Source organism: Salmo salar, chromosome 12 (genome assembly GCF_965601325.2).
Source record: "Salmo salar chromosome 12, fSalSal1, whole genome shotgun sequence".
NCBI classification, from domain to species: Eukaryota; Metazoa; Chordata; class Actinopteri; order Salmoniformes; family Salmonidae; genus Salmo; species Salmo salar.
Genome location: NC_138302.1, coordinates 48,541,618 through 48,613,706, shown reverse-complemented (window position 1 = coordinate 48,613,706; position 72,089 = coordinate 48,541,618). Strand labels below are relative to the sequence as shown.

Below are 72,089 nucleotides of genomic sequence, written 5' to 3'. Positions count from 1 at the left end.
GTGTGCGCGTGCTTGCATGTGTGTGTGTGTATGTGTGTGCGCGCTCTTGCGTGGGTGTGCGCCTGTGTGGGTGTGTGTGTACTGTAGGAGCGATACTGTTGACACACTCTCCACCCGGTGGACACACTGGGGGCTATTGTTTCCCTACAGTACGCAAAGGGAGGAAGTGAAGGAATGCCCTGAGACATTAGCCTAGAGACAATGTCAGTCTGCTGGGGCCAGGGCCAGGCCTTGATTGCTGTGTTTCCCTGGCTCCCGCTCCTGCCGCTGGGCGGGGTCCTTAATGCTGAGGTGAAAAGGCGGCTAATTTCGAGCCCGATTTCTCCCATCAAAATAATTAAACAATATGAGTGCGCAAGCAGCCCTTCAAGAGGAAAGAGGCTTCCATCCTTAGTAACCATCCATCAGGGCGTAATAGTTCATTATTGTTTTGAGCAGGAGCATGGGGTCACTGGGGGTCAAGTGCTTGTATAATATCAGAAACTGTATGCACAAAACACTCTCAGAGTAGCACTGCAGATCTAGGATCAGGTCCTCTCTGTCCGTGTCATCTTATTCATTATGATCTATAATATATATATATATATATATATATATATATATATATATATATATATATCCTAGATCAGCACTCTTAGGAGCTTTATGGATACGGCCTTGACGTCCATCTACCATAAACACAATCCTATGAGTCCTCTGTAAGTTAAATGAATAACTCAGGGCATAGAATCCTTGTCTTGTTTAGCATTCTCTCTCTCTCTCTCTCTCTCTCTCTCTCTCTCTCTCTCTCTCTCTCTCTCTCTCTCTCTCGTAAACATTACTTGTATCTATCTAATGGTTTCATCACCACAAATGTGTAACTCTGTGCTTGTTGAGGCAAAAGCTTACAGTATGTAAATCACCCACTCTAGAAATGTATTAAACTACTTGCCATACCCTCAATGACCAACTATTTTCTGTATATCTTAACCTCGACATGAGATGATCTAAATGACTTAAAGGAATGAGTTCTCAATATGTAAATTGCGGTCTAAGTCTATTTTGTTTTCACTCAAGACGGCTGACACTTTCACACCTTTTCCAATGTTTGTGAGTGTGTGCGTTTTATTTTTGTTTTTACAGTAGATTGGAAACTCTTCTGGCTAACTGAGTGTAGACGACTAGATGTCTGAAACTTAAAATGTGGCCCATATTTCATTTCGAAACCAGGAGCAATTGTTAGGAGGATATCCTCAATCAAGGACCCACAGAGCGCAATGAATAGCCTCACTAACAGAAGCACACTGACCCATAACCTCTGGGACCTACATGTAAACGTTAGGCTACCTACATTGGAAAGAGAGGAGCTCCTCCCTAAAATAAAAAAAACACATAATGTGGGATACTTTCTGTTTGTTGTTTGTAAAAAAAAATGTCATTTTACCATGTCCAGTCAAATGCCTAGATGCATATCTGAAACATCTGCAAGGCCTGGGTGACATTTTATATGGATCCAGTCTAGCCTAACCATTTTGAAGTGGGAAGTGGCAAGCAAGACCGAAAGTAGACAGCAACACAACCCGCATTTACAACTGTGTGTGCGAACACAGGTTCAGTAGGCGTACTATAGCCTTTCTGTAACTCACAGTGAGAACTTTCACAGATGAAAGTTACATATCGCCCCCTTGGGTTGAAAAATATATATGGAGTGGGGTGTATTTGTTTTATGCTTTTATTCATTTCTCTTTAAATTAATTAACATTTGACTGTTGTCTGTTAGATGTCTTAAAATACAGTTGAAGTCAGAAGTTTACATACACCTTAGCCAAATACATTTAAACTCAGTTTTTCACAAATCCTGACATTTAATCCTAGTAAAAATTGCCTGTTTTAGGTCAGTTAGGATCACCACTTTATTTTAAGAATGTGAAATGTCAGAATAATAGTAGAGAGAATAATTTATTTCAGCTTTTATTTCTTTCATCACATTCCCAGTGGGTCAGAAGTTTACATACACTCAATTAGTATTTGGTAGCATTGCCTTTAAATTGTTTAACCTGGGTCAAACGTTTCGGGTAGCCTTCCACAAGCTTCCCACAATAAGTTGGGTGAATTTTGTCCCATTCCTCCTGACAGAGCTGGTGTAACTGAGTCAGGTTTGTAGGCCTCCTTGCTCGCACATGCCTTTTCAGTTCTGCATACAAATGTTCTATAGGATTGAGGTCAGGGCTTTGTGATGGCCACTCCAATACCTTGACGTTGTTGTCCTTAAGCCATTTTGCCACAACTTTTGAAGTATGCTTGGGGTCATTGGAAGGCCCATTTGCGAGACTTGTGGAGGTCTTAAAGTTTTTTTCTGATGTCTTGGCTGATTTCTTTTGATTTTCCCATGATGTCAAGCAAAGAGGCACTGAGTATGAAGGTAGGCCTTGAAATACATCCACAGGTACACCTCCAATTGACTCAAATGATGTCAGTTAGCCTATCAGAAGCTTCTAAAGCCATGACATCATTTTCTGGAATTTTCCAAGCTGTTTAAAGCCACAGTCAACTTAGTGTATGTAAACTTCTGACCCACTGGAATTGTGATACAGTGAATTATAAGTGGAATAATCTGTCTGTAAACAGTTGTTGGAAAAATGACTTGTGTCATGCACAACGTAGATGTCCTAACCGACTTCCCAAAACTATAGTTTGTTAACAAGAAATTTGTGGAGTGGTTGAAAACCGAGTTTTAATGACTCCAACCTAAGTGTATGTAAACATCCGACTTCAACTGTATCTGGGTAGTTGCCATGTGGCCAAAACAAAAGTGAAAAAATAATTTCCTTCAAAATGATAGTATATTGTAACTATGTTTTTGACTATGTCTAAAAAACTCAAAATGTTATGTGGCCACCTTACATTTTCTGTTCATATCCTATTTAAATGAACCATTTAATGCATCAGTACCTTGCATTTGGCCTCTGGTATTACAATTAATGTTAATATATATATATATATATAAAAAGGTTTAATGATTCCAAAATAGACAAGAACATTTGTCTTTAAATCAATAATCATATTCTGGCATTTCAAATGAAAAACACAATTTCCTTGTTTAATGACGATAACCAAGTGTCTCGCTATTACATTTTGGGTAAGATTCACAGTATTTTTACTAAACCTAGACCAAAAGCAATTATCTTACTTGTGTATTATTATAATGTTACCTGTCTCATTCTTAACAATTATTTTTACATTTTGTCCAAGACAACACCTTTTTTCCTTTAATTTATTGGCATTACCCCATAGCACTTTGTGAATAAAGTAACTCTCCCTATAATTTCAATGCATTTTTTAAACAAAATTGCTAAATAAAAAAGGTGCGTAAACTACTTTTACCCTCCACTGCACCACAAATCTCTACTGTATATAAAACACTAGTTATAAGCACTAGTTATGGGTAGTTAGTACTGAGATTCGTGGGGACACAGGTAGCAGGAAAATTCACCTACCTACCTGGCACGATACATTATTAGCACTCATGCACACAGACCTCTCCAGTGTCATCAGAAACAAACAGCAAACACATTAATAATAATAATAATAATAAATAATACATTTTATGCGCTTTTCAGGACACCCACAGTCTCAGCCAACTTTATTGCTTCAGTCAAACTGTATTACAATATTTCAGTCTTTCAGTTCACACAGAGAAAAAGAAGTAGGGGAAGAGAGCATGAGAGACAAATAGACTATCAATGTCGTTCCTTTTTCCTATGATGACGTTATTACCTGCAGTATGGTCTCTTAAGTTAATCAAAGTGCAACAATATAATCTGGGTCAGAGGAATGTAATACATACAAACAGTTATAAACCTTAAAAACAGAGAGACGTACTTGGTTTAACCCAGACCCCCCCACACACTCCCCAAGCCAGGAGTGGCCAACCCTGGTCCTGGAGAGCTATAGGGTGTTACATACCAGCATTAACACACCTGATGCAGCTTATCAAGTCTCAATGAGAGGTTGCTATGTTGAATCCGGTGTGTTAGTACTGGGCTGGAACAAAAGCCTGCCCAATACAATTCACCTCTAATTCACAGACAGATCCCTCAGTATCAGGAGAATACATACCAGATGACATAAAATTACATATTATATGCTATACAGTACATATTGTGAATAAATACCAGTAACATCACAGGGTCAGAGGTGATGAACTGGTTTGGAATGCTGCTAAAGACTGAATTCTGACCTACAGGGTCACGATCTCATATCATGTTGTGGGTTTAGAGAACTAAGGAAGGAAGTGATTGAGAGTAGGAGGAGGAGTTAACTTTCACCCAGGGGTTGGTGTCTCAGGGAGTCAGAGGGGATGTGAAGCAGACCGACTCTTTTCTGGGCTCTAGTTTGGGTGAATGGAATGTCTTTGTGTTACAGAAGAGTGGTCAACCAAAACTTCAACATCAAACAATGAACACTGGGGCAATATATTTCAATATCTGAATGTTAGGAATGATGAGAGATGGAATATGGAAAATGAATGTCTATTTTGTGATGTCATTAAAATTGGTAGAAAGACGTTATAACGGAAAAACTAACTTGAAAAGCTTTTACACTGTGTATATCAGGTTTACACCCTTTATGTTGTGTAGAAAATATCAAGGATAAAGAGAATGTTTTTGTGACGTTAAGATTGTGATTTTAGTTCTCTAACGAGATCATGATACCTTGCCGCGCCCCATGATACCTTGCCGCGCCCCAGGGAGCTCAGAGAGCGGATCAGCATGACATAAATGCCCCTTTTTATCCAAGGGTATAAAAGTTTGAATTAACCTGTTAGGGACAGATGTTCCGCTAGCGGAACGCCTCACCAATATCCAATGGTATAGAGTGGCGCGAATTACAAATACCTCAAAAATGCAAAGACTTCAATTTTTCAAACATATTACTATTTTACACCATTTTAAAGACAAGACTCTCCTTTATCTAACCACATTGTCCGATTTCAAAAAGGCTTTACAACGAAAGCAAAACATTAGATTATGTCAGGAGAGTACCCAGCCAGGAATAATCACACACCCATTGTTCAAGCTAGCATATATGTCACAAAAACCAAAACCACAGCTAAATGCAGCACTAACCTTTGATGATCTTCATCAGATGACTCTCCTAGGACATTATGTTATACAATACATTAATGTTTTGTTCAATCAAGTTCATATTTATATCAAAAACCAGCTTTTTACATTAGCATGTGATGTTCAGAACTAGCATACCCCCCGCAAACTTCCGGTAAATTTACTAAATTACTCACGATAAATGTTCACAAAAAACATAACAATTATTTTAAGAATTATAGATACAGAACTCCTTTATGCAATCGCGGTGTCCGATTTTAAAATAGCTTTTCGGTGAAAGCACATTTTGCAATATTCTGAGTAGATAGCCCGGCCATCATGGCTAGCTATTTTGACACCCACCAAGTTTGGCACTCACCAAACTCAGATTTACTATAAGAAAAATTGGATTACCTTTGCTGTTCTTCGTCAGAATGCACTCCCAGGACTTCTACTTCAACACCCAATGTTGTTTTGGTTCCAAATAATCCATAGTTATATCCAAATAGCTCCGTTTTGTTCGTGCGTTCAAATCACTATCCGAAGGGTGACGCGCCGGCGCGTTTCGTAACAAAACATTTCAAAATATTCCATTACCGTACTTCGAAGCATGTCAAACGCTGTTTAAATCAATTTTTATGCAATTTTTCTCGTAAAATAGCGATAATATTCCAACCGGGAGACGTTGTATCCGTTCAAACACTGAAAGAAGAAAATGGAGTTGTCACATGCACGCGCGCGCCAGTGCCATTGTTCTCAGAAGTACCACTCTCCAAAACCCCTACTGTTTTTCGCCCAGAGACTGCAGTTATCATTCAACGTTCTGCCGCCTTCTGAGAGCCAATGAAAGCCTTAGAAAATGTCACGTTACAGCAGAGATCCTGTATTTTTGATAAAGAGGCTACAGAAGGCCAAGAAATGGTCAGACAGGGCACTTCCCATATAGAATCTTCTCAGGTTTTGGCCTGCCATATGAGTTATGTTATACTCACAGACACCATTCAAACAGTTTTAGAAACTTTAGGGTGTATCCTAATTATATGCATATTCTAGTTTCTGGGCAGGAGTAATAACCAAATTAAATCGGGTACGTTTTTTATCCGGCCGTGAAAATACTGCCCCCTATCCCAAACAGGTTAAGAATTAACATATGAGACTAAAACGGACCACAGCTGCAGCGAGGTCTACGAGAGTCACGACCCCGGAACGCAAGACGAGGTTGAAGAAAAAAGAACCTCTAACAATCCAACACTACGGTTGAGTAGCTGTACTGTATCTAAGAAGGTGAATTTAAGTAGGACCCTCTGGTTATTCTCTTCAAATCATCGTTGCCTACACTGCTTTCATCACCACTCTGGTATCATCGACACGGCTGATTAGTCGTCCTCAGGAGACCACTCTTCCAGATCGAGTGCAAGTAAACAGACAACTAAGAAGAAGGACATTGTGAACTTGTGGACAATCAGAGACTTACAGCTGAGAACGAAGGAGAAGGCCATCCGAAATAAGAAGGCCCAATCGAACCCTTCTCACCAAGCGGAACCCTGCCCACAAAGGCCTGGGCCCATCAGAGATACCCAACAAAGAACTTCAACACGTAAATAAATGCATTACTTCCTACCCAAAAGAGTGGCAGTTCGGGGCAAGGTATTAGGGCTACTGTAAGCGTAGTTTACAAATGTATCCAAGTGTTGCTTCTCTTTCTCTCTCCCTCTTTAACTCTCCATCTTGTGTAAGTGTCAAAGTGTGTTGTCCACTAAGGACCTGTTGTTATCGTATTAAGTTTCTAATCAATAACCTATACCGAGTGTGTGTGTCTGTATCCTATGTTGTCATGTAGTTTGTTAGTAAATAAATAATCAAATACATTTGTGTGGTACGGAATGATCAGTGAGACTCGGGTTTGTGCAGATTCACGAAGTCTGCGATGTTCAGAATGAGACTGATATGAGGAAATGATTAATTAGTTACTCTTATGATATCTATATATTCTTGAGTTAATTCGGGAGATTGTAACTTGTTAAACAACAACCAAATTCCTAATGAGTTGATTGTTACATGATTAATTTAATCTAATAACAATTAAAAATAGTAGGTAATTATTCTATGAATAACAGTCATCACATTAACGATAGTCACATCACGACATATTGGAGCCCTGTGTGAGGAATCTAAGAAAAAACTAGGCCTTACTGTTGAATTCACTCCATATGAATTGTGTAGCAAAATACGTTATACACCAATAGCGCTGTAGGCAGGACAAAGTGGAATGGTGTGTGTGTGGTTCATTTTCATCCAGATACTAGTAGGGAGAGATTGACTCTTGTGTTGTATATCAGATGAAAAGGCAGTGTGTAGGGAGGTCAGAAACCTGACCGTGTGGTGCAAGGACATCAACCTCTCCCTCAACGTGATCAAGACAAAGGAGATGATTGTGGACAACAGGAAAAAGAGGACCAAGCACGCCCCCATTCTCATCGATGGGGCTGCAGTGGAGCAGGTTGAGAGCTTCAAGTTCCTTGGTGTCCACATCACCAACAAACTAACATTGTCCAAGCACACCAAGACAGTCATGAAGAGGGCACGACAAAACCTATTCCCCCTCAAGAGACGGAAAAGATTTGGCATAGGTCCTCAGATCCTCAAAAGGTTCTACAGCTGCACCATCGAGAGCATCCTGACTGGTTGCATCACTGCCTGGTATGGCAACTGCTCGGCCTCCGACCGCAAGGCACTACAGAGGGTAGTGCGAACGGCCCAGTACATCACTGGGGCCAAGCTGCCTGCCATCCAGGACCTCTATACCAGGCGGTGTCAGAGGAAGGCCCTAAAAATGGTCAAAGACTCCAGCCACCCTAGTCATAGACTGTTCTCTCTACTACCGCACAGCAAGCGGTACCGGAGCACCAAGTCTAGGTCCAAGAGGCTTCTAAACAGCTTTTACCCCCAAGCCATAAGACTCCTGAACATCTAATCAAATGGCTACCCAGACTATTTGCATTGCCCCCCCCTTTTACACCGCTGCTACTCTCTGTTGTTATCATCTAGCGCATAATCACTTTAATAACTCTACCTATGTACATATTACCTCAACTAACCGGTGCCCCCGCACATTGACTCTGTACCGGTACCCCCTGTATATAGTCTCAATATTATTTTACTGCTGCTCTTTAATTACTTGTTACTTTTATTTCTTATTGTTATACACATGTTTTTAAGTAAGCATGTGCTGGAGTGTGAGATCAATGTCTGCGTAATTCTGTAGTACTAAGAAAAAAAGAAATCCCTACGAACTTCTACCCCCCCTCCAAAAAAAACTCCCAAGCCCCCCAATCCATTAAACTAACTGTTTTGCCATATCCACTATCACCTTCAACCTGGCATTTCTGCCTACCACAACCCGAGTCGTGTTGATAACCTTACCTACCAATGAAAGCTATGAAGTTAACTTTATTAACTATCAGCGTCCTTTGACACAGCACATTCATGATCGCAAGATTCCTGAACAAGTCTTCAAAACCATGCCAGACTCAGCAGAAGCACCAGGTCCACTTAGTACAGGAACAGCCATGGAAGCTACATCAGTCCGCACTGTAGTTCCACCAATCTATCTTACAACCTCTGCATATGATACATCATGACTGATTCTATACTGAACAAAATTAAATGCAACATGCAACAATTTCAAAGATTTTATCGACTTACAGTTCATAGAAGGAAATCAGTCAATTGAAATAAATTCATTAGGCCCTAATCTATGAATTTCACATGACTGGGCAGGGGTGCAACCATGGGTGGGCCTTGGAGGGCATAGGCCCACCCACTTGGCAGCCAGGCCCAGCCAATCAGAATGAGTTTTGCCCCACAAAAATGCTTTATTACAGACAGAAATTACTCCTCACGTGGGCTGTGGGGTGTTCTGCAGTTGTGAGACCGGTTGGACATACTGCAAACTTCTCTAAAATGACGTTGGAGGCAGTTTATGGTAGAAAACAACATTGAATTCTCTGTCAACAGCTCTGGTGGACAAGCAATTGCACGCTCCCTCAAAACTTGAGACATCTGTGGCAATGTATTATGACAAAACTGCACATTTTAAAGTGGCCTTCTATTGTCCCCAGCACAAGGTGCACCTGTGTAATGATTATGCTGTTTAATCATCTTCTTGATATGCCACACCTGTCAGGAGGATGGATTATCTAGGCAAAGGTGAAATGGTCACTAACAGGGATGTAAACAAATTTGTGCACAACATTTGAGAGAAATAAGCTTTTTGTGTGTATGGAAGAGTGACGATTTCAGCATGTAAATCTTGGTGGGGCAAACCCCAAACATTTTTGAGGATGCATGCCAGCAAAGCCACTACATAACACAACGCTAAACAATACATCAATTGCACTATAACAGTGACAAATGGTGCCTACAATCTGCCTACATAAAGCTGTCCCAACACCTTACCACTGCTACACTTGGCTATCAGCGGAGCCTTGTCTGGCAGTGAAACAGTTCATTCAGCCTCATTTACCGCCTTAAAAAAAAACAGCTGATATGGCTGCCTTGCTTAAACAAATGTGGTTTCTACTGACAATTGAGATGTACAAACTATGGCTAAAGAGAGGCTGTCACGCCCTGATCTGTTTCACCTGTCCTTGTGATTGTCTCCACCCCCTCCAGGTGTCGCTGATTTTCCCCAGTGTATTTATCCCTGTGTTTCCTGTCTCTCTGTGCCAGTTCGTCTTGTATGTTTTTCCAAGTCAACCAGCGGTTTTCCCGTTCTCTTGCTTTTTGCGATTCTCTTTTTTTCTAGTCCTCCCGGTTATGACCCTTGCCTATTTCTGGACTCTGTACTTGCTTGCCTGACCATTCTGCCTGCCTTTACCACGAGCCTGTCTGCCACTCTGTACCTCCTGGACTCTGATCTGGTTTTGACCTTTTGCCTGTCCACGACCACTCTTGCCTACTCCTTTTGGATTAATAAACATTGTAAGACAACAACCATCTGCCTCCTGTGTCTGCATCTGGGTCTCGCCTTGTGTCATGATAGAGGCAATTTTTAATTTAGATGAAGACATTAATGAGCAAGCTAGGACGGGTGTAGTCAATATAATTATTTGCAGTGGTGGAAAAAGTACCCAATTGTCATACTTGAGTAAAAGTATACATACCTTAATAGAAAGTTAGTCAAGTAAAAGTCAGTCAGTAAAATACTATTTCAGTAAAAGTCTAAAAGTATTTGGTTTTAAATATACTTAAGTATCAAAAGTAAATGTAGTTGCTAAAATATACTTAAGTATCAAAAGTAAAAGTATAAATCCCTTAATTCCTTATCTTAAGCAAAGCAGATGGCACCATTTTTTTGTTTTTTAAATTTACGGATAGCCAAGGGGACACTCCAACACTCAGAGATTATTTACAAAAGATGCATTTGTGCTTAGTGAGTCCACCAAGCCAGAGGCAGTAGGGATGACCACACATTATCTTGTTAAGTGTGTGAATTTGACTATTTTCCTGTCCTGCTAAGCATTCAAAATATAACAAGGACTTTTGGTTGTCAGGGAAAATGTATGGAGTAAAAGTACAATATTTTCTTTAGGAATGTAGTGAAGTAAAAGTAAAAGTTGTCAAAAATATAAATAGAACCGTAGGATAAATAAAAGGGGCATATAAGCAGACACTGAAAGCTCTTAAAATATTCAATGAGGATATTTCTCTAAAACAGGCTACAGGCTACATGTGCACCACCAAGTCAGAACAGTAGGCTAAGTTATGAGAGGAAAATGGACCAAATTATTAGGGTCATGCACATGGGCTACTAACAGCTTACTATACAACATACACTTACTATTACTTTCTTAGCTACAGTATACATATCTCCCTGGCATATTACATCATTTATTCATCAGCATACAATACATTTTTGGACTCACTTGAACAGGAAGGTGGTGCAGCAGTCCTTCGTGGGCAAATTTTGTCAAAGTCTGGCATTCTCTGGATTTATGGTGCTTTCAAGACAAATGGGAACTCAGAAAAAAACAAGGTTGAATCATGATGCCAGTGATCTACAGGTCAGAGCTCTAGAAAGATGCCCGAACGTATTTTCCCAGTCGGAGCTTGTTTTTTTTCTTCTCCAGATTTTCCAGTTGTCTTGAACTCACTGAAGTCTGAGATTTCCCAGTTCCAAGTTTCCAGTTGTTTTGAATGCGGCAGAAATCATGCTGAACTGACAGCATGGCCAAGCTTGGAAAAGAGACCTGTCAACCTAGACTTGGACCACACACACTCCACCGAATAGCAGGCTAGTGATTGCTTTGCAATGCTTGCAGTTAGCCACTAATTCCTTCCAAACCACGCATTGTTGAATTCGCGATTTCCAACTTGTTGTGTAACGTTTATGTCCGATGAGCACCGATACATTTTATCTATAATTTCTCTTCATATGACAAGGATTTAAATGGATTTGCCAGTAGATAGTCAAGTTGATTCATGATGATGACTGCTAGCTTGCTAGCTAAGATTTTGAAAGTATGATGTTGACATGATCAGTCCAATCAAAGCTACCGTAGATATAACATGATTTGACGTCATTTAATCAGTGGCCAATGACCTTGAGCATTATTGGATGGACACTTCTAATGTAACTCTAGAGGCTTGAATTTTCAAGCTTTCCCCGTAGATTTTGCGGTGACGTAGTGTCCCCATGAGTGACAGAACACTGAGCCAATCACGGCGCAACTAGAGAACATTACCAACCCCTTTATAAAAAAATGTTTAAGCTTAACGGGTGGGGCTCAAAACAGGTGGGGTTCTGCCCCACCTGCCCTGAATGACAGATCGCCACTGGTTCCAGGAATTTCCAGGAAATGTTATTTCAGCTCATGAAACCAACACTTCACATGTTGCATTTATTGTTTTGTTCAGTATATATCGCTGAGCCTCTCTTTGCACCTGGCATCCACCAAATGTTGCACTATGTTCCCCCCCACACTTACAACACTTAACCTTCCCATTTCTCCCACATTCACCATAGTCATGTTCCCCCCCACACTTGGCACATTTTTTTCTTTCCTTTACACTGAACAACTACATATTCCATTATTTGGCATTTAAAACACCGCAGTGGGAATGGGACAAATTCTCTGACATTGAAACTAAGGAATCCTATCTGTACTTTTCCAGACAAAACCTTCTCAAACCTCAGCAGCACCAACACGCTTTCACTTCTTTGACCCTCTTTCCTACTGATCGAACTTTTGGCTTTAATCACTCTGCCTCCTTTCACATTTTCTTTAATATCATCTATGGACATAGATATTTGGGCCCCAGTGATGACTCCCCTAAACCTAGTACCAGAGACATGCTTTTAATCTTCTTCCCATTAAGCTCTTCAATTTACATAGTCTTCCCTTGCTGAGTCTGACTACCATAACATATGAGCAATCTACATTTTCCAATCAACCGGGCAAGTTTGTATTTACCTATCTTTCTCTAAGCCATTGGTTAGTCAGATAGGGCCTCATTTACACCCTGTGGTCTCATCAAACACCACCACCACTTTCCACTACTCATCAAACACCATCACCACTTTCCACTCCAACACATTATTACTCTTGCTTCATACCTTGGCCCTCTTTATGCTTTCTTTACTAGACGTGCCACTGCTTTCAGTATCATGAGCTCTCTTCCCCCTATGTACAATAGTTCCACTGCAGACCATTCAGGTCCTCTACACTTATCCTCCCGCTCCGTGGCTTTAGAACTGACGGCCATATATAGTTTGCATTCAAGCACAGCTGTTGCTTCTCCAACGTTTTCTCTATTTCCATCCCGAGCGCATTGTCAAGCCCTCTATCACACTCAAAACACTGGCCAGCCTTGTCCCGATTTATTCGTAGAGAAAAAATATGCACTTAAAAGAAAAGGCGTTATACCCATGAATGGGTATAACTTCATATCAAGAAACGCCCCTATCAGAAAACGCCCTAAATTGCTGTCTGCAATTACACCCTTCGCGGTAGTCCGCCATATTGTCTCTGAGACAGCAGAAATCATACAGAAGTACACCGGCGAGAGGAAAGAAAGGGAACCTGCCTTCACTTGAATCCCATATTTGATCAAAGAGGTAGCTATATACAATGGAAGTTTGTCCTCTGGTTTAAATAATTGTATGAAATAAGTAGTCAGTTAGACATACTAACCGATTTAGCTAGCCAAACCAGCAGTGGGACCCGGTGACTAGTTAGCTACCTACTAACGTTATGCATGTCAGTTGGGGCGAGAGGGTGATGGTGGGGTAGGGAGACTACCGGTATCTATCCAATTGGATGACAATTTACAGCTGACACGTTGATTTCGCAAACTTTTGCCAATTAACGTTAGCGAACTCTCGTAACTCTACTTGAAATCTGGGGCACTGGGCTAACACACTTGTTATTCCTCAATACAACGAGACACGTTTCTTATCAAACATGGCATTAGTTAACTATTTTAGCCAGAGGGCAGCAACACCACTTTTCCCCCAAGAGATTGCATCCATTACAGAAGGAGACTATTAATAGCCACATTGTTCAATTAAAACTAGTTAGTGTAACTTCATAATATTATGATATGTAGTGGATGTGAAACTCGCCTGTGGCATGTTGCAACGGAAACCGTTTACTCTATGAATCAAAAAGAATTTGTCCAATAGAAACTCACGTTTTCGTTTAACGTTTTGCAACGTAATCCGCGAAATGAACACACTCCATTAATATCACACCGTCCCTGAATTCTAAAGGCAACTGTTGCTCACATAGTGGTAGCTGGTTCTCTCCCCATCACTTATTGAGCAACAGTTGATTTTAGACCTCAGGGAAGGTGTGATGTACTCCAGGCGATTTTTCACATTCGCACCCCAATGGTGCAGTGACCCGGATCGACAGTTGGGCTCTGTCCGGCTGCTGGTGTTGGAAGGGGTCAAATGGGGTGGATGTGAAACTCGCCTGGTTGCTGGAGTACATTGGTGATATCACACCTTCCCTGAGCTCCAAAGCCAACTGTCGCTCATGGGGCGATGAAACAACGGAAGCCATTCAGTTTAAATGGAATGTGAAGCGAAGATGGAGCGTGAACTGGGCGGGACTAAAGTTGGAAAATTGAACGTTGTGCAAATACTCTGCCATATCAGGGCGCGATTGACCAATCGAAGCTCATTTATGGCTTCCAGACCCTACTGGATTGACGTTTGATCCCTAGCACTACCTAGCATGCTGTTGGCTTGCTAGCACCCACATAAGGAGACACTCTGGGCGAAGCTAGCAGGGCTAGGTGAAGTACTATGTCAAGTGCTTTCTAGTGGACACCCGCGTCACTCTGTTGGCTATGACGGTTGCCTTTAAGATCCATGTGTTGATGGTGCAGAAGTTTGCTGGTTCACATCCAGCTCGGGGCAGAACAAAATGCACTCTGTTGTCATGACTTGTGGACAAATTGAAGTTACTGCAGCTAGCTGAGATCCTTGTCCTACTTAGCTGACACGTTGTAACATTATGAACGTTAGTCAGTGAGAGTATTGTGCAATCAATGTTGCAGATCTTATATTCTTACCTATCCCAGATGGTACTTCAGTTCTTCAAGCCTAGTCCAATCTGAGGTGTAAGAGCTAGGTGTAGGCCTATGTATCAGGCACATATCTCAAATCTAGGTAAAAGGAGCCTCTGGGTAAAACCGTTGAACCAGAAATGCATTGACTGCTTTAAGTTGGCTCCATTGAGGATATCTATGACAGGCACCACAGTTATGACCGTTTGTCCATTGCTGGCAAAGATAAGCAAAGGCTTGACTGTCTATATTGCAGATGGAATTGGTCTATTGGCAAGAAATATGGATGGATATCTTAATTTAGCAATACAAGCCTACACATTTTGCTATGACTTATGCAATCTGAATGGCTCAAACATTATAACAAAATCATGCCATGACAAAAATACTCCTGAATGCATCATTCTTTGGAATTTTAAATTCTTCCTGTGCAGCTATTATTGTGTTGATTGTTTGTTCTCAAAGATGCTCTTATTGAAAAATATATAGGTCCATTATGCTGCAGGGTGGCAGGTAGCCTAGTGGTTAGAGCGTTGGACTAGTAACCGAAAGGTTACAAGATTGAATCCCTGAGCTGACGATAAAAAGCGGTCGTTCTGCCCCTGAACAAGGCAGTTAACCCACTGTTCCTAGGCCGTCATTGCAAATAAGAATTTGTTCTTAACTGACTTGCCTAGTTAAATAAAGGTTAAATAAGTAATCTTTTAACATATTTTTTAAATCAACTGTTTGGACATAGGCGTCCAAGACTTTACTATGCAGATAAAACCCTGTAATGGATTTAGCATTAATTAATTTAACTAGGCAAGTCAGTTAAGAACAAATTCTTATTTACAATGCGCCGCCCTATGGGACTTCCATTCACGGCCAGTTGTGATACAGCCTGGAATCTAATAAGGGTCTGTAGTGATGCCTCTAGCACTGAGATGCAGTGCCTTAGACCATTGCGCCACTAAGTCAGTGGCCAGCCTTAGTAATTTAACATTGTGTCAATACTTTGGCGGTGGTGCAGTGACCCATTTTAAAAACAACCTACTGGTAGTCAGGCCTGGAATTTTGTATGCAACAATCCATAGCCTTCTAGCTTCTTCACTTTTTTTTTTAGACTTATGGTCAAGAAATGTAGTGTTGTATCTGTGCATCAAATAGATTTTACACACACCTGTCAAAACTTTGTGATTGTCTGCACTGGCCATCAGTTCTTCGGGAAGTTTGTTTTTCCCCCCACATGTCAATGATGCTTATTTGATCTGGCCTTGGTGATGGTCTCAAATAATAAAAATAATAATAATATATGCCATTTAGCAGATGCTTCTATCCAAAGCGACTTGCATTCATGCTTGCATACATTTTACGCATGGGTGGTCCCGGGAATCAAACCCACTATCCTGGCATTGCAAGAGCCATGCGCTACCAACTGAGCTATAGAGGTCCATGAATATAACTGACATTGTATATTTTGTCCCCCTTCTCCCCCCTGTTGTCTCAGCTGTCCAGAGGTTCCCCTGGTGGCTTCCCTTGCTTGAAGCCAAAGCCCCCCCCCCCCTTACCCCCTGCCCTGTCACGAAGAGGTCCCACCGCCCCTCCTCTCCCTCTTCCCTCCTCGTCCTTCTCTGCAGTAAGTGGGCCCTCCCCCTCCTCTGCCAAGCTGTTGGACATGCCAGGACCCGTGCAGAGTCGGGCCCGTGTGTACACAGATGTCAACACACACCGGCCCAGGGAGTACTGGGACTACGAGTCCCATGTTGTGGAATGGGGGTACATACCAGTCTCTCAAGTCAAAGCGACATTGGTGCTTGCTAAACTATTATGAGGAGTCTGAAATTACTATTTCTCTTCATTCCATGTTAAATCTCAAGGCTAGATCAAGGTCTGCTCCCTTTGTGTCATTTGCAGTTTATTTTCAATTACCTTGAATGGTGTAATTGACCAAAAAATTCTTCCCGCAGAAATCAAGATGACTTCCAGTTGGTGCGGAAGCTTGGGCGCGGGAAGTACAGTGAAGTGTTTGAAGCAATCAACATCACCAACAACGAGAAGGTTGTGGTGAAAATACTTAAGGTAAGGCCACGATGAGAAATCAATATCATTCAGAGCATAGATTCATAGATTGCCATTCGATACAGACTCGCATTGGATTCATATTGAATTAAAATCGCCCAGATAATCAATACAATTGGTCTTTATTTGTGTTCATAGCCCGTCAAGAAGAAGAAAATCAAGCGTGAAATTAAGATCCTGGAGAACCTCCGTGGAGGCCCTAACATCATCTCCCTCAAAGACATCGTCAAAGACCCAGTGGTGAGTAGGAATGGCGGGAAAGATGTGAAAACACTATTGTTCTTTTAGGATATGCCATGACTTTGATGCAACAACCATTTCTCTTCTTTCAGTCTCGGACACCCGCCTTGGTCTTTGAACATGTCAACAACACTGACTTCAAGGTAAGCCAGATCATCTGTTTTTTTACACCTGAGTCTTATGCACATCGCAGCAAAATGTTTTGCAACGGAAAATTTAAAGTTTCTTATTGGACAAGTTCTGGGGTGTATTCACTAGGATCCAAATGGAAGCAAACTAAACGGGGAGGGACCTACCTGAATTTATCCAGTAAACTAATATTCAACTGTTTGGACTAATGATTACACCCCAGGTAGTCCCTCTCCGTTTTAGTCTGTTTTCTTCCGTTTGGTGCCTAATGAATACGACCCTGATTCTTGACCGTGTACAACATCTCTATTCTGAAGCAAAGCCCTGTGAAACCTTTGTTCTTGGCATGCATGCTGTTTCCCTAGTCTCGTGTGTGTGTGTGTGTGTGTGTGTGTGTGTGTGTGTGTGTGTGTGTGTGTGTGTGTGTGTGTGTGTGTGTGTGTGTGTGTGTGTGTGTGTGTGTGTGTGTGTGTGTGTGTGTGTGTGTGTGTGTGTGTGTGTGTGTGTTGAGGGACAAAAAGGTGCAGCGCTATGTCTTCGGTGCCAGGATATTTCTTGTCTTCTGGTTCTATCCTCAATCGCTGGTACACTATGATCAAGTTTGGTGTTGAATTACTTAATAATAGACCTAAATGTTACCAGTCAGATGCCCGAGTTGATAGCTTGTGATTTGAATAATATGTGAATTCTTTGTATTGGATAATGTGTTCAGGTTGCAAAGACCTATACGCGTGTTATTTAAATGTTTTATTTCACTAGGCAAGCCAGTTAAGAACAAATTCTTATTTACAATGACAACCCACCGTTCCTAGGCCAACTGCCTTGTTCAGGGGCAAAATGACAGATTTTTACCTTGTCAGCTCGGGGATTCGATCTAGCAACCTTTCGGTTACTTGCCCTCTAGGTCCATTATCTACCTGCATGTAATGTTCAGGTTGTAGTTAAATCTCACTGTATTGCTTCACTGCATCTGTTTTTACTTGCAGCAATTGTACCAGACCCTAACAGACTATGACATCCGGTTTTACATGTTCGAGATCCTCAAGGTTAGTCTCGTAATGTTCTAATTTGGGTGAACTATCCCATTAATTTGTGTTAGAAGCCCCAGAGGCTTTGCCAGACATAAGTCAGCATTTCCCCCTCTCAAAACAAGAACATTCAGGTGCTTAAGAGGATAGACCCCTAGTTTGTCTTTGTCCAATGGTTACATACCAGCTCTCTATTTTCCCATCAACATGTTTGTGTGCACCAAGACGGGTAGACAACATCTGTTTTGTAATTTCTGCCTTTATTGCATTACTGTGTTGAGTAAATCCCCAGCCTCATCGTTGCTAACCAGCGGCCATTTTGGCTCTTGGCTCTGTGCGCAGGCCCTGGACTACTGCCACAGCATGGGAATCATGCACAGGGATGTGAAACCCCACAACGTGATGATTGATCACGAACACCGAAAGGTGAGTGTTAACGACCAATGCGGCGGAGACACAATAACTATCTGATTCACCCTAGTCAAGACCTTTGTCATCCATTGAATGTGACTACAATATGTAGGTTAGTTTAAATAGAAATTGGATATTGTACCACGACAATCCTCAATACAATACCCCAAAGTCCAAGTAGTCTCTCCCAGTTTCACTCTGTTTGGTGCCCTAATGAGCACAACCCTGTTGTATTTCTCTCAGTATTGACTTGCCTCTGTTTTGTGTATTCTTCCAGCTGCGCCTTATTGACTGGGGTCTGGCTGAGTTCTACCACCCGGGACAGGAGTACAACGTCCGAGTGGCTTCTCGCTACTTCAAAGGACCTGAGCTTCTGGTCGACTATCAGGTATGTTGTCCTGCTACTGTTATGAATTGTGTGACCAGCTCAGTCTATATTATTTGCTGTTGTGTACATCCCATATATATGCATACAGATACCCTTTTCACAATATTGAGCTGTGCTGGTTACACATCCACCATAGTTACTGGAACTGTGCTGGACAGGGCAAAATATCTTCACTTTTTTTTTTTTTCTCACCGTCTTCGTCCAGATGTATGACTACAGTCTGGACATGTGGAGCTTGGGCTGCATGTTGGCCAGCATGATCTTCAGGAAGGAGCCTTTCTTCCACGGTCACGACAACTACGACCAGGTAAACACACACTCTCCGATACTTTGTCCACCATGTCTCAAAGGTCACACTCATTACCAGTGAAGAAAATAACCTTGGGCCTGTTCAGGAGGGTGTAAGGTTACAGAACAAACAGATAGACATAGACTGTGTAGAACAGATATGATTCTGTTGGGGACAATAGGGAATCCTGTCAGCTCCATTCATTCCATTTCTATCTGCAACGTTCAGAGCGTTTCACGTCACTGAAAACGCCCCAGGTGAGATGAATTACCTGATTTTTGTTTCTCACTTTGTAGTTGGTAAGAATAGCCAAGGTGTTGGGAACGGAAGACCTGTATGACTACATCGACAAGTACAACATTGAGCTGGAGCCTCGGTTCAATGACATTCTGGGAAGGTACGTTGTCTGTCTTCACTAGTGTGCACTTTTTACACTGGATTTGTAAACTTATACTCCTTTCTCATAGGGTTTACGGTATGTTGCCTGTAAAAAATAAATGCAAGCAGGCCCATTTTTTCTTTTTCATATTCTCGCCTGAATACACCTTTTTATACCTGTTGTGCGCATGCCGGTGACGAGTGTGCAGATGTGGGTGGGGCGTCTATTTATAGAATAGTATATTTGGAGTTTAATTGTTACTGGTCTGTGCAGTTTATAGGCTACATGGCAGCACCATGCAAATGAAATCACTAGTTTATTTTGTTGATTAAAGCAGACAATACACACTCACATTCCCCTGCCCTGATCAGTCTATATATATATATATATATATATATATATATATATATATATATATATATATATATTATAGTAAGAATAGAATAGAATATAACAATAAAATACGGGATCGTGTTGAACCGCGGTCATATAAAAAAAGAGAGCCCAAACCAACACCTTTTTGAGAATTTGTATGTGCTTGAGAAACCTTAATCTGCTCTTTCCGATCATGTAACTAAAATCAAAATCGGACCTGAATGAACCTCTGTGTAATTTGAAAAAGTCACTTTTGATCCAGGTTGAATTTTTCCCTCTCCTCACTCCGCGTTGTTAGGGAGTGATAAAAAAAAAAACTAAATAAATAGCAATCTATATTTTGAAAAGCATGTGAGTCTCGTGTTCATATTTCACAACCTCTGCAGGCTTTTGGAGTTGCCTATACCCTATCGAGCGAAACAATTGGCCTACACTTGATTTTAGGCTTCATTGTTGCATGCTAAATATTTCTGATCAGTGATGGATGACTAGATGAGCTACCACCTCCACGTATTTATTTGCCCAGCCAGGGACCAATTAACCAAATTTACAAGAAGATTATGTGAAGCAAAATCACATTGCTTGATTATCATGCAAGTCACAAGCTTTTGGTTGGGAGTAGGCTACTATGTGAGTGAAGAGCAAAATAATAAACTTGTTAAGCTACATAACTTGCTAGCAATATGTTCTGATTAGTGCTAATACAGCCAACTAGACTAAAGATGATTATGAGCAGCACTCACCTCAAACTAGCTAACATTTCCCCAGCCTAATTGTAACCAAATATCCAAACAGATTCAGTGAAAACAAAAACCTGACATTGATTGATTTATCCAGAGTCCCCACGCTGTCCCAGTCAAAACAGTGCTGAAATGATCATATAGTTGACCACACGCAGGTATTGCTTCAAATGTATTATGACGATTGGATAACTTGAGGAGTTTCAGTGCGCAACAATGTGATGCATGCCTGTCAGTGTAGTGTGCGCCAATGCCGCTTCAGCATTACTGCCATTATTGTGTTTTAAAATTTTTCATAATGGCAAGAACAAGTTTGATGTCGGACAACAACATTAGAATGTTCATGATTTTATGCATGCCAAAGACGGTAAGATGAAAGGGGACTTTTATACTGAGGGGTTGGTGGGACTTTTAAACACATTGCCGCAATCATGACTAGGTCGGTTGGCGGGAAAAATAAAAGTACAGGCTTTGTTGCTGGAAATCCTCCCCCCCCCCCCTCCGCTAAAGGGTTTCGTCTTAGTTTGAAAGGGATATTAGTTGTTCTTGCCATAAACACCTGAATCTAGACACTGCTGTGCATAAGGGTTTTTCTTTACACTGCTGCAAACATGCTCTCCCCTTCCAGACACTCTCGGAAGCGGTGGGAGCGCTTCGTCCACAGTGAGAACCAGCACCTGGTCAGCCCCGAGGCCCTGGACTTCCTGGACAAGCTGCTGCGCTATGACCATCAGGCCCGGCTGACCGCCCACGAGGCCATGGATCACCCTTACTACTGTAAGTGCGAGGAGGGATCCAGTTGCCAGTACATTTAGCCGAACTGCAAAGTCAAAATTGGCTATATTGAGAAAACAAAATGTAAGGTTAGGGGTATGATTAATCAGACCATGGACCCATATTGATGAGATTGGAAGGGGCCTGTGGTTTATTGCAGGGGTGGGCAAAATACTGCAGATGTTTTTTTTCAGACCTCAGTGGATTTAGTTTTCTGGGTAGGGTGGAAATGATTATTTTGGTATAGAAAACTCCGGGGCACTATTGAATGCCTAGAACTAAATTGACCTACAGGTAACTGACAAAATAAAGGAAACACTTAAGTAAATGAGGGTTACAAAGTATATTGAAAGCGGGTGTGGTTCCTGAGTTAATTAAGCAATTAACATCCTATCATGCTTTGGGTCATGTGTAAAAATGCTGAACAGGCCATTATTTTGGCTACCATGGCAATGCCCCCATAGGATGACCATGCCCCCATCCACAGGGCACGAGTGGTCACTGAATGGTTTGATGAGCATGAAAACGATGTAAACCAAATGCTGTCTCAATCACCAGATCGCAACCCAATTGAACACTTATGGGAGATTCTGGAGCGGTGCCTGAGGCAGCTTTTTCCATCAACAAAACACCAAATGATGGAATTTCTCGTGGATGAGTGGTGTCACATCCAACCAATAAAGTTCTAGACACTTGTAGAATCTACGCCAAGGAGCATTGAAGCTGTTCTGGCTCGTGGTGGCCCCACACTCTAAGACACTTTGTTGGTGTTTCCTTGATTTAGTCAGTTACCTGAATATTAACTGCTGTTTTTCTGCCCCGCAAATGTATTTTGACACAAATCAAAGGCTTGTTATGACTGGGGTTATTTGGCATCTCAACCAAATTTCTCTATTGAATGCAACTCGCAGCTAAAAGGTATAAGTTATTTTCATGTAATGAAGGAGCAGGAAGTTTTAGTCATTCGTAGGCTGTATGTCATGCTATAAGAAGATTATTTTGCTTGTTCTAATCGGGGTCTTGTTCATTAGGGCACACTAGCAAAACGTTTTACAACGGCAAACAAAAACAAGCGTGTCTTGTTGGAATCGTTCAGGTAGCGCCGCCTCGGTTTACTCTGCTTTCCTTCATTTTTGGTGTAATGAACACGACCCAGTTCACTGGTTATCTGCAGTTCCTTATGACCATCTACTTGCAGTGACTAGGGACTCGAGACTAGAGGTTGTTCACTGTTTTTAATGAGTTCTTTTGTCCACAAAGATACTATTGTGAAAGACCAGGGTCGCATGCCAGGGTCGGCTAACCCGCCCGGCGGAAATACAGCTGTAAGCACAGCCAACATGGTCCCTGGTGAGTGCATACACACACACCCTAATCATCCTAACCCTCCCACCCATGAATCCTCATCTGATTTCCCAGAGACTCCCATCACTCAGTGTTAAGGAGGATGTTTTGTCTGCAGGAGGCCAAGTTTGGAAATTAAATCGAATCAAGCAGCCGATTTGGTCTGTGTTAAGATTGAATTAAGCGGCTATATTTGTCCACGCAAATAGGACAATATTCTATCAAGGGTTACCACATTGTCATACTTGACATACTGTAATTCAATCCAATACATTTCATAAGAGCTAAACTCACCATATGCCAGTGCATCTCTTGTCATCTTTCTTATGTAACTCATTGGTTATACAGACCTGCCAACATGCACGCATTTTGCGTACCAACTACGCAATTCTCTGTCCATGTACGCAGGTACGAGATCCGAGTTAAAAGTACACAGATTTTAAATTTTTCATTAAAAAATTTAAAAAAAAAATGTTCCCCTTTTTTTTTTTTTTACATTTCAATAATAACAAAAATAAATCCACTGACTGAATATAACATCCCGATTCTTGAGCTGCAACACACGGGCATGTACGAAGTTTGTGTCAACGGACATGGAGATGAATACATCATTATTGGATGTAGCTACCCGGTGTCTGCCCCTCCTCCTGTTTGTTGTGATGCTGAGTTCGCCGACTGTCAGCTGTACGTAAACACATGGACAAATCCCTAATTGTTTCAAGCTAACGTTAGCGAACACAAGATGGACATTCAGTGGGCTCCAAAGTGCCAGCAGTTCACTCGCATTTGCTAGTGAAAGAAATGAAATGCATATGCGAAAAATAACTGGTCGCATTTGTTCGAGTGCGATATACATTTTAATTCTGCGTCCCATTAGTTGTATTTTCCACGTAACATTACGAGGATCACGCAACCTGATAGACAGTAACTGTAATTATTAGCCACATCACAAAAAGCATTACAAAAGTATAATAAAATAATATCGCTAACATCTTGGCATTAAATGGAGTCGGGCGTTTAGAAGACCGCTCGATGAACGAATGAGCGTCCGGCATTAGCTATAGAGGCAATGCTTCTAAAATGCCTTTGCACTAGATTTGAGATTTGATACATTTTTTAAAATCTGAAATCATGTATGCATTGCAAAGAAACACAATAGAGACCTTCACATAGGCTGAAACACCGGGCTTTCAAGCGAACAGCGTTCAGATTCCCTTTGCGGTAGCCTACTTAAGTTTTGTGTAGCCAGTTTGCGGTCTGTGTCGATGCGATGATTTGTTTTTATCTTTTCAAAATGATTTTGCTTTTAGTGTTGATTAGGAACCGTGTCTAAAAAGCCAATACTTGTGAGCTGGCCCTAGTGATTGGCCCTGTTTGAGAGGTGACAAGCGTTCCTCTAATATAGAGACTAAACTTGGGGGCATGTGCTAAGAAAAACGTTATAGATAACTATCGCCATTCTACACTTGTACATGTAATGGAATAAACATACAATCTGTGCTAATTACACAAAACATATATTTATTTGATATGTTCTGTACTTATCAGTATGAATCTTTTATTTATGTTTTGTACATACCTTTTCAGAGGACTGAACTGAACCAGTGTGTGATCCATAATGTTTGTCTAAGCACACGAATCTCCAATTTGCTGCACACGTCTGGTAGTCTAAAAAGTTGGACAGGGTTGGCAGGTCTAGTTATACTGTAGCTCACTGCATCATCACAACTCCCTTGGAAGAGTGTTTTCTAAGTAACCCCCGTGGTTATCTCTGAGGTGTATGGTGGTTAAGCTAAATCCCCCCCCCTTTTTCCTCTCAAGGTATATCTGCCTTGCCAGCTGCTACTGCCCTGGGCACCCTCACCGGCTCGCCCGTCCTCTCTGCTGCCACCAACGCCCTGAGCACCCCTGTGCCCGCCGCCGTTAGTGCCCCCCAGTGATGGCACCTCCAGGGGAGCAAACCTATGGGTGCCACTCATGCAGGCACGCACCAACATCTCTACTTACTCAGTCAGTCCGACTGCCCTGAGATCCAGGAATGCCAACCTCTGAAGGCTATCTCACCTGAACGATATTTATTTGTTTCTCCTTGAATGAACTTGAGTTAACCAGACATTAAATGAATGTTCTGTGTAATCGACACCTGCAGGTATTTATTTTATCTTGATGGCTGTGTGTGTGGCTTTGTCCACAATCTGAGAATGAGTCATGAATCCAAGGGTGATGGGGGGGTTTCTCCCCTGAACACATAATTTTTTTTGTACATTACTGACAAGGAAGGTAACAGGAAAGGGACATTAGCATTTAGACCAAAAGGTGCAGTCTGCAGTTTACTAATGCAACCTTGTCAAACGAGCGCTGGCGAGCACACCTTAAGCAATTCCCATATTTAGTCCAGTCTATACCACCATTATGAAAGACTTCCCCGCGGTATTTGGAAGTGTTTGGTGCTGTTCTGTGCTCCAGTGGTGTGTTGAAACACTGAAGCTGCCTCACTCAACGTATCCTAATGACACTTCAGCCTGAATAGTATGTCTTGCCTTTCTACTGTACTGGATACCTAGTTTTTGATGTAAGGGTTCCCTGACAGTTATCCTTTTTTTTTACTGAAATGCTGTGGTATGCTGGATGGGTTTAATTTACTGTGGCAATGGTTTGATGGCAGTATTGTCATTCGATCCCTTCGAAAGCCAGGCAAAGCTATCCGTTCTGTTATTTTGAAAAGTTTCTCTCAAACTTGCTGCTTTCCAGTTCCTTGATTTAATTGAAGTCTTGAAAAACTATGTTCACTCAATCGCTTGAGAAAGAGGAGACTGACCAAACCTATTTGTTTTCTCGGGGAGAGTTAGTTATATGTGGAGAAAATATGGATGGTGTTAGATATAAGATCACAACTGAATATGAAGGTACCAGAGTTCTGGTTAAGTTAGATATAAACACATTTCAAGCCATCTGCTGTTAGTACCCGAGGAAAGGGGTTTTCGTTTTGTATTTAGTTTGTTTCGGGGATAAGTTTCTTGGATCGATCACCGGTTTGGCTCACACTTACGGTGGCAAGAAAAAGTATGTGAACCCTTTGGAAATACCTGGATTTCTGCATAAATTGGTGATAAAATCTGATCTTCATCTAGGTCACAACAATACACAAACACAGTCTGCTTAAACTAATAACACACAAACATTTATACGTTTTCATGTCTTTATTGAACACACCGTGTGAACATTCACAGTGCAGGGTGGAAAAAGTATGTTAACCCTTGGATTTAATAACTGGTTGACCCTCCTTTGGCAGCAATAACCTTAACCAAATGCTTTCTGTAGTTGCGCATCAGACCTGCACAACGGACAGGAGGAATTTTGGACCATTCCTCTTTACAAAACTGTTTCAGTTCAGCAATATTCTTGGGATGTCTGGTGTGAATTGCTTTCTTGAGGTCATGCCACAGCATCTCAATCGGGTTGAGGTCAGGACTCTGTCTGGGCCACTCCAGAAGACGTATTTTCTTCTGTTGAAGCCATTCTGTTGTTGATTTACTTCTGTGTTTTGGGTCGTTGTCCTGTTGCATCACCCAACTTCTGTTCAACTTCAATTGGCAGACAGCCTAACATTCTCCTGCAAAATGTCTTGTCAAACTTGGGAATTCATTTTTCTGTCAATGATAGCAGGCTGTCCAGGCCCTGAGGCAGCAAAGCAGCCCCAAACCATGATGCTCCCTCCACCATACTTTACAGTTGGGATGAGGTTTTGATGTTGGTGTGCTGTGCCTTTTTTCTTCACACAGTGTTGTGTGCCTTTCAAATAACTCAACTGTCCACAGAATAACTGTCTTCTGTCCACAGAATATTTTGCCAGTAGCGCTGTGGAAAATCCAGGTGCACTTTTGCAAACTTCAGACGTGCAGCAATGTTTTTTTTGGACAGCAGTGGCTTCTTCCGTGGTGTCCTCCCATGAACACCATTCTTGTTTAGTGTTTTACATATTGTAGTCTCGTCAACAGAGATGTTACCATGTTCCAGAGATTTCTGTAGGTCTTCAGCTGACACTCTAGGATTCTTCTTAACCTCATTGAGCATTCTGCGCTGTGCTCTTGCAGTCATCTTTGCAGGACGGCCACTCCTAGGGAGAGTAGCAACAGTGCTGAACTTTATCCATTTTATAGACAATTTATCTTACCGTGGACTGATGAACATCAAAGCTTTTAGAGATACTTTTGTAACCCTTTCCAGCTTTGTGCAAGTCAACAATTCTTAATCTGAGGTCTTCTGAGATCTCTCTTGTTCGGGGCATGGTTCACATCAGGCAATGCTTCTTGTGAATAGCAAACTCACATTTTGTGAGGGTTTTTTATAGGGCAAGGCAGCTCTAACCAACATCTCCAATCTCGTCTCATTGATTTGACTCCAGATTTAGCTGACTCCTGACTTCATTTAGTTTTTGGAGGAGTCATTAGCCTAGTGGTTCACATTCCAACCTACACTGTGAATGTTTAAATTATGTATTCAATATAGTCAAGAAAAATACAATAATTTCTGTTATTAGTTTAAGCACAATGTTTGTCTATTGCTGTGACTTAGATGAAGATCAGATCAAATTTGATGACCAAAGGGTTCAAATACTTTCTTGCCACTGTAGATACTGGAAGATGTATTGAACTTGAAGGGGTCACATTTTCCCTGCGTTTTAGTGCCATAAATGGGAATCTTGTGTAAGGATAGACCCTGCTGTACATATGCATCCTTTTTTTTCATTTGAAATCTCAATATATATGAAAAATACATGCATACATCGACAAAGTTGAGTCCTTACATCACTGTATATATTTTTATGTCCTTTGAAAATATTTGTGTAAATAAACACGTGTTTTATTTATCAAGTAAATCTGATTGTATTGATTTTTTTTCAGTGTCTCCTGATTGTAAGGTTTTACAAACATTACTTTCCTTATAGTATTCTTTTGAGGTCACTTATAGTGCATTTGGAAAGTATTCAGACCCCTTTTCTTTTTCCACATTTTGTTACATTACAGCTTTATTCTAAAATGGATAAATAAATAAAAATCTCAGCAATCTACACACAATACCCCATAATGACAAAGCATAAACAGGTTTTTAGAAACAGTTGCACATTTATGATAATATACTTTTAAAATATCACATTTACATAAGTAATCAGTCCTTTTACTCTTTGTTGAAGCACCTATGGCAGCGATTACTGCCTCGGTTCTTCTTGGGTATGACACTACAAGCTTGGCACACCTGTATTTGCAGAGTTTCTCTCATTCTTCTCGCCAGATCCTCTCAAGCGCTGTCAGGTTGGATGGGGAGCATCGCTGTACTGTGATTTTCAGGTCTCCAGAGACTTTTGATCAGGTTCAAGTATTTTATTAGGATCCCCATTAGCTGTTGCAAAAGCAGCAGCTACTCTTCCTGGGGTCCACACAAAACATGAAACAATACAGAATATCTATAGACAAGAACAGCTCAAGGACAGAACTACATACATTTAAAGTCGGCTCTGGCTGGGCCACTCAAGGACATTCAGAGACTTGTCCTGAAGCCACTCCAGCGTTGTCTTGGCAGTGTGCATTAGTGTTGTCCTGTTGGAAGGTGAACCTTCGCCTCAGTCTGAGGTCTTGAGCGCTCTGGAGCAGGTTTTCATCAAGCATCTCTCTGTACTCTGCTCCGTTCATCTTTCCCTCAATCTTGACTAGTCTCCCAGTCCCTGCTGGTGAAAAACATCCCCGCAGCATGATGATGCTGCCACCACCATGCTTCACCGTAGGGATGGTGCTAGGTTTCCTCCAGATGTGACGCTTGGCATTCAGGCCAAAGATTTCAATCTTGGTTTTATCAGACCAGAGAATATTGTTTGTCTTGGTCTGAGTCCTTTAAATGCCTTTTGTCAAACTCCAAGTGGGCTGTCATGTGCCTTTTACGGAGAAGTGGCTTCCGTCTGGTCACTCTACCACTGATTGGTGGGGTGCTGCAGAGATGGTTGTCCTTCAGATAGGTTCTCCCATCTCCACAGAGAGACTCTGGAGCGCTGTCAGAGTGACCATCAGGTTCTTGGTCACCTCTCTGACCAAGGCCCTTCTCCCCCGCTTTCTCAGTTTGGCCGGGTGGCCAGATCTAGGAAGAGTCTTGGCGGTTCCAAATGTCTTCCATTTAAGAATGATAGAGGCCACTGTGTTCTTGGGAACCTTCAAAGCTGCAGAAGGTTTTGGTATACTTGCCCAGATCTGTGCCTCGACACAAAATCCTGTCTCAGAGCTCAAAGGAAATTCCTTCGACCTCATGGCTTGGTTTTTGATCTGACATGCACTGTCAACTGTGGGACCTTATATAGACAGGTGTGTGCCTTTCCAAATCATGTCCAATCAATTGAATTTACCACACGTGGACTCCAATCAAGTTGTACAAACATCTCAAGGATGATCAATGGAAACAGGATGCACCTAAGCTCAATTTCAAGTCTCATAAGCAAAGGGTCTGAATACTTATGTACAGTTGAAGTTGGAAGTTTACATACACTTACTTTGGAGTCATTAAAACTTGTTTTTCAACCACTCCACATTTCTTGTTAACAAACTAGATTTTTGGCAAGTCGGTTAGGACATCTACTTTGTACATGACACAAGTCATTTTTCCAACAATTTGTTTACAGACAGATTATTTCACTTATAATTCACTGTATCACAATTCCAGTGGGTCAGAAGTTTACATACACTAAGTTGACTGTGCCTTTTAAATAGCTTGGAAAATTCCAGAAAATGTAATGGTTTTAGAAGCTTCTGATAAGCTAATTGACATCATTTGAGTCAATTGGAGGTGTACCTGTGGATGTATTTCAAGGCCTACCTTCAAACTCAGTGTCTCTTTGCTTGACATCATGGTAAAATCAAAAGAAATCAGCCAAGACCTCAGAAAAGAATTGTAGACCTCCACAAGTCTGGTTCATCCTTGGGAGCAATTTCTAAATGCCTGAAGGTACCACATTCATCTGTACAAACAATAGTATGCAAGTATAAACACCATGGGACCATGCAGCCGTCATACCGCTCAGGAAGAAGACGCGTTCTGTCTCCTAGAGATGAACGTACTTTAGTGCGAAAAGTGAAAATCAATCCCAGAACAACAGCAAAGGACCTTGTGAAGATGCTGGAGGAGACAGGTACAAAGGATCTATATAAACAGTTAAACAAGTCCTATATCGACATAACCTGAAAGGCCGCTCAGCAAGGAAGAAGCCACTGCTCCAAAAGCGCCATAAAAAAGCCAGACTAGAGTTTGCAACTGCACATGGGGACAAAGGTAGTACTTTTTGGAGAAATATCCTCTGGTCTGATGAAACAAAAATAGAACTGTTTGGCCATAATGACCATCGTTATGTTTAGAGGAAAAAGGGGGAAGCTTGCAAGCCGAAGAACACCATCCCAACCGTGAAGCACGGGGGTGGCAGCATCATGCTGTGGGGGTGCTTTGCTGCAGGAGGGACTGGTGCACTTCACAAAATAGGTGGCATCATGAGGAAAGAAAACTATGTGGATATATTGAAGCAACATCTCTAGACATCAGTCAGGAAGTTGAAGCTTGGTCGCAAACGGGTCTTCCAAATGGACAATGACCCCAAGTATACTAGCAAGCAAAATTGTGGCAAAATGGCTTAAGGACAACAAAGTGAAGGTATTGGAGTGGCCATCACAAAGCCCTGACCTCAATCCTATAGAAAATGTGTATGCAGAACTGAAAAAGCGTGTGCGAGCAAGGAGGCCTACAAACCTGACTCAGTTACACCAGCTCTGTCAGGAGAAATGGGCCAAAATTCACCCAACGTATTGTGGGAAGCTTGTGGAAGGCTACCCGAAACGTTTGACCCAAGTTAAACAATTTAAAGGCAATGCTACCAAATACTAATTGAGTGTATGTAAACTTCTGACCCACTGGAAATGTGATGAAAGAAATAAAAGCTGAAATAAGTCATTCTCTCTAATGTTATTCTGACATTTCACTTTTTTTAAATAAAATTGTGAAAAACTGTGTTTAAATGTATTTGGCTATGGTGTATGTAAACTTCCAACTTCAACTGTAAATATGTTTTTGATTAAATATGCAACAATTTCTAAATACCTGTTTTCACTTTGTCATTGTGGGGTATTGTGTTTATAATGAGGAACATGTTTTATTTAATACATTGTAGAATCTGGCTGCAACGTAACAAAATGTGGAAAAAGTCAAGGGGTCTGAATTCTTTCCGAATGCGCTGTATATACGTTTTGCTATGTTTTGAAATGAATTCTGACAGTGGTGATACATTTTTATTGTAATGCTAGGTTTAATTAGACTACTGTTTTAGAGCTTCATTATCTGGCAGAGTGCCATTTGATGAATTCTATTGAACTTCAAAGACTAACGACTTTGAATGACTAATTAGATTAAATCGCCAATTGCGCCGTAAAGGCCCAGTTAAGGAGCCCCATGCGGCTCCATAGCCGAGGTTATAGATTTATTTGATTTCAAACACAATACAACCACACGTGGATAATGCATTTAAAATCTTTGAGGATGACACAAAAGTTTGAAAACGTATTTCCATTATGGTTCTCTAAATGGTTAAACATTTTACAAACATAAACATAGTAGGCTAGGCATACTTGGGTTATACATATTACATAGAACAAAACGAAGGATAGGACAACATTGTCATTGGTTAGAGCAAGACTCCCTCAGTGGATCAGCTTTCTCAGACTCCTAAACTGATGATGGTGATGCCAGATGACGACCCCCGTATAGGTTGACTCTTGATGGAAATGGAAAACTGCTGTTATTTTTCTTGAAGACTATTGAAAGGTAGTAGAATGGCAGAGTGACTTGCAAAAAAACATTGTGCTTCATTTTCATTTGCGAAAACAAGTGACAGAATTGTTCACAAGCATTCGAAAAATAAGTTTGAAATATCAGTGCAATAAAACATTGTTCAGTCATGTCGTAAGCTCTGCTATGGTAGCTGGACGAATCAATATGCTAAACTTTTCAATACCGACATTAGCATCAGTCCGTTGTTTCAGTCAGGTTGCAAGAGTGTAAAAAAATATATATATACTTAGAATGTAACACTTGGATAGACTTACTCAACATTGGGTTGCTGAGCTAACAATGTGCACTCTTTGATACCCGGGGGAGACGATACTCCTGCTAAGGATGTTACAGCATTCTTCACTGTTGTGTACCCTACAAAAGAAGAAACAGATAAGTTCCTAGATCTAACTGCATTTCAGATCACGTTGAAAATAACATTTCTATTTTTACTGCATATTGATAGACTGAAGTTTGAGTTATACCTTTTCAAACAGAGCTCCCTGTCTATTTGCTCCAGTGATTTCCCTTTGGTCTCTGGTAACATGAAGTAAAAGAACACCACCGCTCCCACTCCAATCAGCCCATAAGAAAGGAATGTCCCAGACAAACCAATTACATCTGGTGACGAAACATAATCAACTTAATTGCCAGGTAGATACTTTTTAAATAAAGATACTGCACTGCATTCTAGGTTGAGCGCCATAGAAGGAATATAGTTCAATCTTTGAAGATTGAACTAGCATCCTAGTGTTTTAGCATGCTCCTATCTTCCTACATCTTCCATTGCTCGTAATACCAACACATACAGTACCTGTCAAAAGTTTGGACACACCTACTCATTCAAGTGTTTTTCTTTCTTTTTAGTATTTTCTACATTGTAGAATAATAGTGACGACATCAAAACGATGAAATAACACATGTGGAATCATGTAGTAACCAAAAAAGAGTTGAACAAATCAAAATATTTTTTACATTTTAGATTCTTCAAAGTAGCCACCCTTTGCCTTGATGACAGCTTTGCACACGCTTGGCATTCTCTCAACCAGCTTCACCTGGAATGACTTCCCACATATGCTGAGCACTTGTTGGCTGATTTTCCTTCACTCTGCGGTCCAACTCATCCCAAACCATCTCAATTGGGTTGAGGTCGAGTGATTGTGGAGGCCAGGTCATCTGATGCCGCACTCCATCACTCTCCTTCTTGGTGAAATAGACCTTACACAGCCTGGAGGTGTGTTGGGTCACTGTCCTCATATCAAATCAAATTGGTTAGCAGATGTTATTGTGAGTGTAGCGAAATGCTTCTAGATCCGACAGTGCAGCAGTATCTAACAGGTAATAGCTTACAATTCCACAACAAAACCTAATACACACAATCTAGTAAAGGAATGGGATGAGAATATATAAGTATAAAATATATGGATGAGAAGTGACAGAGCGGCTAAGATACAATAGATAGTAAAGAATAGATAGTGAAGGATATAGTATACAGCATATACATATGAGATGAGTAATGTGAAATATGTAAACACTCTTAAAGTGGCATTATTAAAGTGACTAGCGTGCCATTTATAAAAGTGGCCAATGATATGAAGTATGTAGGTAGGCAGCCACCTCTCTGTGCTAGCTGTTTAACAATCTGATTGCCTTGAGATAGAAGCTGTTTTACAATCTCTCTGTCCCAGGTTTGATGCACCTGTACTGACCTCGTCTTCTGGATGATAGTGGGGTGAACAGGTAGTGGTTCGGGTGGTTGTTGTCCTTGATGATCTTTTTTGCCTTCCTGTGACATTGGGTGTTGTAGGTGTCCTGGAGGGCAGGTAGTTTGTCCCCGGTAATGCATTGTGCAGACCGCACCACCCTCTGGAGAGCCCTGCGGTTGTGGGCGGTGCAGTTGCCGGTTTTAATTTTTTTATTTCACCTTTATTTAACCGGGTAGGCCAGTTGAGAACAAGTTCTCATTTACAACTGCGACCTGGCCAAGATAAAGACAAGCCGTACTGGGCGGTGATACAGCCCGACAGGATGCTCTCAATTGTGCACCTGTAAATGTTAGTGAGGGTTTGCGCATTGCGGAAGTTAGAGTAGCAGTGGTCGAGTGTGTTACTCGCTCGTGTTCTGCAATAGATATGCTGATAGAATTTAGGTAACCTTGTTCTCAGATTAGCTTTGTTAAAATCCCCAGCTACAATAAATGCAGCCTCAGGATATATGGCCTCCAGTTTGCATAAAGTCCAGTGAAGTTCCTTGATGGCAGTCTTGGTATCCGCTTGCGACGATAACCGAGGAGAGTTCTCTTGGGAGATAATATGGTCGGCATTTGATTGTGAGGAATTCTAGGTCAGGTAAATAAAAGGACTTTAGTTATTTTATGTTGTTACAATTACACCATGCATCGTTAGTCATGAAACATACAACCCCGCCCTTCTTCTTACCAGAGAGATGTTTGTTCCTGTCAGCGCGATGCACTGAAAATCCCGTTGGCTGTACAGACTCCGACAGCATGTCCCCAGCTAATCATGTATCCATGTAACAGAGTATGTTACAATCCCGGATATCTCTTTGGAAAGCAACCCTTGCCCTAATTTTGTTGACTTTGTTAACTAGGGAATGGACATTAGCAAGTAATATAAAAAATAAGCGGTGGGTGGTGTGCGCGCATCCGAAGCCTCACTAGAAGAGCGCTCCGGCATCCTCTCCTCCGACTGCATTGTTTTGGGTCGGCCTCGGGAATCAGTTCAAATGCCCTGGGAGGTGCAGACTAAGGATCCGCTTTGGGACAGTCGTATTCCTGGTCATAGTGCTGGTTGTGCTGGTAAGTTGATGTCTCTGATATCTAATAGTTCTTCCCGGCTATATGTAATAACACTTGAGGTTTTCTGGGCTAACAATGTAAGAAATAATACATAAAAAACAAAATACTGCACAGTTTCCTAAGGACTTGAAGCGAAGCTGCCATCTCTATCGGTGCCATAGTCTTTCCTGTTGGAAAACAAATGATAGTCCCACTAATTGCAAACCAGATGGGATGGCGTATCGCTGCAGAATGCTGTGGTAGCCATGCTGGTTAAGTGTGCCTTGAATTCTAAATAAATCACTGACAGTGTCACCAGCAAAGCACCCCCACTCCATCACACCACCTACATGCGTCACGGTGGGAACCACACATGCGGAGATCATCTGTTCACCTACTCTGTGTTTTACAAAGACGGCGGTTGGAACCAAAAATCTCTAATTTGGACTCATCAGACCAAAGGACAGATTTCCACTGGTCTAATGTCCATTGCTCGTGTTTCTTGGCCCAAGCAAGTCTCTTCTTCTTATTGGTGTTCTTTAGTAGTGGTTTCCTTGCAACAATTCGACCATGAAGCCCTGATTCACGAAGTCTCCTCTGAAAAGTTGATGTTGAGATGTGTTTGTTACTTGAACTCTGTGAAGCATTTATTTGGGCTGCAATTTCTGAGGCTGGTAACTCTAATGAACTTATCCTCTGCAGCAAAAGTAACTCTGTGTCTTCCTTTCCTGTGGCAGTCCTCATGAGAGCCAGTTTCATCATAGCGCTTGATGGTTTTTGCGACTGCACTTGAAGAAACGTTCAAAGTTCTTGAAATTTTCCGAATGTACTTTCCTTCATGTCTTAAAGTAATGATGGACTGTCGTTTCTCTTTGCTTATTTGAGCTGTTCTTGCCATAATATGGACTTGGTCTATTACCAAATAGGGCTATCTTCTGTATACCACCCCTACCTTGTCACAACACAACTGATTGGCTCAAACGCATTAAGGAAAGATATTCCACAAATGAACTTTTAACAAGGCACACTTGTTAATTGAAATGCATTCCAGGTGATTACCTCATGAAGATGGTTGAGAGAATGCTAAGAGTGTGTAAAGCTGTCATCAAGGAAAAGGGTGGCTACTTTGAAGAATCTCAAATATAAAATATATTTTGATTTGTTTAACCCTTGAATGAGTACGTGTGTCCAAACTTTTGACTGGCACTATATACTGTACATTCGGAAAGTATTCAGACCCCTTGACTTTTTCCACATTTTGTTACGTTACAGCCATATTCTAAAATTGATTAAATATTTTTTCCCCTCATCAGTCTACACACAATACCCCATAATGACAAAGCGAAAACAGGTTTTTAGAATTGTTGCACATTTATTAAAAATAACATTTTTAAATACCTTATTTACATAAGTATTCAGACCCTTTGCTATGAGACTCGAAATTGAGCTCAGGTGCAAACCTGTTTTCGCTTTGTCATTATGGGGTATTGTTTGTAGACTGATGAGGGGAAAAAATCTTTAATCAATTTTAGAATATGGCTGTAACGTAACAAAATGTGGAAAAAGGTCAAGGGGTCTGAATACTTTCCGAATGCACTGTAGCAAACCAGACTTGATTGAATGTGAATTCATAGAGGTAGACACTTACTGATGACATTCAAGAAGGAGAATGTGACAATTAAGTTGGCAGCCCAGTTGAAGCAGTTGGTGAAGGCAAACGCTCGCCCTCTGACCGTAGCAGGAAATATTTCACTCAAAATGAGCCAGGTCACTATGCAACGGAAAATTCACAAACATTAACCTCTAGTCATTCACAAGACAACTCCATATGATTGTCAAAAGCAAGTTCTAGCTAAGCTTAACAATAATCTTGTGGCCCCACATTTAGATAATTTGCCAGAAAATACGATAATTATGAATAATCCTAGGAGAAAGTACTTACTTGGTCCAAATCCAACTGAGTATGCACTGACGACTGCCATCATACAGAGTAAAATGATCCAGTTCACCACTCCATTGTGGACTGCTGGAGAAGCCACTGGCATCAAAGTACCTAAGGATCTCTCAGCATCGTAAGCGATATGCCTTACTTCGGTCATATCGTGACGTCCAAGGCGTTGACTGACAGAAATGTCAAAGCTTGATTGATTTCCCACCGATAGCTGTGAAAGGGGTGTGCTGTTATTGATATAATCCCCAGCATTACAGGGCGTCTTGGTGTTGACCACTGAACGCCCGCTCAAAAGTCCTATGGTGATCAAACACACGGACATTACTGTACATCCACCAATGAGCAGAGGCCTCCTGCCAACCCTATCGGCAAACACCATGGAGACCAAGGTGGCGATCACCTTGACTACCCCCAAGCCCAAGGACGCCAGCACTGCCGAGGCATTGCTCTTGAAGCCCACTGAATGAAAGATGGTTGAGGAGTAGAAGAGCACATTGGGCTGACCTGTGAACTGTTGAAAGATCACCAAGCCTAGCGCAATGGTAGTCCTGGTCCTCATGTTGTCCTTCTGTTGAAAGAGGTGCAGAAAGCTGTACTGTGGATTATCGAGTATGTTGGAAACATGTGCCGAATTCTCCACTTTGTGATTCTCAATGGAGTGAATAAGACCTCTTTGGCTTTGAGCACCTGCCCTTTGGCCAGCTGCAGGTGTTCCGGCATTGGACGGGAGAAACCAAATGGAGACAAACTGAGCCAAAGTAGGCACGATGGCTAACCCAAACATATACTTCCATCCCTGCCTGGCATCGGACAGGATATAGTTTATGGCGTAAGCTCCCAGGATGCCCACGGTGATACCAACTTCGTACAGAGTCACCAAAAAACCTCTGTGCTTGGGTGTGACCATCTCCGATACAAAGATACAGCAGGACATGGAGGAGATGCACATGGCGAAGCCCACCGTGATTCTGCCCACCACCAGTGCCAAGTAAGAGTTGCTGACCAGAATCAAACTCCCGGCCAGGATGAGGACGTTGCTGTGGAGGATGGAGTTCCTCCGGCCGTAGCGGTCAATCAGCCACCCACCGACCAGGGAGGCCAGCAAGGCCCCGATCAGAAGGGCACTGACCACAGCCTCCTGCTGGACACAAGTGAGTCGGAACTCGGCCTGGAGCTGGAGGAGAGCCCCGGAGATAATCCCCAGCTCGTAGCCAAAGACCAGGCCACCAAGCGTGGACACCACACTGGAGAGGGCCAGGGTGGAGCAACCTAGGGAAGAAGAAAAAGGTTTGGAGTATATAAGTATACAATTCATTATGTGAGTATAGGATTCATTTTGTTAACATTTGAATGATTCTTGGATGATGTGATACAATTGATAATGGTTTCCACAGAAGGTAAAAAATATTAAGGTGCAACACTATGTAATCATTTGTGTCTATTTTCATATTACTGTATGTGTGCCTATATAGAGGACATTTAGTAAAGCAGCTAAGAAATTTGCTTATCATACATATTCTGTCCCATAGAAGAAACATGAACTATTCAAAGGTATGCTCATGTTTGGAGAAAGGACATTAACAATTGATTATGTTCCTCATGTCCAGGTATACATGTTTTATATGCAATATCTATTTCTGATTAATCTAGCAAAACTCCAGGATAATAATTGTAAACTCTACAAAGTGGTGTCGTCACTGATGATAACGTTTTTTTTTTTTTTTTACAGTTCTGCATATGCATAAGTATTGCAATGGATAAGTATTGCATACATGTACTGTTAGGCCTACTGTACATCTACATTATTTTAGTTGTTAGTGGTTGTATATTCAGGCAAAAAATGTTGTATGTATTTTCTATGCCACATGGTTTTACTTCATGAAGGGGTTTTATATATATACATCATTGGGTTTTATGCACATCCAATGAAATAACAGGAGCTGGACAGTAGAACATAGTGGCAATGTGCAAATATTTCACCTGGATTTTACAATTAGTGGTCCCATAAATTATTCTGTGTCATTTCATAACAGCTTGCCTTGATGTTGTAAGATAATTAGGTTGAAATAATCAAAATAACTTACCCATAATATTGAGTTGCTATTCCTTCAACTAAAAACACATTTCAGTTAAAGCCAGGCTCAGTCCATGTTGACATTTCTCGACTCTAAAACAGAAGCAAAAATAATCCATGAAACATAAAAAATGATGTTTATAAATAGAGAAATAAAACGTTTATGACCTCGCGCGCCCAAAAGGAGACGTCCTACGACGCATGAACAAGACAGCGAGCGCAAGAGGCGGCACAGCTCTGTAGTCATGACAACTCCCTGTTTATACCACTGATTTCATTAGACAAGACCACTTGAGATTACCTCAACAACATGCACTCTGGCCGTTAATCAGATATTGCTCGTTTTCTCTGTTTGGAAAAAGCACCTTATGCACTGGTAGCAAATGTAATATCCCTTGCAAATAGGCTGCAGAGAGGAGACGACAATGCATTGATGAATTTAACATGTCCTTTCAAAATACTGCAGCAGCGTTGTTTCAATTAGAATAACGGTAATACATTAAGTACAAGTCCTTTTTATCTATTATATCCCATCTATTCTATTTAATGTACAGTATAATAATATTATATTCCATTCCATTATATTCTGTCACCATCCAAAGACCAGTTTTATTGCATGCTCAAAACAAACAGGCCTATATTGTTCATACTAATGGCTATATGGAAAATAAGAAATACATTGAAGGTACAAAAGACATATGATATTCACCACTATTTTACCTGTTGCCATTGTTGATGCGCTTATCAGTAAAACACCAGTATGTTTTATCTTTATCATATCAGAAATGTAAAATAAATTATTGCTTGATTGTACATTTTTGGACGGTAGGCACCCTTGCTATCATGGAATACCGTTATTGAACGTTTGCATATTAATAGGCTAAAGCACAGATACAGACTAGACAGTAGACTACATACACTACCCTTACCAACATTGGTTGAAAGTTAAAATCAAAGAAGAAACGACGAATTAAAACAAAGTTTAAGATTTCCCATCATGCGGATAGACTCTCAAAGGCAAGTATCCCGTTAAACTTCAGAGGACGCGCTCGAGTGCACTCATTTACGTAAGGCAATGACTAAGATGCTTTGTTTTTTGTATCCTTTTTGTAGTAAATTTGCTTACCATGTTGTTACAATGTTTCTGGTGAAGATGCATTTGGTTAACTTCGGAGCAACACAATGTATGACTTTACATCAGGAAGTTGAAGCTACGTGGCAGAGAAAAGCGTCTCAAATTGCAAGTCTCAAATTGCAAGAGAGTCCATTTCAAACTTTTGACACCAGGGGCCGACATCTCGACAACATTTAAAATATTCCAAGGAAATCCAACTCCTAATGAAACTTTTCCCATGCTTCACGTAGTGAAACTATCGAAAATTGTAGGCCCATACCATAGGCATAGCATTAATTTCGACTCATAAATAGATTAAGCCAATATGAATGACAACACGTATGGAAAAACGTAATGTGTGATAGTTATTTTACAAAGAATGTTATAAACCTCGCAGTAGGCTATCATTTGCCGTCGTGAATTATTCCTACAGATGTGATAGTGATAGCATCTGTGACCTGGCTGAATCTCCAGTCTTTAAATTTCGACAGTTGAAATATCCCTGTCAGTTTTACACCGAAACTAAGGGTGGCAGAACTTTTAAATACATGCAATTGTGCCACCTGTCTGCAAGCAGAAAAAAAAGTGATTTGTAAACATGGCTGTTGAGGCGAACAGCGTGGCCCTCCTGCAGTTTCTCAAGAAAATAGAACTGATGAAACAGGGTGCAAGAGCTCGTGTATATCGGGGACGTTTTTTGGCAAGCTGACCATTGTAAAATAAAGGTTTCCTAAATTGTATACCCGGTGCTGGATGAAAAACTCACACATCGCAGAACCATGCAAGAGATGCTCTCAATACTTCGCTGTTGAAAAGCTGTTGAGTGACTGCTGGGGATCTACATGGTTTCAAATCATGAAATAAATGGAAGTTGCAGAGCTGCACCGCACTGCAGAGGTGTTGCCGTGGTGTCTTTGTGAGCTGGACAACTGTGAAATACTTCCAAATTACAGGATGTTGATGATTGCAAAGTCTATATGATAAGTATTCTATCTTATTTATATGAGGTCATACATATCAAATAATATATTTAAGCAAAATGGCCCGAGGGATTGTGGTATATGGCCAATATACCACGGCTAAGGACTGTACCTGGATACAGCCCTTAACCGTGGTATTTTGGCCATATACACCAAAGTCCGAGGTGCCTTATTGCATTATAAACTGGTTACCAACGTAAAAATAATAAATGTTTTGTCATACCCGTGGTATACAGTGTCTAATATTAGTGTCTAATATTCCTCTCTCTCTCTCTCTCTCTCGGTTCCTCTCTCTCTCACCCTCTTTCTCTCTCTCCAGGCATATCTGCACCAGTCGTCTACTTTGTAGACTACACCTCCCACTGCATCTTTCTTGAAGACATTGTGGGCTACATAACCTTCAGAGACCACATCGCCTCCATGCAGCGCTCCTCCACCCAGAAAATCCTAGAGGACCGTCTGGAACAGCTCGCTAAGAAGATGGGTCGGATTCTGGCCAAAATGCATGGCGAGGACGTCGTCCATGGAGACTTGACCACGTCCAACGTGCTGCTGAAGGCTGGAGCTCAGAGTGGAGAGACAGAGCTGGTCTTTATTGACTTTGGCCTGAGCTACATATCGGCCTTGCCCGAGGACAAGGGAGTGGACGTGTACGTGCTGGAGAAAGGTTTCCTGAGCACCCACCCCAACACAGAGGTTCTGTTCGAGAAGCTGCTGAAGGCCTACGCAGCCTCGTCCAAGAAGCCCCTCGCCGTTGTCAATAAGCTTGACAAAGTTCGGGTGAGTGGGAGAAAGAGGTCGATGGTCTGTTAAAGGGAACCTATGAGATCGTTTGTACAAATGCATTTACAAGGACATGGCCCGTTTGGCACTGATTTGTTAAGTGTTCTATTTGATATTTAGATGGTAGCATATAGGCATAGACAGTGGAGAAGCTGTCGGTCCGACAATGTTATGTTACTACAAATATTTGTTATTGAAATAAAAGACCCTTGGCTTTATTTGTGCTTTTTCCTGACGTAACAATTTACACTATTCAGCAGACGCTTTCATCCAAAGTGACTCACAGTCATGCATTCTAAGGATGGGTGGTCCCCGGAATCAAACCCACTATTCTGGTGTTGCAAGCACTATGCTCTACCAACTGAGCTACAGAGGACCACTTCTTTCACTGGTTAATTCAATGTGATGAGAATCTAGAATGAGGTTCTTCATTCTGGTCCGACAATGATTTCTCAATCCCATTTCTATTGTGCCTTTCTGATGGCCCACAATCATATTCCTTGTTATGTAAGGAAGGCCTTACTTGGGATCTTTTATGAGCTTTCCTGTTTCAATTGGAGCTGGGAAATCACATGACTGAGATAGGCGTGTAAATGTTTACTTTCAGAATTGCTCTCCAGTCCTGTCACGGTAAACATCCCAACCAAACGTGAATCCCAATGAATAGCTGCTGGGATATTAACAATGTCATCACAATTATACTCATCCTTTGGGAGTGTAAAGGTATGTGGAAAAACGCTCAGTATTTTGATTGTCATTGCAATTTCACTAGGGTTTTCTTAGAAGTAACGCCATTGGGACAAAGGTCAAAGTCAACCCCACAAGCAAACAACGGTACTTGTCTTGGCTATGAAACAAGTTCAGTTTTCAGTTTTTTTTATTGTGGTATTACTAAATGTATGCGAAGACATCCTACAGTAGCTGTTGATGCTATGCATATGTTTTTATGGTGATATCTTAAAATACCTGCGAGCATAGTCCGCAGGACCCTCTCACAATACGTGTGTACCGGAATGGCTGTGTTCAATCCAGGCGGCACCTACAGTGTGAGCAGTCGATTCAATGTCCAGGCTACAGCCGCAGGGAGCGGAGAATCCATTGACAGTGCATTCGGAAGTATTCAGACCCACTGACTTTTTCCACATTTCATTACATTACAGCCTTATTCTAAGCAGGTTTTTAGAAATCTTAACAAATGTATTAAAATAAAAAATAAATAAAATATTTACATAAGTCGTTGTCCTGTTGGAAGGTGAACCTTCGCCCCAGTCTGAGATCCTGAGCGCTCTGGAGCAGGTTTTCAGCAAGGATCTCTCTGTACTTTGCTCCATTCATCTTTCCCTCGATCCTGACTAGTCTCCCAGTCACTGCAGCTGAAAAACATCCCCACAGCATGACGATGCTGCCACCAACATGCTTCACCGTAGGGATGGTGCCAGGTTTCCTCCAGATGTGACGCTTGGTATTCAGGCCAAAGAGTTCAATCTTGGTTTCATCAGACCAGAGAATCTTGTTTCTCATGGTCTGAGCGTCCTTTATGTTCTTTTTGGCAAACTCCAAGTGGGCTGCAATGTATGTGCCTTTTAACTGTGGGACCTTATATAGACAGGTGTGTGCATTTCCACATCATATCCAATCAATTGAATTTACCACAGGTGGACTCCAATCAAGTTGTAAAAACATCTCAGCGATGATCAATGGAAACAGGATGCACCTGAGCTCAATTTTGAGTCTCATAGCAAAGGGTCTGAATACTTATGTAAATAAGTTATTTTTGTTCTTTATTTGCAAAAATGTCTAAAAACCTGTTTTCGCTTTGTCATTATGGGGTATTGTGTGTAGATTGAGGAAGAAAAAATTAATATTTAATACATTTTAGAATAAGGCTGTAACATAACAAAATGTGGAAAAAGTCAAAGGGTCTGAATACTTAGACTTAGAATTAACACACTCTTTTCCCTTTTCACTTTCCCTCGTTCTTAAAAATGTCCAGAGTTCCTCAGATCCCAAAGGTGGAGAGGTTGCTGGTGCTATGCTGTCGGGTTCAGAAGTTCTACCCGGACAAAGTCCATCTCGAGTGGTCGAGAAACGATTGTGAGCAGGTGTATAGCATGTGGAGTAAAATCGAGATGACTATGACTCAGGAGGACAAGAGGGCGGTCTACACGTGCCGCGTGTATCACTCCAGTTTCTCTGGGCCAGTATACAAAGATGTTCTCGATCATATCAACACACAAGGTAACTAACTAATCAGAGACATGGTGGCCATTTTAGCTCTGGGTCACGAACTCGTTCGGCCCTGGGCCCACATTCTGGCACACAGGCCGCCCGTTTGAGACCCCTGTTTTAGTTACCTGTTTACAGTTATCTCACAAATGTATTCTGCCAATCAGAGCTTCGCTATATTGTGGTAATTGTCATAAAGATTGAGTGTAGATGAATTACAAGTTAGTGGGGAAGTCTTCATCCTGGAAATTGAATTCTACATGTTTGGTTTTCATAATGTTGGTCAAGAGAATGCATCAACAGAGACAGAATTTAATTGATGGAGCTGATATTCAAGATATATATTCAAGTGTCTTGTAACTTTTTAGAGCAAACGTAATGTGCCTCATCATGTTATGTTCACTAGGGCTTATCATAGCAAAACAAAAAGTCCAGCTACTCCCTCCCTGTTTCTGTAAATTCTCTTCCATTTTGTGCCTAATGAATAGGACCCATGTGTCTTCTTCAACAGGCACCCCTATGAATGTGATATTCATCAAGTGTGAGCCACTACGCTCAACCTCTATGTCCTGAACAAGTGTCGGTCAGCTGGTCTAAGGACGGACAGAGGGTCCCTGCTGGCCAGGTCTTCAACTCACCGCCAAGCCTGAACGTCAACAGCCTGTACTCTATGTGGAGCTTCCTCAAACCGAGTCCCACCACGGAGGACTACGTCTCAGAGTTCAGGTGCCGTGGAGAGAGTGTTCACACTGTCAGATATCATAGGCACATAATAATAATCATTTTGTGGGTGCTTATATTTGTCCTATTTCACGCATGTACAAGTGTGTATTATACCAATGTGTGAATAGGAAATGTTTTTTGTTTTTTTGTCCCCCTGAGACACCCTCGGAGAGTGCGGTCACAGCCCATAGGCCTAGTGTATACTCAAGTTGTACAACTGACACACTCAGGTTGTACAAAGCATTTGACACAATGGTTGTGATACAATAGTTGTGTGATGTCTGCAAAAACACCAGATGTATCACAACCATTGTGAAAATGGGTAGTACATCAGTTGTACAACCAGAGTGCTAAGGCATAGTCAAAGGATGTATAGAAGGATATTACCGCTAAAGTTTGTAGCATTATGTAGTTATTTTGATACGTTCAGTAGTTTGATGTCTTTATACTTGTTTTTGTTTATTTCATTCGGTCTATTCATCCTCAAAAGATGGGAAATGTTGACGTGAGTCTAAGTGCTGATAGATGATCTGAATGGCTAAACTGATCCTAGATCAGCACTTAATGAATACGGGCCCTGATCACTGAATAGATGTCCTGCTTTGTTGATAGAGAATTTCAGTCAGCGTTAGTTACTCGTAATTCTCTTGTTGCTAGACAGTCTATCATGGCATAAGGCGAGACCCAGATGCAGACACAGGAGGCAGATGGTTGGAATCTTACAATGTTTATTAATCCAAAAGGAGTAGGCAAGAGAATGGTCGTGGACAGGCAAAAGGTCAAAACCAGATCAGAGTCCAGGAGGTACAGAGTGGCAGACAGGCTCGTGGTCAAGGCAGGCAGAATGGTCAGGCAGGCGGGTACAGAGTCCAGAAACAGGCAAGGGTCAAAACCGGGAGAACGGAAAAACGCTGGTTGACTTGGGAAAACATACAAGACGAACTGGCACAGAGAGACAGGAAACACAGGGATAAATACACTGGGGAAAATCAGAGACACCTGGAGGGGGTGGAGACAATCACAAGGACAGGTGAAACAGATCAGGACGTGACACAGTCATAGTATGTAGTATATAGTATATGTAGTATATCTTTTTTATTTAACCTTGATTTAACTAAGCAAGTCAGTTAAGAACAAATTCTTATTTGCAATGACAGACTACTGGGGAACAGTGGGTTAACAACCTTGTTCAGGGGCAGAACAACAGATTTTTACCTTGTCAGCTCGGGGATTCGATCCAACAACCTTTCGGTTACTGGCCCCAACGCTCTAATCACTAGGCTACATGCCGCCCCAAATATAACTCACAGTTGCACCAAACATTTGTAATAAACTTTATTTTTATTTATCGTACATAGCGTACAAGACTTTCTAAACAATTGTGGTTCAATGGGAACTGAAGCAGGTTCCATAAGCAGACTCTCATCACAACTATAGCTTACAGAAGGTTTTGGTCTCAGAATGAAATTAAATACTTATGATACATTTTCATCAATATCACAATGGCAGTGTTAATCTATAAACCATCATGCTCCGATCAAGTGCATCAACATTTTTCAATTTCTTTGTATTTGCGGTCATAACTGAGCTTGAGGATATCATTCTAATTATAATGTCATATTTACTAAATATCCGGTAACATTTTGTGATATGTGAATATGACATAATGTATGTCCATTTGGAACTGAACCTTAGGCCTAAATGCAAAGCATAAATTGCAAAAACATACCTAAATGGCTTGTAGAGGCCTATATTTAAAAACAAATTACGATGGGTTTTTGTTGTACATGCATTTCGAAATATGCTTAAGTTCCTTCAGTAAGCATTATTGATTCAGTCAATTACATTCATACATTCAATCTCCAAATCACAAACATTATAAAGATAACACAAATATTTGGCAGAAGCATAAATCATTTAAGTAGATTGTGGATCGCTTTCCAAAAAAACATATTTTTCAAAACACTGATTGCTACGCTCCTCTTATGTTGTGATGATTTCAATTCAAAAGACACAAACATTTACAGATATGTAAGGCATTGGAAGGCATAGCAGCTTACTACAATATCAAATAATGTAAGGCTAAACCTATGCAAATTCAATTACTACTGAACAGTGTTGGCTACGATTAAATAAGCATCGGTAAGACTGAAAACTTTGAGGGTATAAGTGCAAACAAAACAGTTACCGAAAATCATGTCACCAAATGTCATACTAACAAGCTTCTTCAAACACAAAGATAAATATAACAGTAAAGGGAAATCAATGCTTCTGAAAATAAAAATACAACTCAGATATCAAGCAATAATTGTGACGTAGTCAATAGATGTGATTATAAGTGCTAAATATTTGTGGGCCAAATATAGCATTGGTTGAAAAATATTTTTTCATTCTTCTTACACCACTTATGGTCCTTGGAGAGGGTCAGGACTGGTCAGATTCGTAGTTTGAGTCTACTGTTAACCCAACATTTCCCATAATGCAGGAATATAACATCCATAGACATACAGTGGCAAGAAAAAGTATGTGAACCCTTTGGAAATACCTGGATTTCTGCATACATTGGTCTTAAAATTTGATCTGATCTTCATCCAGGTCACAACAGACAAACACAGTCTGCTTAAACTAATAACACACAAACAATTATACATTATCATGTCTTTATTGAACACACTGTATAAACATTCACAGTGCAGGATGGAAAAAGTATGTGAACCCTTGGATTTAATAACTGGTTGACCCTCCTGTGGCAGCAATAACCTCAACCAAATGTTTTCTGTAGTTGCGGATCAGACCTGCACAAAGGTCAGGAGGAATTTTGGACCACCTCTTTACAAAACTGTTTCAGTTCAGCAATATTCTTGGGATGTCTGGTGTGAATTGCTTTCTTGAGGTCATGCCACAGCATCTCAATCGGGTTGAGGTCAGGACTCTGACTGGGCCACTCCAGAAGGCATATTTTCTTCTGTTGAAGCCATTCTGTTGTTGATTTACTTCTGTGTTTTGAGTCATTGTCTTGTTGAGCTTCAATTGGAGGACAGATAGCCTAACATTCTCCTGCAAAATGTCTTGATAAACTTGGGAATTCATTTTTCCGTTGATGATAGCAAGTTATCCAGGCCCAAACAACTCAACTGTAGTTTCATCTGTCCACAGAATATTTTGCCAATAGCGCTGTGGAACATCCAGGTGCACTTTTGCAAACTTCAGATGTGCAGCAATGCTTTTTTTGGAGAGCAGTGGCTTCTTCCGTGGTGTCCTCCCATGAACACCATTCTTGTTTAGTGTTTTACATATCGTAGACTCATCAAGAGATGTTAGCATGTTCCAGAGATTTCTGTAAGTCTTTAGCTGACACTCTAGGATTCTTCTTAACCTCATTGAGCATTCTGCACTGTGCTCTTGCAGTCATCTTTGTAGGACGGCTACTCCAAAGGAGAGTAGCAATAGTGCTGAACTTTCTCCATTTATAGACAATTTGTCTTACCGTGGAGTGATGAACATCAAGGCTTTTAGAGATACTTTTGTAACCCTTTCCAGATTTATGCAAGTCAACAAGTCTTCTGAGATCTTTTTTGTTCGAGGAATGGTTCACATCAGGCAATGCTTCTTGTGAATAGCAAACTAAAATTTTGTGAGTGTTTTTTATAGGGCAAGGCAGCTCTAACCAACATCTCCAATCTCGTCTCATTGATTGGACTCCAGGTTAGCTGAATCCTGACTCCAATTAGCTTTTGGAGAAGTCATTAGCCTAGGTGTTCACATACTTTTTCCAACCTACACTGTGAATATTTAAATGATATATTCAATATAGACAAAAAAATACAATAATTTGTGTGTTATTAGTTTAAGCACACAATGTTTGTCTATTGTTGTGACTTAGATGAAGATCAGATCAAATTTGATGACCAATTTATGCAGAAATCCAGGTAATTCCAAAGGGTTAACATACTTTTCTTGCCATGAGATAAAGGACATTTTTTAAAATGAAAGATGTTCCTTTGACATGAAGGTCAACTATCCCTGCGTTTGGTCCCAAACTGCACAAAATGTAAAATGTACCAATACAAGGTTGGAGATTTAACACCAGGTTCATGTGTGAATCTATCTATTGTAATAGATCTAAAACGCTAACCACAGAGATATTTTTATATAAAACCATCAACATCTAATTCACAAAACAACACAGTCCATTTTGACAGAAAATCACGTGAAATATACAGTAGGCAATAAGGTCAATGTTTATGTAAAATGTAAAAAACGAAGCAAAATCAGGAATCAAGATAAGGAAAGTGAAAGAAGAATACTGCGTTAGCGGAAACCTTTTCAGCTAAAGTCCCGGTTGATGAGTATCATGGGGGCGACCAGGGTCCAGACATAGAGGGTGAGACACACCCAACTGGAGCTGATCTTCACCCAAACTGCCGGCCACTTGCTGGTCATGGCATTGTATTCTGCATCAGGACTGTATAGGAAAAAAGTAAGATTTCTATATTAATATCTGAACAAATGTAATGGTGTGAATCTTTAACAGAAATATCTATGGTTGAAGTATTGCGTTGCAGCATTGCTGTGTTGCTTTGCGGTCACTTTCATGTTAGAGAGCTAGAGATGCCTTGTGTTGCGTGAGAGAGTTTAAATATAAATGTTGAACTATAAAATATGTGAAGAGGCGACTCCGGGATGCTGGCCTTCTAGGCAGAGTTTATTTTGCCCATCTTAATCTTTTCTTTTTATTGGCCAGTCTGAGATATGGCTTTTTCTTTGCAACTCTGCCTAGAAGGCTAGCATCCCGGAGTCGCCTCTACACTTTTGACGTTGAGACGGGTGTTTTGCGGGTACTATTTAATGAAGCTGCCAGTTGAGGACTTGTGAGGCGTCTGTTTCTCAAACTAGACACTCTAATGTACTTGTCCTCTTGCTCAGATGTTCACCGGGGCCTCCCACCCCTCTTTCTATTGTGGTTAGAGCCAGTTTGCTCTGTTCTGTGAAGGGAGTAGTACACAGTGTTGTACGAGATCTTCAGTTTCTTGGCAATTTCTCGCATGGAATAGCCTTCATTTCTCAGAACAAGAATAGACTGACGAGTTTCAGAAGAAAGGTCTTTGTTTCTTGCCATTTTGAGCCTGTAATCGAACCCACAAATGCTGATGCTCCAGATCCTCAACTAGTCTAAAGAAGGCCAGTTTTATTGCTTCTTTAAGCAGGACAACAGTTTTCAGCTGTGCTAACATAATTGCAAAAGGGTTTTCTAATGATCAATTAGCCTTTTAAAATTATAAACTTGGATTAGCTAACACAACGTGCCATTGGAACACAGGAGTGATGGTTGCTGATAATGGGCCTCTGAATGCCAATGCAGATATTCCATAAGAAATCAACCATTTCCAGCTACAATAGTCATTTACAACATTAACAATGTCTACACTGTATTTCTGATCAATTTGATGTTTTTTTATTGGACAGAAAATGTGTTTTTCTTTCAAAAACAAGGAAATTTGTAAGTGACCCCAAACTTTTGAACGGTAGTGTATATTTTGTATTCTATACTATTCTACTGTATCTTAGTCTATGCCGCTCTGACATTGCTCGTCCATATATTTATATATTCTTAATTCCATTCCATTACTTAGATTTGTGTGTATTGGGTATATGTTGTGAAATTGTTAGATATTGCTTGTTAGATATTGCTGCACTTTCGGAACTAGAAGCACAAGCATTTCGCTACACCCGCAATAACATCTGCTAAACATGTGTATGTGACCAATAACATTTTATTTAATTTTATTTGGAAGTCAACTTCACTTCAATCCAAATCTGCATAACCAAACTTGACACCATGGCTGTGTCTGAAAATGTTACTAGCTGTCAAATCCTTGCTGCCTCCGTCCTTATTTCCTCAATTACTTTTAAAGCTCATTGGAGAAGGATGTGTGAGGGAGGGACCTTGGATCCTCTCCAAGGTCTGTCAAGAACAAATCCTCAAGGGGGAATTAAGGAAACAAGGACGAAGGAAACAAGGATGAAGGAAGCAAGGACTTGACAGCTAGTAATGTTTTCAGACGTAGCACTTCACGACGTTGGTAATCTGTTTAGCTTGGCCTTACTGACCTATACCAGTTGGTGAGAGTCATCATGATGTAGAGCGAAGCCAGGAAGAGCATGAAGTGGAAGAAGGAATAGCTGTACTGGACCATGTCCCTCTCGTTGTCCTCCACACGCCTGGGTCCCGTCCTCCCCGTACCCGTCCCTCCCACCTCCTCGTCCGGTGTGCCCACGTTACTCTCCTCCAGGGTCACCGTGTCGTTGGAGGCCATGGTCAACTTGTTCACCTGGCTGGTGTTGGACGAGCGGATGCTACAAGGACGTGAGCATTTATAATCATTATAAGAATTACAATTCATGAGAAATTCTAACATTTATAATAACTTCGAAAGCATATATAAGCATTTGTAAATATTTATAAGCATGTATAATTATTCAATAAAGTTATAATGAAGTATAACCAAAGGTATTAGATTAAAAAGTCACAATCATGGATTGGATTGATAAAGCACTTTTCAGAATGCTCAAAGTGCAAACTGATATTCTAAATCCATGAACAGAGGGGGGGTCAACAGTCACCAAATCCACTGATACTGTGTAGCAACAACAAATTTACATTGCTTCTATTTCCCAAACCACTATGCGCTATAGCTGTGCCAAGGTCTGCCTTGCTGACCAATCATACCTGGAGTAGAGGATGCATAGGATGAAGATGGCCAATCCCACAATGCTCTGGGCGTCCCACCACTGCAGATAGGGAGAGGACAGGATGGGTTCCTCGGTGCCGATGATCACCACGGCCGTCTGGTTCTCAATCTCCAGAGGGGCCAGCGTGGGCACCAGTGTCTGCTGGAAGATGCTCAGCAGGCTGGGGTTGCATGTCCGGTCTGAGGGGAATTTAAAAATATATATAGATATTTTTTTCTTATTATTTCTTTCGTTTATATTTTAATATTAATAATTACTTTTTTAAGAGGGGGTGGTGACTTTTGAGTTTAACTCGAGCTGAACAAATACATTTGCAATTAGCGTGGAGAATGGCGATGTGTTTGCAATTCATGGGCAAATGTTTCAAAGGATGTCAGTCTGACTGAGAAGCTATTTGATTGTTCCCAATAATTATGAATATGATTGCATTTAAACGGTTAGATATATGAACAATGAACTGTTAATTTATTTGGTATGAATGAATAATGAACATAGATGAACAAGTCAGGGAGGCAGTGCTGTTAGGGCAGCAGCTTGTATAACAGTGGCTCTGACCAGGCTCGTTGGTCATGGCAGACCAGGTCAGATACATGGTGTACATGGTCATGATGGAGGACTGGAGTAGACCAGATCGGGGCTGGGATTCCTAAAAAAACAAACAAAGTAACTGTGATTTACAAAGGGATACCAAACATAATGAAAATGCTGTCTCACTAGGCCTCAGTGGGGGTTTCTCCACGTAGCAAAGGGAGGATGGACCTCCGTTTTAAAACAACAATAAAAACATATTTAAACATCCTCCTTGTAATAAATATTTAAAAAAATACTTTTCATCTCTTAACTGCCACAAGTTTTTAAATCATCAGCCGCTACTGGCAGACGTGTGTTATAATTAGGGCCTGGATTTGTTCTTGACCACATGACATTTTAGGATGTACTTTAAGCTGTACTAGGCCCACTGTGACATTCACAGCCATTTTGTATCATTTAAATTAGGCTGTGGCTGTGCCTTGCATCACAAAGTTGGTCACAACTCAGAATCAACTGAATGTGAGTTGAAACTTAGTTTAGGTACGTCTCTCCACTAGATGTGCACTGGCTCTTGCAAATGGGTGGCAGGTAACATAGTGGTTCGAGCATTGGGCCAGTAACCTAAAAGGTTGCTAGTTCAATTCCCTAAGCTGACAAGGTGAAAAATCTGTTGATGTACCCTTGAGTAAGGCACTTAAGCCTAATTGCTCCAGGGTTGCCGTTGATAATAGGGAGAGTTGAGATATCCAATTCACACGTGTATTAATACACCCTGGTACATGTGTGAAATTTGACAAATATAAGCACCCACCAAATCAGTGAGCATTCTTTGTGTCAATTGTGTGCCCTTTGTTTGTCAATGTTTATCAATTCCCCGTTAAATGTATACTCAGTATTTACTGTTAATCCCCGCATTTCCCCAGTAATCTAGAATGTTTGGTTATGGTGACTTCTGCTAATTCATTGAATATAATATTATTCATTTACCATTCTCATTCTCGTAGTGGACACGTTGTTTGGAGCGCTCAATAACTGCGCAACACTTTTGATGGAGAAGCTTAGGTTTATTTAATTCTATTTACCAGTTTTCTGTCAATTTCTTAACTATCTTTGTTTGGAACACGTCTGGTTTCTCTGTTTTGTATAATCTTGTGTGAGCGCATGCGCTTAAGCGCGCATAGATGTACCTGGCTTGCGTGCCAGGATAGGTGTGGCTTATGGTATTTACAGTGCTTTTACAAAGTATTCATGCCCCTTGACTTCTTCCACATTTTGTTGTGTTCCAGACTGAATTCTAAATGGACTACATTTATTATTTTTCACACCCATCTACACACAATATCCCATAATGACAAAGTGAAAACATGTTTTTAGAATTTTTTGGCAAATTTATTGAAATAGAAATACAGTATTAACAGCCCTGAGTCAATACATGTTAGAATCACCATTGGGAGCGATTCCAGCTTTGACTCTTTTTGGGTAAGTCTCTAAGAGCTATGCACACCCGGACTGTACAATATTTGCCCATTATTCTTTACAAAATTTTTCAAACTCTGTCAAATTGGTTGTTGATCATTGCTAGGCAACCATTTTCAAGTCTTGCCATAGATTTTCAAACAGATTTAAGTCAAAACTGTAACTTGGTCACTCAGGAACATTCATTGTCTTCTTGGTAAGCAACTCCTGTGTATATTTGGCCTCGTGTTTTAGGTTATTTTACTGCAGAAAGGTGAATTCTTTGTGGAATTGTGGAAAGCCGACTGAACCAGCTTTTCCTCTAGAATTTTGCCTGTGCTTAACTCCACTACGTTTCTTTTTTATCCTGAAAAATTCCCCAGTCCTTAACGATTGCAAGCATACCCATAACATGATGCAGCCACCACTATGCTTGAAAATATAGAGAGCGGCACTCAACAATGTGTTGTATTGTATTTGTCTCTGGTTTACTGACCCCTGCCTTGACCTGTCTATTGCCTGCCCCTGTTGGAATATTAAACTATTGTTTATTCAACGTGGTCTGCATCTGGGTCTTACCTTCATACCTGATAGTACGAACTGGCCATGACTGACCCAGCACACCCGGACCAGCTGCGCAACGCCATCTCCTCCCAAAGAGCCTCCATTGGTAGGTACGAGGTATTGCTTGGTGGGCTGATGGAGAGGGTCCAAACGTTGGCTGAGCGCCATGCCCAGGCGTTGGACATGCTGTTGGAGCAATTCCGCGGGTCGTCTGGGGGGCAGCCTGCCACAGTGGTAACCCCACCGCCTCTCAGCAACTTGGCGGTTAGCAGCGCCGCCCCACCGGCCACTCCACCTTCCCGGGAGCCCCAATTACCACCTCCAGAACACTTTAATGGAGAGCTGAGCACTTGTCGGGCATTTCTAGCTCAGTGTGCCCTCATTTTCGAGATTCAGCCCTCCTCCTTCCCCTCGGATCACTCCAAAATAGCCTACCTCATAACGCTGTTGTCTGGAAGGGCTCTCAACTGGGCTACCGCCATATGGGAACAGCAGCCGGCCATATGCTCGAGCCTGGAGGGGTTCGTGGAAGAGGTGAGGAAGGTCGTTGCGATGCCCCGTTCTTCGGGAAAGAAGCTGCCCAGAAGCTAATCCAACTCTAGCAGGACGCCCGCACTGTGGCCGACTATGCGGTGAATTTCCGTACGTTGGCAGCGGAGAGTGCGTGGAACCTGGAAGCATTGTTCGACATGTTCCTCCACGGCATCTTGGTGGAGGTTAAGGACGAGCTTGTGGCTCGGGAGTTACCCACAGATTTTGACTCCCTCATCGCTTTGACCATCCGCATTGATGGGCGATTGCGGGAACGACGGATGAGGAGGAAATCCGATTTCACTCGCACGTCCAGGGATTCCACCTCACCTCTGAGTTATCCCGGAAGTCCCCAACGGTCCCGTGACCGAGAGCACCCAAAATTTCCTGACCTACCTCGAGAGTCACCGAGGAGGGCTGCGGCACTGTTTCCCGAGCCCATGCAACTAGACAGGGCTGAGCTGTCATCAGCGGAACGGCAACACCGGATCAGCACAAGGAGCTGTCTGTATTACGGGACTTTTGGTCATTTTGTGTCTTCGTGCCAGGTAAAAGACCAGGCTCACCGGTAGGAGCGAGTACTCTGGTGGGCCATGTGGGGAACTTTTCTGCTTCCCTTACTCGTACCCCTTTTCATGTCATTCTGCTGTGGGGAAACCAGTCCAAATCTCTCCGGATCCTCATTGACTCCGGGGTCGATGAGAACTTTTTGGACGCCACTCTGGCTTCCGAGCTGAACATCCCCACTCAGCCCCTCTCCATTCTCGTGGATGTTAGAGCGTTGGACGGGCGCTCTATAGGTCGGGTCACACATAACACCACTCCCATCAACCTACGTGTGTCAGGGAATCACAGTGAGAGCATTCAGTTCCTGCTCATCAAGTCCCCCCAAATCCGCACGGTTTTGGGATTCTACTGGCTACAGCGACACAACCCACTCAACTGGTCTATGGGTGACATCATGGGCTGGAGTCCGTTCTGCCACACCCCGTAAACACGGGCACCCTCATAGATATCATCCTGACCAACCTGCCCTCTAAATACACCTCGGCTGTCTTCAACCAGGATCTCAGCGATCACTGCCTCATTGCCTGCGTCCGTAATCGGTCAAATGACCACCCCTCATCACTGTCAAACGCTTCCTAAAACACTTCAGCGAGCAGGCCTTTCTAATCGACCTGGTCCGGGTATCCTGGAAGGATATTGACCTCATTCCGTCAGTAGAGGATGCCTGGTTATTCTTTAAAAGTGCTTTCCTCACCATCTTAAATAAACATGTCCCATTCAAAAAATGTAGAACCAGGAACAGATATAGCCCTTGGTTCACTCCAGACCTGACTGCCCTTGACCAGCACAAAAACATCCTGTGGTCTACTGCATTAGCATCAAATAGCCCCCCCGATATGCAACTTTTCAGGGAAGTTAGGAACCAATATACACAGGCAGTTAGGAAAGCAAAGGCTAGCTTTTTCAAACAGAAATTTGTATCCTGTAGCACAAACTCCAAAAAGTTCTGGGACATTGTAAAGTCCATTGAGAATAAGAGCCCCTCCTCCCAGCTGCCCACTGCATTGAGGCTAGGAAACACTGTCACCACCGATAAATCCAAGATAATTGAGAATTTCAATAAGCATTTTTCTACGGCTGGCCATGCTTTCCACCTGGCTACCCCTACCCTGGTCAACAGCCCTGCACCCCCCACAGCAACTTGCCCAAGCCTCCCCCATTTCTCCTTCACTCAAATCCAGATAGCTGATGTTCTGAAAGAGTTGCAAAATCTGGACCCCTAAAAATCAGCCAGGCTAGACAATCTGGACCCTCTCTTTCTAAAATTATCTGCCGCAATTGTTGCAACCCCTATTACTAGCCTGTTCAACCTCTCTTTTGTATCATCTGAGATCCCCAAAGACTGGAAAGCTGCCGCGGTCATCCCCTCTTCAAAGGGGGAGACACTCTAGACCCAAACTGTTACAGACCTATATCTATCTTCAAAAGCCAAGTGAACAAACAGATCACCGACCATTTCGAATCCCACCGTACCTTCTCTGCTATGCAATCTGGTTTCCGAGCTGGTCATGGGTGCACCTCAGCCACGCTCAAGGTCCTAAACGATATCATAACCGCCATCGATAAAAGACAATACTGTGCAGCCGTATTCATTGACCTGGCCAAGGCTTTCGACTCTGTCAATAACCACTTCTTATCGTCAGACTCAACAGCCTTGGTTTCTCAAATGACTGCCTCTCCTGGTTCACCAACGACTTCTCAGACAGAGTTCAGTGTGTCAAATCGGAGGGCCTGTTGTCCGGACCTCTGGCATTCTCTATGGGGGTGCCACAGGGTTCAATTCTTGGACTGACTCTTTTCTCTGTATACATCAATGATGTCGCTCTTGCTGCCGGTGATTCTCTGATCCACCTCTACGCAGACAACATCATTCTGTATACTTCTGGCCTTCTTTGGACACTGTGTTAACCTGTTATGGATAGGGGGCAGTATTTTCACGGCCGGATAAAAAACGTACCCGATTTAATCTGATTATTACTCCTGCCCAGAAACTAGAATATGCATATAATTATTAGCTTTGGATAGAAAACACTCAAAAGTTTCTAAAACTGTTTGAATGGTGTCTGTGAGTATAACAGAACTCATTTGGCAGGCCAAAACCTGAGAAGATTCTGTACAGGAAGTACCCTGTCTGACCATTTCTTGGCCTTCTTGAACATCTCTATCCAAAACAAGGGATCTCTGCTGTTACGTGACACTTCCTACGGCTCCCATAGGCTCTCAGAAGGCGGCAAAAAGCTGAATCGTGGCTTTGCAGGCCCTGGCTGAAAAACATTAGCGCGTTTGGATAGTGGTCGGTAAGAGTACTATGAGACTGAGGCGTGTGCACGAGTCGACTCCATGTTTTTATTCTTTCGTCTTTGAACGTAAACAACGACTCCCGGTCGGAATATTATCGCTTTTTTACGAGAAAAATAGCATAAAAATTGATTTTAAACAGCGGTTGACATGCTTCGAAGTACGGTAATGGAATATTTCGATTTTTTTTGTCACGAAACGCGTCGGGCGCGTAACCCTTCGTCACCCTTGGATAGTGTCTTGAACGCACGAACAAAACGACGCTATTTGGATATATCTATGGATTATTTTGAACCAAACCAACATTTGTTATTGAAGTAGAAGTCCTGGGAGTGCATTCTGACGCAGAACAGCAAAGGTAATAACATTTTTCTTATAGTAAATCTGACTTTGGTGAGGGCTAAACTTGGTGGGTGTCTAAATAGCTAGCCTGTGATGGCGTGCTATCTACTCAGAATATTGCAAAATGTGCTTTCACCGAAAAGCTATTTTAAAATCGGACATAGCGAGTGCATAAAGGAGTTCTGTATCTATAATTCTTAAAATAATTGTTATGTTTTTTTGTGAACGTTTATCGTGAGTAATTTAGTAAATTCACCGGAAGTGTTCGGTGGGAATGCTAGTTCTGAACGTCACATGCTAATGTAAAAAGCTGGTTTTTGATATAAATATGAACTTGATTGAGAAAAACATGCATGTATTGTTTAACATAATGTCCTAGGAGTGTCATCTGATGAAGATCATCAAAGGTTAGTGCTGCATTTAGCTGTGGTTTTGTTTTTTGTGACATTATATGCTAGCTTGAAAAATGGGTGTCTGATTATTTCTGGCTGGGTACTCTGCTGACATAATCTAATGTTTTGCTTTCGTTGTAAAGCCTTTTTGAAATCGGACAGTGTGGTTAGATAAAGGAGAGTCTTGTCTTTAAAATGGTGTAAAATAGTCATATGTTTGAAAAATTGAAGTTTTTGTATTTTTGAGGAATTTGTAATTCGCGCCACGCCTATCATTGGATATTGGAGCAGGTGTTCCGCTAGCGGAACGTCTAGATGTAAGAACCTCCAGACGAGCTTCAATGCCATACAACTCTCCTTCCGTGGCCTCTATCTGCTCTTAAATGCAAGTAAAACTAAATACATGCTCTTCAACCTATCGCTGCCCGCACCTGCCCGCCTGTCCAGCATCACTACTCTGGACGGTTCTGACTTAGAATATGTGGACAACTACAAATACCCAAATGTCTGGTTAGACTGTAAACTCTCCTTCCAGACTCACATTTAGCATCTCCAATCCAAAATTAAATCTAGAATCGGCTTCCTATTTCGCAAAACAAAGCATCCTTCACTCATGCTGCCAAACATAACCTCGTAAAACTGACTATCCTACCGATCTTTGACTTCGGCGATGTCATTTACAAAATAGCCTCCAACACTCTTCTCAGCAAATTGGATGCAGTCTATCACAGTGCCATCCGTTTTGTCACCAAAGCCCCATATACTACCCACCACTGCGACCTGTATGCTCTCATTGGCTGGCCCTCGCTTCATATTCGTCGCCAAACCCACAGGCTCCAGGTCATCTATAAGTCTTTGCTAGGTAAAGCCCCGCCTTATCTAAGCTCACTGGTCACCATAACAGCACCCACCCGTAGCACGCGCTCCAGCAGGTATATTTCACTGGTCACCCCCAAAGCCAATTCCTCCTTTGGGCGCCTTTCCTTCCAGCTCTATGCTGCCAATGACTGGAACGAATTGCAAAAATCACTGAAGCTGGAGACTCATATCGCCCTCACTAACTTTAAGCATCAGCTGTCAGAGCAGCTCACAGATATTGCACCTGTACATAGCCCATCTGTAAATAGCCCATCCAACTACCTCATCCCCATATTGTTATTTATTTGTTTTGCTCCTTTGCACCCCAGTATCTCTACTTGCACATTCATCTTCTGCACATCTATCACTCCAGTGTTTAATTGCTAAATTGTAATTACTTTGCCACAACGGCCTATTTATTTCCTTACCTCCCTAATCTTACCTCATTTGCACACACTGTATAAAGATGTTTCTATTGTGATATTGACTGTACGTTTGTTTATTCCATGTGTAACTCTGTGTTGTTGTTTGTCGCACTGCTTTTATTTATCTTGGCCAGATCGCAGTTGTAAATGAGAACTTGTTCTCAATTGGCCTACCTGGTTAAATAAAGGTGAAATATATTTTTTTTTAAATTGTCGGAAGTCGGCGCAACCTGCCCCGGGACGTCTTCCTGGGCCCTCGGAGGTGGTTCCCGATCTCTCCGCCATTCCCGCGGAGTACCAGGATCTCCGGGAGGTGTTCAGCAAGTCCCGGGCCATTTCCCTTCCGCCGCACCGCCCCTATGACTGCGGGATTGACCTTCTCCATAGCACCACGCCGCCCCGGGGATATCTGTACTCGCTTTCGGGACCTGAAACCAAGGCTATGGAGGACTACATTGGGCACTCCCTAGCTACTGGATTTATCCGTCCCTCTTCCTCGCTGTCTTGTCCTTCATGTCCATGAAGAAGAACCCTGCGGCTGTGCATTGACTACTGGGGACTCAGTGACATCACTGTGTTATTTATTTGTAATAATGACAATTACAACAATACTGAATGAATACTTATTTTAACTTAATATAATACATCAATAAAATCTATTTAGCCTCAAATAAATAATGAAACATGTTCAATTTGGTTTAAATAATGCAAAAACAAAGTGTTGGAGAAGAAAGTAAAAGTGCAATATGTGCCATGTAAGAAAGCTAACGTTTAAGTGCCTTGCTCAGAACATGGGAACATATGAAAGCTGGTGGTTCTTTTTAACATAAGTCTTCAATATTCCCAGGTAAGAAGTTTTAGGTTGTAGTTATTATAGGAATTATAGGACTATTTCTCTCTATACGATTTGTATTTCATAAACCTTTGACTATTGGATGTTCTTATAGGCACTTTAGTATTGCCAGTGTAACAGTATAGCTTCCGTCCCTCTCCTCGCTCCTACTTGGGCTCAAACCAGGAACACATCGACAACAGCCACCCTCGAAGCAGCATTACCCATGTAGAGCAAGGGGAACAACTACTCCAAGTCTCAGAGCGAGTGACATTTGAAATGCTATTAGCGCGCACCCCGCTAACTAGCTAGCCATTTCACATCGGTTACACCAGCCTAATCTTGGGAGTTGATAGGCTTGAAGTCATAAACAGCGCAATACATTGCGAAGAGCTGCTGGCAAAACGCACGAAAGTGCTGTTTGAATGAATGCTTACGAGCCTGCTGGTGCCTACCACCGCTCAGTCAGACTGCTATATCAAATCATAGACTTAATTATAATATAATAAACACACAGAAATATGAGCCTTAGGTCATTAATATGGTAGAATCCGGAAACTACCATCTCGAAAACAAAACGTTTTTTTTTCTTTCAGTGAAATACGGAACCGGTCCGTATTTTATCTAATGGGTGGCATCCCTAAGTCTAAATATTCCTGTTACATTGCACAACCTTCAATGTTATGTCATAATTAATTAAAATTCAGGCAAATTAGTTCGCAACGAGCCAGGATGCCCAAACTGTTGCATATACCCTGACTCTGCGTGCAATGAAACGCAAGAGAAGTGACACAATTTCATGTTAGCAGGCAATATTAACTAAATATGCAGGTTTAAAAATATAAACTTGTGTATTGATTTTAAAGAAAGGCATTGATGTTTATGGTTAGGTACATTGGTGCAACGACAGTGCTTTTTTCGCAAATGCGTTGTTATATCATCACCCGTTTGTCAAAGTAGGCTGTGATTTGATGAGAAATTAACAGGTACCGCATCGATTATATGCAACGCAGGACACGTTAGATAAACTAGTAATATCATCAACCATGTGTAGTTAACTAGTGATTATGTTAAGATTGATAGTTTTTAATAAGATAAGTTTAATGCTAGCTAGCAGCTTACCTTGGCTTCTTGCTGCCCTCGCGTAACAGGTAGTCAGCCTGCCATGCAGGCTCCTCGTGGAGTGCAATGTAAGGTAGGTGGTTAGAGCGTTGGACTAGTAACCGGAAGGTTGCAAAAACGAATCCCCGAATCCCCCCTGAACAAGGCAGTTAACCCCCGTTCCTAGGCCATCATTGAAAGTAAGAATGAGTTCTTAATCTGACTTGCCTAGTTAAATAAAGGTGTAAAACAAAAAAAAACAAAAAACGGCAAATCGGTGGACAAAAATACCGATTACCGATTGTTATGAAAACTTGAAATCGGCCCTAATTAATCGGCCATTCCGATTAATCGGTCGACCTCTACCAAGGACTCCGTTCACGTGGTTCATGGCCGCGGACCGGGAGTTTCCCGGGATCTTAAACACTGCTTCACCATGGCTCCGATCCTGGTTCGACCCTTCCCGTCAGTTCATGGTGGAGGACGATGCTTCAGATGTCGGAGTGGGGGCTGTTCTGTCCCAGCGTTCTGCCCTGGACCTTAAGCTGCATCCCTGCTCCTTCTTCTCCCACTGCCTCACCGCCACGGAGATGTGGGGAACCGGGAGCTTCTCGCAGTGAAGATGGAGGCACTGGCTCGATGGGGCGGAACATCCGTTCATTGTGTGGACCGACCACAAAAACCTGGAGTATCTCCGCACCACCAAGTGCCTCAACTCCAGGCAGGCGAGATGTGCCCTGCTGTTTACCCGGTTCAACTTTTTCCTCTCCTACCGGCCGGGGTCCAAGAACATCAAGCCGGATGCCCTGTCTCGCTGCTATAACCCCACGGCTACCACCCCGGAGCCCGAGACCATCCTACCCACGTCGTGCCTGGTAACGGCACTCAGCTGGGGTATCGGGAAACAGGTCCAGGAGGCGCAACGGTCCCAGCCGAACCCTGGGGGGGGGGGCCCAGATAACCGGATGTTCGTGCATGACGCTGTCCACTCCGCGGTCCTGGATTGGGCCCATTCCTCCAGGTTTGCCTGCCACCCGGGCTCCCGGCGGACCCTGGCCTTCGTACGACAACGCTTTTGGTGGCCTACCATGGTTCCGGACATCACCGCTTTTGTTGCTGCCTGCACAGTCTGTGCACGGAACAAGACCCCTCGACAAGCTCCAGCTGGCCTCCTCCAACCTCTGCCCGTCCCTCATCTTCCCTGGTCTCACATCTACCTGGACTTTGTCACGGGTCTCCCCCCGGCATGGGTGGAACTCCAGCTTGTCCTCCGGGTTCCACCCCTAGTCTAACGGCCAGACACAGCAAGCCAACCAGGACTGCGAGACCACCCTGCGCTGCCTGGTCTCTGCAAACCCCACCACCTGGAGTCTGCAGCTGGTATGGGTGGAATACGCCCGCAACACACTTCCCTGCTCTGCTACGGGCCTATCACTGTTTGAGTGTTCCCTGCATCAGCCCCCGTTCTTCCCTGAGCAGGAAGAGGAGGTTGGCATACCTTCTGCCCAGATGTTTGTCCGCCACTGTTGTCGTACCTGGAGGAGAGCCCGGTCAGCCCTCCTCAAGACCACCTCCAGGTATCGACGACAAGCGGATCGCCATCGGACCCCGGCTCCCCGGTATCGTCTCGGGCAGAAGGTATGGCTATCGACCTGGGATCTGCCCCTCCGGGTGGAATCCCGCAAACTCTTCCACCGGTTTATCGGCTCGTTCCCCATCTCCAAGCTCATTAGACCCTCTGCTGTTCGTCTTCTGTTGCCCCGTACCCTTTGTATACATCCCACCTTTCATGTGTCCAGAGTCAAACCCATGTCTCACAGCCCTTTGTCTCCCGTTCTCTGTTTGTCTGTTGCCAGCTCGTCTTGTTTGTTCAAGTCAACCAGTGTTTTGTGTCTCAGCTCCTGCTTTTTACAGTCTCTTTTCTTGCCCTGCTGATTTTTGACCCTTGCATGTCCTGACTCCGAGCACGCCTGCCTGACCACTCTGCTTGCCCCTGACCCTGACTGCCGACCTGTACCTTTGCCCCCCTCTCGATTACCGACCTCTGCCTTACCCTGAGCCTGCCTGCCGTCCGGTACCGTTGCCTCACCTCTGGTTTACTGATCCCTGCCTGCCTTGACCTGTCTATTGCCTGCCCCTGTTGGAATATTAAACTATTGTTTATTCGAAGTGGTCTGCATCTGGGTCTTACCTTCATGCCTGATATGTGCCTTTGTAGTGACTGGGTGTATTGATGCACCATCCAAAGTGTAATTAATATCTTCCCCATGCTCAAAGGGATATCCCACTCAATGTTTGCTTTTTTTCTTCCAATAGGTACCCTTCTTTGCGAGGCATTGGAAAACCTCCCTGGTCTTTGTGGTTGAATCTGTATTTGAAATTCACTGCTCGACTGAGGGACCTTACATATAATAATTTCTGTGGGTTACAGGGATGAGGTAGTCAATCAAAAATCATGGTAAACATTATTATTGAAAAATTAAAGGAAAGCCGCACACTCTAGGAGCTCAGATGCAATAATTGAATAACCAATGTTTCGACAGACAAGCTGTCTTCATCAGGGTATATAACGCTATTATTGCACAAAGAGTGAGTCCATGCAACTTATTATGTGACTTGTTAAGCACATTTTTACTCTTGAACTTATTTAGGCTTTCCATAACAAAGGGTTGAATACTTATTGACTCAAGTCATTTCAGCTTTTCATTTTGGTACAAATGACATTTTGATGTATTGTGTGTAGGCCAGTGACAAAATAATCTACATTTTATACATTTTAAATTCAGGCTGTAACAAAACAAAATGTGGAAAAAGTCAAGGGATGTGAATACTTTCTGAAGGCACTGTAAGTGCCCGCTTGGGTATGTTCTGGTCAGTTCTGTTTGACGATTCGTTTGGGGAGGATGCAACTGAGTGTAGTAGACCCCACCTGTTTCTTTATGCTTAGGACAGGTTATGTCTGATAGGAGGCTTTTTTCTTTTTGAATACTGACATTTTGAAGTCAGATATTTGTAAATATATCAACCTGTGAATTGATCACCGTCATCACCAGCGCTGTCTAAATAAATACAACACTAATTTCCACCTCTACCTCCCTGCCTCCTGCTAATTTTTTGTCCTTGCGACTGCTACAACGTCCCTATTTTACACTCTAATAGTCCTATCTGTTCTATACAGTACCTTTGGAGCAATTTCATAAAATGAAATGATGAATATTGAACGTTGAACATTGAATGAGCGTTGAACGAGGGCTCACCTGTACTCTGGGCATGACAGACACAACAGAGGCTACGGCACAGAGGAGCAAGTTGAAGCTGATGAAGAACTTGTTGAGTAGACAGCCCTCTGACCGAGTGTAGAACATGTACATCAGGATGATGACGATAAAGGCCATGACGTAGTTCAGTCCAGTTACAGCGAGCAAGGCTAGAGACGAGAGGATAGACCGAATCAGATTCAAGTTGCATTGTTATTATAAAGCAGAACAGATTCTGTCTAAGAGCATTATACAGCACTATTGACACCTGCACTTACTGTATGTTACCGTTACCATTTATTTAGCTGGTATTTACTTAATACAGTAATTACTCTTTTGGATTCATTCAAATAATTACTGTTATGTGCTATTTGGTACCAGGTAGTTACCAATTGTGTTGAATTGATATCACTTACTTAAAAAAACAACAACTGGTGAATACTTGCTAAAACATCACATTAAACCTCACATCAGCATTCCTAATCACCAAAACATAAATAATTTGGCTAATCATAATGACTGTTTGAGTGTGTGTGTTTATGTTCTTTTCATCCCCTCTTTCATTTTATTGATTTACTGTTTACTAAGTGTGTTGCGATCGTAAGTGGATTTTAAAGTGGATTTGATTTGCCAGGAAGACTCACCTGCGTACCAGCCCCTGGAGTTCCCTCTCTCCATGTTGTCCACCCAGGATTCATTCCAGGAGTGGGCAAAGTCCACCAGCAGAACCAGCTGGATCAGGATGAAGCAGAAAGCCCCACAGGTACCCACCACAAACCACGCTACACACACACACACACACACACACACACACACACACACACACACACACACACACACACACACACACACACACACACACGCACACACACACACACACACACACACAGAGAGAGAGAGAGATAGAGACCATCATCATATGACACTTTTTCTTTTTTGATAAAACATTTTTTACCACCTTTTTCTCCCCAATTTCGTGATCTCCAATTGCAATCCAAATACGATCTTGTCTCATTGCTGCAACTCCCCAACAGGCTCGGGAGAGGCTAAGGTCGAGTCATGCGTCCTCCAAAACATGACCCACCAAACCACGCTCCTTAACACCCTCCTACTTAACCCGGAATCCAACCGCACCAATGTTTCGGAGGTAACACAGCTCAACTGATGACCGTGGTCAGCCTGCAGGCGCCCGGCCCGCCAGAAGGAGTCGCTAGAGCGCAATGTGCCAAGTAAAGCCCCCACGGCCAAACCCTCCCCTAACCCGGACGACGCTGGGCTAATTGTTCGCCGCCCTATGGGACTCCCGGTCACGGCCGGTTGTGACACAGCCTGGGAAAGAACCCGGGTCTGTAGTGATGCCAATCGGGATGCCCTCATCTTTATATTACACTTATCAACAAGCAGTTCCTAAAAATATTACTATTACTTATTACATGATTATCATTGTGAATATCAATAATTAATAGTGTTAATATTACACTACATTTTAATATCAAAGACTACCGTAATTTCCGGACTATTAAGCGCACCTGAATATAAGCCGCACCCACTGAATTAAAAAATATATATTATTTTGAACATAAATAAGTCGCACATGTCTATAAGCCGCAGGTGCCTACCGGTACATTGAAACAAATTAACTTTACACAGGCTTTAGCGAAACACGGCTTGTAACAAAAATAAATAGGCTTTAACGAAACACGGCTTGTAACAAAAAAAATAAAATTAGCAGTAAGCTTTAGTTGTCTTTTTGCACTGAGTCAATTCCTCACGCTGCTGTTTCCAACGTCTTATCATCGACTCATTAAGACCAAGCTCCCGTGCAGCAGCTCTATTTCCTTTTCCAACAGCCAGATCAATCGCCTTCAACTTGAAAGCTGCATCATATGCATTTCTCCGTGTCTTTGCCATGATGAGGGTGACAAAATGACTACCGTAATCAAAATGATGGTAAGTTTGAGGGCGCTCGATTTAATCTAAACAGTAAACAAAAAAGTTGTTTGACCTTAACCCGTTCGGCAATTTCATTGGTCTAATGAAAGCTTCATGCCGCCAAAAAACTAAGCACGTCACAGAATGTGTTTTTTTGGAGAAAAAAAATTGAAAGCGGGAAAAATCCATATATTAGCCGTGTCATTGTTTAAGCCGCGAGGTTCAAAGCCTGGGAAAAAAGTTGCGGCTTGTAGTCCGGAATTTACGGTAATAGTATATCACTCGTATATGCTGATTGTGCATGGTATGCATGGTCAAAGGCTGCATTGATAAATCATAATAATATACAAATATCAACTATCACATCCTAAACTATGACTGAAAGGATTTCAATTGTGTCAATCTTACCGCGAGTAAAAGGCCCTTCAGGAATGTAAAAGGCACCGACTGTCACGGCAACCATGGCAGCCACCTTAAAGAACCAAAACCTGGGGGGGGGAGAGTGAGGTAATTTATCAGCTAGTAAATATACGTGAATAGGCTTATGATGTCTTGCTGTTCCGGAAAACTCTAGTTCAGTTATTCTCCTCGGGTTCCTTGGCACGGTGGCCAGAAGAACGTTAGCTCAGACGTTCTGAACATGAGCATCTCACGCGACAAGAAGTTGCCCCCATCCCTCCTGCTAGTTTGGCAAACTTGCACATACTTTATTGTCTGTAAATGCTGGGAAATTCTGTAAATTAAGAGGACAATGTATTTTGAAAGATGAGATCTTGAGGATTATAATAAATACCGCTTTGATGTCATACAAGCAAGCCAAACAGCCGTGAGTCCAAATGTGTATTTTATAACTTAGCTACTCATATTGGCAATAGACCAGGCTTTCAAATGACGCCCATCTGAACCAGATTGCGATTTACAATAGACCGTTTTTTTGGATTGTGTAAACAACATCAGTAATTGTGTGAGAGCGGGGATGCAGGGTTGTGTTACAAACAAAACAACCTCTAGTGTGCTTGCTCTGGTTCCTCAACGGCAGGAGTAGGAGAGCAAAACAACAAAAAAAACATAAAGTTGAAGATTCTTCTTTGAGTCATAGAAATGTATTGAAATTACTTAGGACCTGTGCACACTTTGGAGAGGTGTGTGTGTGTGTGTGGCCATTTGGAGACTCCAGTTAGTCCTCTCACTCTAACCCTTGTAATGTTTATTGTCTTATGTTGCACCTACCACACATTTTCCAGGAATATTCCATAACATGTTACTGAATGTATACAGAGTATTTTCACATTTGAAATGTGGTGAAAAGTACAGTAAATGTGAAATGAACATAAAATCAACAGTGTAATGTTTGGATTCAGTCTTGTGTCAGGTGAACTGTTGTGTCCTCACCTTTGGTCTAATAATTTTACCATAATCTCAAACTGTTTCCTTTCCACTGCTACCATGGTTATGCATAGGCTTTCCATATTTCTTCTGTAAGAAACATTTCAATTCAGCCCTATCCATAAAGACCAATTCCCACAAGTGTAAAAGGTTAATAATAAAGGGTATCCAACGAAATACTGACTTTAAAGTCAAAGTTGGCATTTAAGTTTTATTACATGTAGTAATAAGTAGCACGTAGGCCCTTTTTCTTTTTTGAGGGGTGCATTGCATTATGGGGTGGTTACCCGTTGTGGATGGCGGAGCGCGGGTCTCGACTGTTCTTCACGTTGATCATGATCAGAGCGAACGCCAGGAAACACATGCTCATTCCGAAGCACACCCGGTACACGGCTTTATAGCCCACTAAGATCGTACAGTTGATGTTTCCATTGATGCCTGCTCCGTCTTCACAGAACCCAGGAATCTACAGGCACAGACGGACATAGGCACAAACCAATCAGGTAAATCTTAACTACTGTCAATTTCCATAGTCTGGCTGTGCGATTCTGCATTCAATAACATAACATTTCTGCTTTGGTACTGTAAATCAACAACAAGTTGGCTACTATCAGTATTGTACCACAAAAGTTTCACAATTTATAAGTAACCAACCATAGTCATTCAACATTCCCATTTGGAATGAATATATGTCAATGTTTAAATTTAGACAGAGTTGCAATGTTAATACAACCTTAACATACAGTAAGGTTGCATTGGAAGTTGCAACTCTGTGTGTAGGCCCCCACCGTTTTAAGTACATGTGACTTGACTCTTTCCACCAATAGCCTCCCCATGTATTCAAGCATTATTAAAGTAAATAATGATCATTCACCATATACACAAACATCTACTATGACACAACATGATTCATCGTCTCCATAACACCTCCACACACACACACACACACACACACACACACACACACACACACACACACACACACACACACACACACACACACACACACACACACACACACACACACACTTCCTGTCTCACTCAGGAAGTGTGTGTGTGAATGTAATTGATCGGGCCTGTCTCCTACCTTTTTTAGCTGCTCGTCCACTCCTGGTGACAGCATGATGCAGGCTATAATGGTCCCTAGCAACAGGATGAAGGCGTAGATGACTCGCGTTACCGTTGAGTTCTTGCTCTGGGGACAACATCTGCACAACAAGCATGTCGCACTGCTACACAGACACGGCACCTAGAGGGAAAGAGAGGAGGGAAAACCATTGTCAAACGTTCCTGTGAGGTTATAGATACAGGGGAAAATCATTGCCAAACGTTCCCCTAACATTGTAGGTCAGCTAGGGACAAGCCAGAGTCAGTGCAGACACTCAAGTGGACTGATTAACCTTCGTCTTGGCACTTTGAAGCACTACATACTGCAGCAATGTGGTAGTTGGCCTGAACCTAATCCAAACGCAATAAAAACAAGTCAACAACTTGTCTTTTTGACTGTGGGGGTAAAATCAAGTGTACTTAGGAGAAGTTGAGATATTGCTGTTACGTACTTATTCAACCAAGACAGAGAAACAACAAACACGTCTAATCCACCACAACAGTGATACAACAGTGTTACAGTAACCAGTAGCCGGTCCCGTGTGGCTCAGTTGGTAGAGCATGGTGGTTGCAACGCGAGGGTTGTGGGTTCGATTCCCACGGGGGACCAGTATGGAGACAAAATGTATGAAATGTATGCGTTCACTACTGTAAGTCGCTCTGGATAAGAGCGTCTGCTAAATGACTCAAATTGAAAATTACAAAGGCATGAAGCCATTGTACCTTTAAGACACCTGACTCTGTGGAGCCCTTGGTAGCCTACTAGCTTGTAAACAACGTAATACCCCAGACAGACAAGGTCAGCTTAGCCATGGGTAGCCAGAATATGGGCAAGCCGGCAAGACAAATCTTTTACACATGACCGATGAGGCCATCCTGTGGTTAACATAAACTTGGCCTGCTTTAGCTGGGTCAATGTGGAGAAGAACCAGGAATCACAAGTTGACTGTCTAATAGCTAGACAGTTACAATGGAGATCGGAAGACATTGGATTAGGCTTGTTGTTCTATGCGTTTGTCTCAATCCCAATACTACCCCCCCCCCCCTAGCAAATCCTAAATTCATATGTCTAGCGGTATGTACTAGAGTAGCTACTGAACGTCCTGGCCTACTAATGTTTTTGAAACTATTCATGGCAACGTTGTGTATTTGGTTGCTTGGCCTACACTTATTAGTTGGGCCTGAGACAAAGTACGACTGTATAACTTATCTCTGAGCTGCGCCCAATGCACGACAAATGCCCCTTTGTCCTCTTGTTGTTACATTATGACATATTTTGCTCTAGTCTCTAGTCTAGGCTATAATATGACAATAACACGACAATAACACATCTCTCTGGCATGAGATGACCAGAGATACATGTATTACATGTAGACTATTATATGTATGGTATTACATGTAGACTATTATATGTATGGTATTACATGTAGACTATTATATGTATGGTATTACATGTAGACTATTATATGTACGTTATTACATGTAGACTATTATATGTACATTATTACATGTAGACTATTATATGTATGGTATTACATGTAGACTATTATATGTATGGTATTACATGTAGACTATTATATGTATGGTATTACATGTAGACTATTATATGTACGTTATGACATGTAGACTATTATATGTACGTTATGACATGTAGGTTATATTGCTCCACATACATATTATGGCAACAGTTTAAGCATGCCATGGTCTTTGTTTTTGGACTAGGACAAGGCAGCAAGCACTGTTAATCCAATTAATCATGAGTAGAGCAGATGACTACTGGAAGCATGATTAACCCTTTAGGACTTACAGTAGCCCCATACTATGTGTGTATTGTGGGCTACTTGAGGGAGGCAAATAGTTTATGTTTCCCTTTTCCCTATGAAAATGTATATTCTGGTCTATAACGTGAACACATATTGATACCCTGACATTTGTGGAGACCAGAGCAAGCCAGAGCAAAAGCAGAGGCAAATCAAAACCTTGTTTTTCACACAAGCAGATACATAACCAAGTCCTAGTCAATCACATAGGCTACCACCATTGGAGTCCGTTAGTTCATGTAATTCGTTTCAAGATGAGTGACAGGCGCTTGCGCCTTCTCATGATTCTGACCTGTTGCTTACGTCGCATCATCCTGACAACCTTGTATGAGCTCAGTCGAAGATTGAGATACTAAGCCATTCTTTATGTTTGTCACATATGTCAACCTGGTTCTTGTGCAAAAATATGTTCGTGATATCATATGAGAAGAAACGTACCCAGCTTGCGACAGAATAGGCCGCCAAAACAGCTCCCATAATATTCCAGTTTCGGCACAGGAGTGCGCACAATCTATAGCGTTTTTCTTCCAGTAACGGCACCCGTTACTTTTCTGTCCCTCCAGGTTGAATTGTCAATGTAGATACAATTAGAGTACCAACTTTTGAAAATTGTAAATATTTTAATTAAACGATTTTGTTGTAGTGTCGTACAAGCGAGCCCTACTTCTTCAACTCGCGCAATCTTCTATGCTTTCTTGGTTAGTGGTTAGCGCAATCCGGGATACTTGGGACGTCCACACCCTAAACACTAACCTTAACCATTATCCTAACCCTAACCATAACCCTAACCTAAACCTTAACCTTTACTTTAACCGTTGTAGATGTCAACTTCAATGGGGTGACGTCAGAGTATGGACCTCCAAAGGATCCCACATAGCAAGTGGCGTGCTTTCTTTGCAGTGAATTATTTTTTACTATGCGTAACACAGGATGATGTCATTACGTTAATATCAGTACAGTCGATGCAACGTCGATGCTGCTGTGGCGGTGAATTCGAACGTCATTTTACTTTAGAGGGAACCTTGTTGCAATCGCAATCATCCCGTAATGCTGTCTGTCATTGGTGTAAAATCAAACGTTTGAATTCCAACCGCAACATACAGTTTAAGGTACAGTTGACATTTTATTTAGTAACCTACACAAACACAAATCTGTCATTAATAAAATGTAAATATGAATGAAGATTTCCTCTGTGGAGGCTAACTGTCAGATCTTCATTAAATATATTGTAGACCTAATAAAGCTTCCATTCAACGTCCCATGAGAAAACAACAACAACAACATTAAAAAAACATATGTTGTCATCTTTAGAATGACATGTTAGCCTTCATGAACCCGAAGCATCATTTGAACTGTACATCATAACATGGTCATAAACATGACATAACAAATGTCAAAACCTGTCATGACATCTTATGTGACAAGGCTGTGTCATTTTGTAATCGTTATAACAGGAGTAATTACATAAGTTGACCAAACAATACTACTTACACACTTAAGTAATTCTATGCCAATATTATGACACTGTTCTGACGTCCAGTTCATAAAAATTGTTACTCATAGCTACAGTGCATCCGGAAAGTATTCAGACCCCTTGACTTTTTACACATTTTGTTACG

General features: G+C 41.9%; 3 protein-coding genes, 2 long non-coding RNA genes and 2 pseudogenes across 6 annotated transcripts; 5 read left to right on the top strand and 2 right to left on the bottom strand.

Moving 5' to 3' along the window:
- The first annotated feature begins 13,057 nt into the window (after positions 1–13,057).
- On the top strand, positions 13,058–27,697 carry LOC106565263 (casein kinase II subunit alpha). 2 transcript variants are annotated; one of them, XM_082959010.1, is made up of 13 exons: positions 13,058–13,203; positions 16,150–16,278; positions 16,610–16,721; positions 16,860–16,961; positions 17,054–17,104; positions 18,077–18,136; positions 18,461–18,544; positions 18,807–18,917; positions 19,123–19,224; positions 19,503–19,603; positions 21,329–21,477; positions 22,735–22,824; positions 24,640–27,697. In XM_082959010.1, exons 6-13 carry the CDS (start codon positions 18,119–18,121, stop codon positions 24,756–24,758), a joined length of 774 nt encoding a protein of 257 aa, XP_082815136.1. In that variant the 5' UTR covers positions 13,058–13,203; positions 16,150–16,278; positions 16,610–16,721; positions 16,860–16,961; positions 17,054–17,104; positions 18,077–18,118; the 3' UTR covers positions 24,759–27,697. The 2 variants fall into 2 exon arrangements, with proteins under 2 accessions (XP_082815136.1, XP_013987648.3); XM_014132173.3 differs by having other exon boundaries at positions 16,150–16,418.
- On the top strand, positions 17,595–17,682 carry LOC123725781 (uncharacterized; annotated as a pseudogene).
- A 3,584-nt stretch (positions 27,698–31,281) lies between the features above and the next one.
- slc2a10 (solute carrier family 2 member 10) lies at positions 31,282–39,756 on the bottom strand. Its single transcript, XM_014132178.3, has 7 exons — positions 39,620–39,756; positions 38,504–38,586; positions 36,411–37,688; positions 36,117–36,239; positions 32,157–32,292; positions 31,947–32,046; positions 31,282–31,613 (listed from the first exon to the last, which is right to left on the bottom strand). The coding sequence occupies exons 2-6, from the start codon at positions 38,505–38,507 to the stop codon at positions 31,947–31,949; spliced, it is 1,641 nt and encodes a 546-aa protein (XP_013987653.3). The 5' UTR covers positions 38,508–38,586; positions 39,620–39,756; the 3' UTR covers positions 31,282–31,613.
- A 449-nt stretch (positions 39,757–40,205) lies between these two features.
- LOC123725632 (EKC/KEOPS complex subunit TP53RK-like) lies at positions 40,206–41,569 on the top strand (annotated as a pseudogene).
- Positions 41,570–41,941: 372 nt separating this feature from the next.
- Positions 41,942–45,401, top strand: LOC106565265 (uncharacterized). The gene is made up of 3 exons (XR_006758172.2): positions 41,942–42,093; positions 43,364–43,608; positions 44,108–45,401. It is a non-coding gene; the product is annotated as an uncharacterized LOC106565265 (long non-coding RNA).
- Positions 45,402–45,639: 238 nt separating this feature from the next.
- LOC106565266 (serine incorporator 1) lies at positions 45,640–71,297 on the bottom strand. Its single transcript, XM_014132180.3, has 10 exons — positions 70,909–71,297; positions 68,631–68,792; positions 67,831–68,009; positions 66,566–66,645; positions 64,870–65,007; positions 64,226–64,395; positions 51,628–51,718; positions 51,050–51,251; positions 50,431–50,676; positions 45,640–48,784 (listed from the first exon to the last, which is right to left on the bottom strand). The coding sequence occupies exons 1-10, from the start codon at positions 70,945–70,947 to the stop codon at positions 48,646–48,648; spliced, it is 1,446 nt and encodes a 481-aa protein (XP_013987655.1). The 5' UTR covers positions 70,948–71,297; the 3' UTR covers positions 45,640–48,645.
- On the top strand, positions 50,407–53,618 carry LOC145859508 (uncharacterized). Its single transcript, XR_014379708.1, has 2 exons — positions 50,407–50,686; positions 51,016–53,618. It is a non-coding gene; the product is annotated as an uncharacterized LOC145859508 (long non-coding RNA).
- Positions 71,298–72,089: the final 792 nt, after the last annotated feature.

Bases quoted from the DNA above. Each gene is read 5' to 3' on its own strand.
- LOC106565263 (XM_014132173.3), top strand. From the start codon at position 16,318: ATGCCAGGACCCGTGCAGAGTCGGGCCCGTGTGTACACAGATGTCAAC. The intron at 16,722-16,859 runs GTAAGGCCACGA...TTGTGTTCATAG, and splicing joins TTGTGGTGAAAATACTTAAG to CCCGTCAAGAAGAAGAAAAT. The intron at 18,545-18,806 runs GTGAGTGTTAAC...GTATTCTTCCAG, and splicing joins TTGATCACGAACACCGAAAG to CTGCGCCTTATTGACTGGGG.
- slc2a10 (XM_014132178.3), bottom strand. The intron at 36,240-36,410 runs GTAAGTACTTTC...TCCGTTGCATAG, and splicing joins CTCAGTTGGATTTGGACCAA to TGACCTGGCTCATTTTGAGT. The intron at 32,047-32,156 runs GTATAACTCAAA...CTTCTTTTGTAG, and splicing joins AGGGAGCTCTGTTTGAAAAG to GGTACACAACAGTGAAGAAT.
- LOC106565266 (XM_014132180.3), bottom strand. From the start codon at position 70,947: ATGGGAGCTGTTTTGGCGGCCTATTCTGTCGCAAGCTGG. The intron at 68,793-70,908 runs GTACGTTTCTTC...CTTTCCCTCTAG, and splicing joins CCTATTCTGTCGCAAGCTGG to GTGCCGTGTCTGTGTAGCAG. The intron at 66,646-67,830 runs GTAACCACCCCA...TCCCCCCCCCAG, and splicing joins CGCTCCGCCATCCACAACGG to GTTTTGGTTCTTTAAGGTGG.